The 68,088-nt window shown below is 40.8% G+C and overlaps 3 protein-coding genes across 3 annotated transcripts; all 3 read right to left on the bottom strand.

Annotated features, from left to right (window-relative positions):
* Window positions 1–14,105: 14,105 nt before the first annotated feature.
* LOC129404966 (Fc receptor-like protein 2) lies at window positions 14,106–16,806 on the bottom strand. Its single transcript, XM_055139906.1, has 3 exons — window positions 16,705–16,806; window positions 15,291–15,431; window positions 14,106–14,339 (listed from the first exon to the last, which is right to left on the bottom strand). The coding sequence occupies exons 1-3, from the start codon at window positions 16,804–16,806 to the stop codon at window positions 14,106–14,108; spliced, it is 477 nt and encodes a 158-aa protein (XP_054995881.1).
* Window positions 16,807–33,930: 17,124 nt separating this feature from the next.
* LOC101558112 (Fc receptor-like protein 1) lies at window positions 33,931–46,002 on the bottom strand. Its single transcript, XM_012935340.2, has 9 exons — window positions 45,966–46,002; window positions 43,966–44,076; window positions 42,457–42,744; window positions 42,031–42,309; window positions 40,312–40,339; window positions 37,662–37,744; window positions 37,404–37,475; window positions 36,228–36,259; window positions 33,931–34,041 (listed from the first exon to the last, which is right to left on the bottom strand). Exons 1-9 carry the CDS (start codon window positions 46,000–46,002, stop codon window positions 33,970–33,972), a joined length of 1,002 nt encoding a protein of 333 aa, XP_012790794.2. The 3' UTR covers window positions 33,931–33,969.
* An 11,414-nt stretch (window positions 46,003–57,416) lies between these two features.
* On the bottom strand, window positions 57,417–64,193 carry CD5L (CD5 molecule like). The gene is given in 7 exon segments (XM_055139905.1): window positions 57,417–57,844; window positions 58,331–58,351; window positions 58,354–58,455; window positions 59,345–59,502; window positions 59,504–59,685; window positions 60,807–60,832; window positions 64,169–64,193. Coding segments are annotated over 7 exon segments (942 nt in total).
* Between the last annotated feature and the right edge of the window lie 3,895 nt (window positions 64,194–68,088).

Genomic DNA, 68,088 nt, shown 5'->3' with positions numbered 1-68,088 from the left:
TTTCCAAAAGATTCCCCCCCCAAAAAAAAAAACCCCACTATGTTTTCCTGATATACAATGAGATCTGACACTCAAATAAAAAATGTCCCTGTGATTAGAAATACAGGATTCTCTAATACTAAATGAAGATGGAGTTGCAGTTGAGCCTTTTTTTCATTCTCAGTAAAAATATTAATTTTTTCAGAGTTTATTTGAAATCCGATGCAAGATGAAACAAAAGCTCAAAAAGAAACTACTATACTGGATATATAAATATGTATGTGGGATTTTTGCTTCAAATAGATCTTATGATGGTAAAAGAATGGTGTGCCAACTTGAATTCTTTCTGAACTCAGTGTGTACACAAATGTTTTCCGTGGGAATGCTTCTTAAGGGACAATCACATCTCAGGATAAATCACTGATACTTTTTTTCTAAGTGAGACATCTTGCTAAACTTTCTTTTATTGATGCCCAAATCTGAAAATTAACATCATAAACACCTCCAAGATTCTCTAGTAAAGAGTAAATGATTCACAGATGTTTCCAGAACTGCCTTCCCAGCCCTTGAAGTCATCTTAGAAGACAGTAAGTTTCAGCAGGACTTATTATCTAGAAGATTTCTCTTTCATTCATTATTCCTCTCCCTCCTCTCTCTTCTCCTAGCCCAGAGTCCTTCTGACATAATGGATTCTCGTACTTCTCACCCAGTTCCATCCAAATTACAGTGAATTGTATGATTTTATTCTTCCCTGCAGCTACATAGTATTACAGCTTCATTATCCAATCATCTGTTTCTATTGTGCTGAATGCTGCAATGAATAATGGTATGCATCTGTCATTTTTGAATGAATGTTTCTGTGTCTTAGAGGTATTACTAAGAAATTGCTCATTAGTATGGTAGCTCTATTCTTATGTTTCTGAGAAATCTTCATACTGATTTTTTATAGGGTTTGAACCAGAAACATTCCTACCAGCTGTGGTTGAGATTCCTTTTTTTACCATATCCCTGTCAACACAGAATTGATCCCAGTTGGCGTTCTTATTTTTTTTTTAAATGTGCCATTCTCAGCTGCAGCTGAAGAGAGAATTAGTGACCTTGAAGATGAGCAACAGAAATTCCAAAGGCTACAACAAACAATTGAAAATGATCTTAAAATAGCTCTAGGGTGAATCAGGGACCTAGGGGATGATGCCAAGAGAAATAACATAAGAATCATTGGAGTTCCAGAAGGACAGGGAGGCAACCCTAATGAGAAAGCTACAGTTAAAGAAATCATTGCTGGAAAGTTCCCAGAGCTGGATCAGGCAGATGTTCAGATCCTAGGAGCCAGAAGGGTGCCAGCTAGAAGGGACCCTAATAAAAAGACTCCAAGACACATCATAGTTCAGAATGATGGATGCCATGGATAGGGATACGATACTGCAAGCAGCAAGGTCAAAAAAAGAAATCACATACAAGGGAGCACCCCTTAGATTCACAGCAGACTTATCAGAGGAAACCCTCCAAGCCAGAAGACAATGGTGGTATATAGTGAAAAAACTCAATGAAATGAACGCCTCACCAAGAATACTTTATCTGGCTAAGCTCTCACTCAAACTCGAAGGAACCATACACAATTTCATGGATAAACAACAACTAAGGAACTTCATAGACTCAAAACCAACCTTAAAAGAAGGACTAAAGGGGCTTTTGTAAGACAAGGAAAAACCCTACAAGAACAACAATCCCCACAGAAAGATGACACAAAATCCCATGACAATAATCTCTCTCAATGTCAATGGCCTAAATGCACTAATTAAAAGACATAGAGTGGCAAAATGGATTCGGAAACAAAACCCAACATTCCGCTGCCTACAAGAAACACACCTGAACAGTCAGAGCAAACACAGACTCAAAGTCAAAGGATGGAAAACAATCCTGCAAGCAAACAACTCCCTCAAAAAAGCTGGGGTGGCCATACTAGTATCGGACAACATAGATTTCAGGTTGAAAAAGATCAGAAGAGACAGCGAGGGTCACTTCCTATTTATCAAGGGATATGTACAACAGGAAGAAATCACACTCTTAAACGTTTACGCACCTAATGAGCGACCGGCTAAATACTTAAAACAAGTCCTAACAGACTTTAAGGAGGACATTGCTAGCAACACAATAGTAGTGCGAAACTTCAACACCGCCTTATCACCTCTGGATAGATCGACAAGAATAAAATTCACCAAGGAAATACTAACACTGAAGGAAAAAATAGAAGAGGGAGGCCTAATAGACCTATATAGGGCTTTACACCCCAAAAAGAAAGAATACACATTCTTTTTCAGTGCACATGGAACATTTTCCAAAATAGACCGTGTACTGGGCCACAAAACATACCTCAATAGAATCGGAAAAATAGAAATTGTATCCACTACCTTCTCAGACCACGATGCACTGAAGATAGAAGCTAACCACACACAGACGCAGAGAATCAAAGCAAACACCTGGAAATTAAACAGTTCGGTGTTGAACAGTGAGTGGGTCAGGAAGAAAATCAAGGAAGAAATCAAGAGATGCCTCGAAACAACTGAAAATGAAGACGCAAACTACCAAAACCTGTGGGACACAGCTAAAGCTGTGTTAAGGGGAAAATTTATAGCTCTGCAAGCATTCCTTAGGAAGGAAGAAAGGGCCTACACAGATAGCCTGACTTCACAGCTCAAGGCCTTAGAAAAGGACCAAAAAAACGAACACAAACCAGACCAAAGGAAGGAAATAATAAAAATTAGAGCAGAAATTAATGACATGGAAACCCAGAAAACAATCCGAAAGGTCAATGAAACCAAGAGCTGGTTCTTTGAGAAAATACACAAGATTGATAAACCACTAGCAAGACTCACAAAGAAAGAGAGAGAAAAAACCCTAATAAACCGAATCAGGAATGAAAAGGGGGACATCACAACAGAAACCAATGAAATTCAAAAGATCGTCAGAGACTACTTTGAAAGCCTATATGCCACGAAACAAGAGAACCTAAAAGAAATGGATGAATTCCTTGACTCCGACAATCTCCCAAGACTGAACCAAGAAGACTTGGAATACCTGAATAGACCCATTAATATCAAGGAAATTGAAACTGTAATCAAAAGTCTCCCCAAGAACAAAAGCCCAGGTCCAGATGGATTCACTGGCGAATTCTTCCAAACATTCAAAGAAGACTTGTTGCCAATTCTCCTCAAGATTTTCCAGGAAATTTAAAAAACAGGAACTCTCCCAAATAGTTTCTATAAAGCACATATCTCCCTAATACCAAAAGCAAACAAAGACACCACTAAGAAAGAAAATTATAGACCAAAATCCCTGATGAACATCGATGCGAAGATCCTCAACAAAATATTAGCAAATAGGATCCAACAACTCATCAAAAAGATCATACACCATGACCAAGTGGGATTCATCCCGGGGATGCAAGGATCGTTTAACATTCGGAAATCAATCAACATAATCCATCATATCAACAAAAGTAAGGATAAAAACCATATGGTCATTTCAATGGATGCAGAGAAAGCATTTGACAAGATCCAACATCCGTTCATGATGAAACCCCTCACCAAAATGGGGTTTGGAGGAACTTTCCTCGGGATAGTCGAAACGACACAAGCCTACGGCAAGCATTGCCCTCAACGGGGAAAAACTCAGGGCCTTTCCTCTAAGATCAGGGACAAGACAAGGATGCCCACTCTCACCACTTCTCTTCAATATAGTACTGGAAGTACTTGAGATAGCTATTAGACAAGAAAAAGAGATTAAGGGCATCCAGATAGGAAAGGAAGAAATCAAACTCTCACTATTTGCAGATGATATGATACTATATCTAGAGAAGCCTAAAGCCTCTACTAAGAAACTCTTAGAAACAATAGACTTAAACAGTAAAGTTGCAGGCTACAAAATCAATACCCAAAAATCCATGGCCTTCCTATACACAATGAGGCAGAGGAAAGGGACATGAAAAAAGCAATCCCATTCACAATCGTGCCCCAGAAAATCAAGTACCTCGGAATCAGCTTAACCAAGGAAGTAAAAGACCTCTGCGGAGAAAACTATAAAACTCTACTACATGAAATAAAAGAGGACATGAGGAAATGGAAACATATACCCTGCTCATGGATTGGGAGAATCAATATTGTCAAAATGGCAATACTCCCCAAAGCATTATACAGATTCAACGTGATCCCTATAAGGATACCCATGACATTCTTCAAAGAAACGGATCAAGCAATCTTAAAATTCATATGGAACAACAAACCCCCACGGATAGCTAAAACAACTCTTGGGAAAAAGACGGTGGGAGGCATCACCCTCCCCAACCTTAAACTTTACTACAAAGCAGTAACAATTAAAACAGCATGGTACTGGAACAAAGACAGAGCCGCAGACCAATGGAACAGGGTGGAATATCCCTACACACAACCCCAAATGTATGATCATCTAATCTTTGATAGAGGAGCAAGAGATGTGAAGTGGAGCAAGGAAAGCCTCTTTAACAAGTGGTGCTGGCACAACTGGACAACCACATGCAAAAGAATGGGCTTAGACCTCGACCTGAAACCATGCACAAAAGTCAGATCAAAATGGATAAAGACCTCAACATCAGACCACAAACCATAGGGTACATCGAAGACAAGGTCGGCAAAACCCTCCACGATATTGAAGATAAAGGTATCTTCAAAGATGACATGCAACTGGCCAACCAAGTGGAAACAGAGATCAACAAATGGGACTACATTAAACTAAAAGGCTTCTGACTGCAGAGGATACAGTGACCAGAATACAAAGACAATCTACAGAGTGGGAAAGGATATTTACCCAATGCCCATCGGATGGGGGGTTGATGTCAATGGTGTATAAAGCACTGGTTGAACTCTACAAGAAGAAAGCATCCAACCCCATCAGAAAATGGGGCAAAGAAATGAGAGGAGGCTTTTCCAAGGAAGAGATACGAATGGCCAAAAGGCACATGAAAAAGTGCTCTACATCACTAATCATCAGGGAGATGCAGATCAAAACAACCATGAGATACCACCTCACACCACAGAGACTAGCACACATCCAAAAGAACAAAAGCAACCATTGCTGGAGAGGATGTGGGGAGAAAGTGACCCTTCTACACTGCTGGTCGGAATGCCGACTGGTTCGGCCCTTTTGGAAAACAATATTGACAATTCTCAAGAAATTAGAAGTTGAGCTCCCATTTGACCCAGCAATACCACTTCTGGGAATATATCCCAGAGAAGCAAAAAAGTATAGTCGAAATGACATCTGCACTTATATGTTCATCGCAGCACTGTTTACATTAGCCAGAATCTGGAAAAAAACCCGAGTGCCCTAGAACAGATGACTGGTTGAAGAAACTTTGGTACATCTATACAATGGAATACTATGCAGCTGTTAGGAAAAATGAGGTCATGAATGTTGCATATAAGTGGATCAGCATGGAAAGTATCATGCTAAGTGAAATGAGTCAGAAAGAGAGACAGTCATAGAAATATTGCACTCATCTGTGGAATATTGAATAACAGAGTAGGAGACTAACACCCAAGAATGGTAGAAATAAGTACCAGGAAGTTGGCTCCATGGATTGGAGGCTGGCCTCACATTCTGATGAGAGGGCAACTCAGAGAAGGGAACACCAAGTAAAATGTGGTCAGAGGCCGTGCGGGGGAAGGGTAATGAGTGCTGAATGAAACCAAACACAATGGCCACTCAACACCTTTATTGCAAACCACAACACCTAATTAGAGAGAGAGAACAGAAGGGAATGCCCTGCCACAGTGGCAGGGTGGGGTGGGGGGAGATGGGACTGGGGAGATGGGAGGGATGCTGGGTTTACTGGTGGTGGAGAATGGGCACTGGTGAAGGGATGGGTTCTCGAACTTTGTATGAGGGAAACATGAGCACAAAAATGTATAAATCTGTAACTGTACCCTCACGGTGATTCACTAATTAAAAATAAATAAATTTAAAAAATAAATGTGCCATTCTCACCAGTGTGAAGTGATATCTCGTTTTTCCTTATTGTTTATAAGAGTCCTTTAGTGGATTCTTTAGGTTTTCTATATGTATTATCATTGGAAAATTAGCTATGTTACTGCATAGTATTTTTTTATGATCCATAGGACACATCTCAACTAGGAAAACTCAAACTATAAATGTACATTCTTGGTGGAAAGAAGAAACAGAGGCACTCCAAGACCCATGGCTTTTAAGCTGGAACATATTTCTTGTAGTGACCCATACACTGCCGTGTTTCCTGAGCTCTTAGATGAGGACTGGAACATAGCTTATAGAACACAGTGAGACACCGGATACATTTAAGCTGATACACTGTTTCTGCATCTCTTTATAAAATTGAATAATTAAAAAACATACCTGATTTTGATCTTTTTAATAACATAATCAAGCCTAACCCCAAGACCACTGCTATGGAGTAGATGTTACAAAAATTTGTCCAAAGTCTAACCAGGTCATGTAATATCTAAACAGGAACATTAAGGGTTGCCTCCTTAGCGCAGTAGGCAGCACGTCAGTCTCATAAACAGGAACATTAGGAACAGATCAAAAATATATTTAATGTACCAATGATTGAAATATTTTATAATAATTAAAGCAGAATTTTGCATATGCATGAATAGGCAGTGGCCAATGGATGTGAGTTTCTGGTTTTTTTTTGGGGGGGGAGCTTTTTGAGTCACACCTGATGATGCTCAGATGTTACTCCTGGCTCTGCACTCAGGAGTCACTCCTGGCAGTGCTTGGAGGACCATATAGGATGCCAGGAAATGAATCCTGGTCGGCCACGTACAAGGCAAATGCCCTACCTGTTGTACTATCACTCACTCTGGTCTCTGCATGTGGGTTTTTTAAAGTTGAAATATTTCAAAGAAACATATAAAAGTAAATGAATTATTTATGTAAGTGTTGGAATAAGTGGGTCATTTAGGCATAATATAATGGTTTATTCTTGTGTTTAAGTCATACAAAATTTTAAGAGATAAAACATCATTTTCTAAATGAGTATTCCTTTATCTGCTTTCAGGAGAAAGTTCTGCCACTAGCCACTAATACACGCAGATAAGGACTGATCATATACAAAACTGCAACTTTATATGTTAATTTTGGTTTGGGAGCAACATCTGGTGGTGCTCAGGGTTTATTCCTGGCTCTGGGCTAAGGGATCACTACTGGCTGTACTGGTGGGACCACACAGGGTGTCAGTGATTTGAACCAAGGTCAGCCACATGAAAAACCAATACCCTATCCTCTCTCTCCAGTCAAAAAATGCAATTTTAGAGGCCTCTCTCAATCACACATTTAAATAAATGCTACTATTGTGGTTGTGGGCTGGAGCAATAGCACAGAGGGTAGGGTGTTTGCCTTTGCACATGGCCGACGGAGGTTTGATTCCTCTGCCCCTCTCAGAGAGCCCAGCAAGCTACTGAGAGTATCCCGCCCAAACGGCAGATCGTGGCAAGCTACCCATGGTGTATTTAATATGTCAAAAACAGTAACAAGTCTCACAATGGAGACCATACTGGTGCCCACTATAGCAAATCGATGAGCAACGGAATGACAGTGACATTGATTGTGGTTGTATATAGGAATCAGGACTGTCTAACTACATATTTTTCTATAATGCTCATGTTTCTGTTAATTATATTTATACTTTCAAAGTGGCACATACAACTAAATGTCACCTTTTCTAGGACCATATTAATTGATTTGCTACTCTAATGTACAAAGGTTTATTGAGTACTATAATATATGTTTCTGTTGGACATTTAGAAAGCAATCATATACTCAGTTTATTTCCTCAAAAGACACATTATCTTAAAGAACGTGTAAGATATCTACAGAATTTCTAGAAAAGAATATATATGCACCTATATCTATATACATTTAATATAGTAAACAAGACAGGCAGGTTTAAAAACAAAATATTATATCTGGACAGTAAGATTATATTATGATTTTTAAAAATGCTAATGCTAAAGAATGAAGCATTTGTCAAATCAGAGTAGCTTTCCAAATAAGAAAATTAATCTCTCGTGGGCTGGAGAGATAGTACAGCAGGTTGGGCTCTTGCCTTGCACTCAATCGATCTGAATTCAATCCCCAGTACCCCCATAAGATCCCTGAGGACCACCAGGAGTGATCCCTGAGCAAAGGAGTAGATCCTAAACACTGCAGGGTGTGACCCTAAAATAAAAGAACAAAACAAGAAAAATCATCTGTTTTACTGGTGTGACCTGTAACTGACTACCCCCACTACAGTGATAATGTGAAAGACCACATCCAGCTAGTCTGTATGGGGGCATCAAATCAGCACAACAGTGTATCAGGGCTGACTTCCTAGCTTGTTTCCTCTGCCCACTAACTGCACTGGGGACTATCATCTCGTTGACCTTTTAACAGAGAGGCTTCCAGTGCAAACCCTCAAGAACCTACCTACTAATCCACTCTAAGCCACCAAAGAACCACAGTCAGTGTATGTCAATGATAAGTTTTCCCATTAGAAGGGGCTCTGGAGCTGAGGCAGATAAGGAAGAGAGAGGGAGGGGAGAAAACATGAGGTGATCTAACCACTAAAATCTCATGAGGTTCAGTACTCCAAATAAATAAATGAGTCCCTCAGAATAATTTTGTTTTGGGGAGATAGCTACGAAGTAGGAAACTGATATGTGTATAAAGTTGTGAACTCTTGTCTTTCCCTGCAGTGGTCTCTGTAGACAAGGATGTGGTTTATTCCCAGGTCTGGAGCATCTGTAATCCTGAAGGCTCAGGTGAGAAACTACAAACTAGTTATCAGATGTATTTTCCCAGTGTGAAATTTGTAGATCATGAAGAGCAAGAAATATCTGCAGAAAATTTCAGAGGAGAAGCTGTGTGTGTATGTGTGTGTGTGTGTGTGTGTGTGTGAGAGAGAGAGAGAGAGAGAGAGAGAGAGAGAGAGAGAGGTGGGGGCAGGCCTTGGGGGGGGAAGAAGGAGTGAGAGATGGCCCCTTAAGACTCATTAGATAGAAATATACAGGGAAAATCTGACATAAAGGCAAAATAACAAGATTAGACAAAGCGAGGATATCTAATGTCACAATACCCAAAGTCAAAGAGGAATTATTAAAAAGGAATATTGTCATACCTCTTTTAGAGGAACTACAGTCCTGGAAAGGAAGAATAAATCAATATAATAGAATTTTTACCTTAGCATGTGATTTTACAAGAAGTGAGATGATAGTTGATAGATGATAGCAGAACACAACATTGTCTTTTTTTTTTAGAACTTTCCTTTAAGTTGCTCCCTCAGAATCTTTAAACCTGCAACCTTAAAACCTGCCCTTCAGTCTGTGCTGTGGAACCAGCAGCTATTGGCAGTTCAGGTGATTTCCTAGGAGAGGATTCAGTAGCCACTGACCTCAGAACCCTGAAGACATAGCTTCATAGCCAGTATTACTTAGGGTTGCCAATCTTGCTTATAATTCCTTATAGACGACTGATTATGCTGTTACTTTCCTTCTCTCTCAGTGACTAGTCAACTGAATATAAATGGTATAATCAATATGAATAATTCTTAGACTATGAAAATACTGTGGTTACCAGATGAAAAGGGGAAGCAGATGGGAAGAATGAGTGAAAGGTTTCATTTGGACTGTGGTGTCACTAGAACTTTGGTGATAGGTATAATGAAACATACACGCATAAAGGGATATGAAATTCTGCTCATATAATGGTATAATATTGCAAATGAATAGAAACTCAATAAAAATTTGGCTTAAAGTATTTTAGGGGCTGGAGAGATACAGCAGGTAGGGTGCTTGCCTTGCATGTAGTCAACTTGGATTTGATCCTGGCATCCTAGACATTTTCCCAAGCATTGCCAAGAGTGAACCCTAAGAAACAAAGCCAGGAGTAATTTCTGAGCACTGCTAGGTGTGGCCCAAAAATATTTTTAAAAAATATTTAAAGAAAAAAAAGGAAAATTGGTATTACATAACACATATTTTTCAAAGTTACAGATAATTTATATGCTGGTCATAACGTAAGGTAACATTTTTGAACTAGCAGAATCAGTCTGAGTCTATCAATGATTATGGTATAGGAAAGAGTTTGATATATAGATTGGATAAATTCTATACATTCTTTCTCTTAATAATATTACAAAGAGATATAATAATGCAAAAATGCTTTTTGAAATGCAGCTTTAAAAGATATAGGCTGTAAAAGTGGGTTGCTTTTATGCTCCAGGAATAGAGAAGAAATTAAAATGTCTTTCTTCTGAGAATAACTAAAAATTTGGGGCAAAATACTTTTAAAAGTATTATATTAAGTCTATTTAAGGCTATCAAGGAGGTAGTAAACTATTTATTCCTGAGACAAGATTAGAGCAGAGAGCATCTGCAAGAGACAAATGTGGCTAGAATCTTGTGGTTGGTGGGATATCTGCTGAGACATGACAGCCGAGAGTTTTGTGCTTTTGATAATCTTGCATAATTGGAAGGCATGGATTGTAACCTGAGGAGGTGTGTGTAAAAATATTTTAATGTTATTGCAAATTATTGCCCCTCGGTAATCTCATCAATGGCCAAGATCCAGGAAGAAAAGTTCCCGGAAGAAAAGTAGAGTCTCCTGCCTCCTTGCCTGGCTGTCTTCACCGGGGCCCCTCTGATGGGGGTGGGTTGAGTTTCCCTCCCCACCCTGATCAGAGCCCCAGCAGTGAAAGACCACCAGAACCCAGCCATAGACATGCTCAAGGCCACTCTCCACATGCTCGGACGAACCTCACGCATGAAGCAACTAACAGAGGAACCCAGGTGTGTGGGACCCAGGGCTGAGATCTCCAAGCCTGCTCGGATCGGGACTGGTCCTCTTCTGCCCAGATCCCCCATTTTCCAGTAGCTAGGCAGTCACACCCACAAACTGCCTCCGGCTCCGTGTAATCCCATCAATGGCCAAGATCCAGAAACTATAAAACAAAGCCCCTGGAAGCACGTGATCACCCTCTTATTGTCTAGTTTTCACTCTCAGAGAACCCGGCAAGCTACCGAGAGTATCTTGCCTGCATGGCAGACCCTGGCAAGTTCCCCGTGGCATATTCAATATGCCAAAACCAGTAACCATGATAGGTCTCATTCCCCAGACCCTGAAAGAGCCTCCAATGCGGCACCATTGGGAAGGACGAGTAAAGAGAGGCTGCTAAGATCTCAGGGCTAGGACGAATGGAGACGTTACTGGTGCCTGCTTGAGCAAATCTATGAACAATGGGATGACAGTGATACAGTGATACAGTGATACAGTGATTGCAAATTATTTACCAGATCCTTTTCCTAGTATCTGGGCAAGTTTATTAGACACTAGAATCCAATAAAATTTTGGTGGACGGTTGCCACCAAGATGTGATCCCAGGGGCCACACGTGTGACGGCCTCTCCACAGCTGCATGAGCATGATTCCAGAGGCCAGCTAAACTACTTTTGGTACCGGCAGCTCCTTGCAGAATGTCTCCAGACCGAGAACTAAGTCTCAACCCCATGCCTGCCCAGGAGGGGAAAGATTTTTCTCTCTCTTGCCTTTTCCTTGCAGGCGGGGGTAGGGGGGAAGGGACTGCCATATTATGAGGACCACAGATGAGAGTTACAAGCTTGCAATGATCCAATATCTGGAGAAATTTCCCTGGTCTTAGTTGCTAAAATACAGAAATCCAAAACCTCATATCTCTTCACAGCAGGTCTGACTCTACTGGGTAACTCCTAACAATAATAGTGAGGTTTTTGTAAAATATTGAATGTAACCAAAGTAAAGAGAAAGTAAAGTGAAATTTATCAGTTACGAAGTTGGGGGGGGCGGGATGGGAGGTATACTGTTGTTGTTTTTTTTTGGTGGTGGAATATGGGCACTGGTGAAGGGATGGTTGTTTCAGCATTGTATAACTGAGACTTAAGCCTGAAAGCATTGTAATTTTCCACATGGTGATTCAATAAAATAAAAAAAAAATTTTTAAGTATTTAAAAAAATGAAAAAAAATTTGGTGGACATAACATTGGCATTTTGTAATTATTTGATAAAAAATGTTTCAGTATCATTTTTACATGGGTCAGCATATAAAAGGTTTGTGTTGGCATATAAAAGGTTTGAGATCACCATGATATATAGGATTCTAAACTATCTTAGATAATACACTAATGTATCAGATTAACAGTCCTAGTTGAAGATTAACCAATAGCTAACATCAACTACTAGAGGTGTTGACAGCTCATATGGTTCATATAACTTATCCAACGTTGAAAGATAGGACATAGCTTTTGCAATATGTGGTAACTAATACCTATTTAAATAGGAAGTACAAGGATGGTTCAGCATTAGGGCACCTGCATATCAAGTATAAGGTGAGTGAATTTGAGGTGAGGTCATGAATCCCCTCCCTGGCCCAGCCTCACATGCCTGGGTGTAATCCCAAAGACTGATGATTAGGATCCTCGGTGTCACAATCAGGAACATAATCTGTGATCCACCACAAGTGTGTGCAAGCACCATAGCTAAAATTGTGGGCCTCTGGATGAGTACTGTAACTTAGTGAGGAAAGCCTGGTGAGCACAGTAAAGAAAACTCATAAAATCCCCATTATCAAAGGGCAAGCCTGGAAATGTGTGCAAGCACTGCATCCAAGTGTGCATGTACCACAAGCAAAAAATAAGTAAATAAATAATAAACGCACCAAATTGTTTTGCTTTAAATCTAGATTCTTATTATACTTTAATGAATTATTTAAAATATTAAAGAATATGGGTTGGAGCGATAGCATAGCGGTAGGGCATTCACCTTTCACGTAGCCAACCCGTGTTCAATTCCTCCGCCCCTCTCAAAGAGCCCAACAAGCTACCGAGAGTATCGCTCCCACACAGCAGAGCCTGGCAAGCTACCCGTGGTGTATTGAATATGCCAAAAACAGTAACAATAAGTCTCTCAATGAGAGACGTTACTGGTGCCTGTTTGAACAAATCGATGAGTAACGGGATGACAGTGACAGTGACATTAAAGAATATGTCTCTGTCACTGTATCACTGTCATCCTGTTGTTTGTCGATTTACTCAAGTGGGCACCAATAACGTCTCTACTCCTCCCAGCCCTGAGATTTTAGCCGCCTCTTCTTACTCGCCTTTCCCAATGACTGGAGGCTCTTTCAGGGACAGGGGAATGAAACCTATCGCTACTGTCTTTGGCATATCGAATATGCCACGGGTAGCTTACCAGGTTCTGCCTGTGCGGGCAGGATGTTCTCAGTAGCTTGCCAGGCTCTTCAGGAGGTATATATATATATATATATATATATATATATATATATATATATATATATGTGTGTGTGTGTGTGTGTGTGTGTGTGTGTGTGTGTGTGTATGTATATATATATATATATTACTCTCTATGATCTGTTTCCCACTGTCTGAACTCCATTTAAAATGGTGCAGTAACCATCGAAAATGGGTAGGAAGTGTCCTATAATGTGTTGAGTAATCTGGAAAACAGCCTGGAGTGTGGGAGCGGTTGGGCAGTGGAGGTCAGCTGCCAGGGCTGGGTCCCCTAAGGTGGGGAAGGCCCCCACCCGCCCCCATTCTGGGGCGCCCCAAGTGAAAACAGCCTGGCGCGGAAAAATTTATTTCTTTAAATTTCAATATACTAATTGAAATTTTATTTAATATCAAGCATGAAAGAATGTATTTATAAACACTGACTTGACATTTTGTAGGTCCAATCATAACCCAGCAGAGCAACAATGGGAACACCCAAGGACACCCAAGAACTCTGGATGTAACAAAATCTCTTCTGTCACCTGAGGGAACAAACCAGTGCTTCAGAGGGAAATGACTTGGTCCTGGAATTCTTCTCAGTACTGTGTAGGAAAGGTAAATATAAACTCATGTAAATTTATTCAACACATATAATGTGCACTTTTCATGTTAGTACAGAAATACCTGGTCCTGAGATTACCACTTCCAACTTTTTTTTTTTTGCTCCCAACTTCTTACACATAACAGGCATCACCTTGAAATCCACCATCTTCTGAAATCCCAAGAAAGATTCGTGGGACAGAGCTATTGGCAATCATGCTCCTGTTTGGGGAGCAACCAGCCCATCTGAAAGGAAGAGCAGTACCGCCTCACTGTGCCGCAAGGCCTTGTCAGCTTCACAAGAGTAATTTGCAAACTGTTCTATAGTCACTGAAAGGTTGAAGAACGCTCCTTTTTGAGAGGGGATCAAACTGCTTCCCAGGTTGACATCCTTGTGGTAAAACTGGTACAGAATTGGGGGAGAGCCTCTCTGGGCCACACAGTGAAGCTCACACAGGGAAGCTCCACCACATCCCCCGCCTAGCCTGGGCCTGGGAGCCCTGAGAGTGAGATCCGGTCAAGACACTACAACTATACACACAAAGGGGAGCTGTCAGAGGGGATGTACGAGGCTGCACCAGACTCTCAAACTTTCATACCAGGACCTCAGCCAAAAGGCTCACCTGGATTATTCTGTGAATACCTTCCATCTCATATCCCTACAAGAACAACTGGTGGGGCCGGAGCGATAGCACAGCGGGTAGGGCGTTTGCCTTGCACGCGGCCGACCCGGGTTCGATCCCCGGCATCCCATATGGTCCCCCAAGCACTGCCAGGAGTAATTCCTGAGTGCAAAGCCAGGAGTAACCCCTGAGCATCGCTGGGTGTGACCCAAAAAGAAAAAAAAAAAAAAGAACAACTGGTGGCTAGACCCAGAAGATAGCTCAGTGGTCAGAACCCTGAAGGTATCCCTAGTAGCCCCAGCACCCCATGCTCAGGTTCAAACTTTGAACTATAGCACTGGGTTATCCAGAAGTAGCCCCTGAACCTACACACACACACACACACACACACACACACACACACACACACACACACAGAGCTTGGGATATCCTTAAGGGGACGAATGAACAAATAAAGGTGATTTTTCTCAGAAACATCTATAGGAATTTGAGGAAATATAATTTCTGTGGTGCTTGAGGATACCATCTAAATGCATACCCATTTGATATCTCCATCCATCCTGACTTCTTTCTAATGCCAGCCTGGGTCTTCTATATTTCCTTTTATGAGTATAAATATCTTAGCAATTAGCTTGTAGGAATACCCCATTTTCAAATTGCTGTTGGTTCCTCATAGTACAAATCTCTGGGACTTCTGGAATCTCCTAGTGATTTCAAGTATTGTGGCCTTGTTTTGGAGTTTTCTGAGTGGAATGAAAGTTTAACTCTCTTCTCACAGAAATATTCAGCATGTTTTTCCCAATGGAGTCACAACCATTATTAGCTCTACAATAATATTCACCAGCATCATGAACTTTCACAGCCAAGATCTCCAGCTCTGCTGTATCTTCTTTCCCAGACTTGTTTCTATGGCCTCTCTGTGCCAGAAAAATGTGATAATTCTGGTGCCCTCTCCCACAGAGCAGAATAAGACCAAATACCCTCCTTCAGTCATCTCTCTCCCTAATATCTACGTCTATAGGATGACATTAGAGACAGGGACTCCTAGGTGGAGAGAAAGCTTCAGATAAGAACCCTAACTGCATGAGGAGGTGGGACCAAAGATAAACTTCTTTGCAGAGATTCCATATGTAACACATGAGAAGTGTACCTTAGAGAATTTAGAATGGTTATCCTATGAGAATATGGCTATAGACATTTATATGTCTTAGCTCTAATCCTGACAATTTTTTTTTTGGTTTTTGGGTCACACCCGGCGATGCACAGGGGTTACTCCTGGCTCTTCACTCAGGAATTACCCCTGGTGGTGCTCAGGGGACCATATGGGATGCTGGGATTCGAACCCGGGTCGGCCGCGTGCAAGGCAAACGCCCTACCCGCTGTGCTATCGCTCCAGCCCCTAATCCTGACTAATTTATGAGTAACTATTATTTAAGAATTAGTGCAGATCCATCCACTCTAGGTGACAGGAAATATTTGAGGGAATAAGTCTTTGTCCAGACAAAGGCTTTTGCACAGACTGAAAGGAATCAAAAGTAGCATTAATCTTACTTTCTGCAAGATTAGTCTTACCTTGAATAAGGCCTTGTTTCTAATAACAATGGAAATATGATTTCTGGTTATTCCTAATGATTCCCCATTCCAAGGGTCAACACAAATAGCAAAGGGACCAGCCACTTTACTCTGATTTCTGTTTTTCCAAGGCTTTATTTAGCATATGCTCTAGCACCACAACGTCTTCTGGTGAGTTAATTCGTGTTGCAGTCCAACATCAGGAGTAATTTGAAAAATCACTGGAAAATAGGAGCAGGTACTTTGGTACTCCTATTTAAAATTTGCTTTTTAAAGTTTCCAGTCCACAACTATAGGGTAAAGTACACAATCAGTAATCAATGAAGATTGGACTGATGAATATTATTAACTAATAAGGAAGAGAAAAATTACAAGAAGCTTAGCCTGTTTGTAACTTATATTGAAGAGAAATGTCTAGAGCAACATGTAGAGATTCTCTTGCCCAGTTTCCACTTTCCATAAAGGCAGGAGTTGCACAAAGGAAATGGGAAAAAATGGTGTGAGTTAAGCTATAGAACTCTTATTTTCCCCCATGCCATGATCAGTCCTGCAAATACTCAGCACATGAATCTGAAACTGGAGTCTCCATTTACTGATGTGATGGGTCACAGTCTATGCTTGGTAGCAGTCAGACCCTGAGTCTTCACTCCACATGGCAAGTATCTGCAGACCTGAGAAGCTGCTCCAGCCTATCCCCAGGGCCCTGCTCTTTCTGGACATCTGCCCTCTGGGGAGACACCGAGTCTGGCAGGTTAGGATCACCAGGCCTCCCTCGGTGAGCTGGGAGAGGCTGACGGTCAGCACAGGAGATAGGAACAACTGTAGGGAGAAAGATCACAACAGTTCCCCAGAGCAGTGTAATGAAGACTACTGACAAAATATGCCTGGCAAGAAACACCCCTAGCAGACAGGATATCCACTCCGAGCGGGCCACCCAACACATCTCCCTGGCCCAGTTAGATCACACACACTCCAGTTCAAACTGGTGATGTCGGTGGACTCCATGGGTGGCTTACATGAGTCGGGGAGGAGAGAAAGACGTCATTTTCTCCCAATCCACCTCTTCCACCAGGACCCGCTGGGAAGACTAGGACTGGAATGATCCCTGAGTGCAGTGCCAGGTGTAAGATCTGGCCACAACTGGGTGTGCCCACCTCCTCCAAAGGGACTCCCCCGAAGATTCCCTTAAGCATTACTGAAAACACTCCCAGAGAAAAGATAGAAGTGTTTGTAGCTCCCTCTGTTGATCACACATCACACAGAAGCCACTGTGGGCAATCTTGCATTGCCTATGCCCTCATCCAGGCTTTAGAAGCTCTGCATGGTTATAAATTCATATTCTGTTGCTTCTTATCTTGACATGAGAAACTACCAAGTAACGTGAGTAAAGGGAAAATTAGCTGATGACTAGAATAAGATTCTGAATTATTAATTCTCAATTTGTCTACTTAAATGTTTTTTTAAAAAAGTTTTTTCTTTTTCAATGTATAATGTACTACAGATGAGTTTTAACCAAAGGTTTAGCTCTTTAATGACTAAGTATAGAGAGAAAAAAGTCACAGTCAGAGACAAATGTCCTCCCCAGGGCAGTACTTGCTAAAGCAGTCACCAAGTCTCCAGTTTCTCCATCATTTCATAGACTTACGGCACCAGGATCTATTATCTAAGATGTGGTAATGACACTCTGTTTCATGACTGCATATTTAAGGTCTTGGACTTCCCTGTGAGGAACTAAGTTATATCCTAAATTAAAAAGTCTCCCTGCCACTGTTCAATTGCACCAATACCAGGATTTGTATGTGCTATTTGAGGAAACAGAAATGAGATGTGATGCCTTATCAAATGCCATGAGAAAGGTAGAATCAAAATGCTACAGGGAATTTGTAAGATTGGGGATTACAATTCTGGAGAAAATATATATATTTTATTACTGGCTATTATGGCTGTTTTAGTGAAGAAACATATTTGCCTGTCAGATGATGGGGGATAATCTTTTATTATTATTATTATTATTATTATTATTATTTATTATTAGGGCTGGAGCAATAGCACAGTGGGTAGGGCGTTTGCCTTGCACACAGCCTACCCAGGTTCGATTCCTCCATCTCTCTCGGAGAGCCCAGTAAGCTACAGAGAGTACCCCGCCCGCATGGCAGAGCCTGGCAAGCTACCTGTGGCATATTTGATGTGTCAAAAACAGTAACAGAGACCCTCCGCGCCTATTGACTGTGATCCTGAGGTCTCCTAACCCATTCTGGCACCAGAGCGGATGCTTGCAGCCATCCATTTTGACTGTGAACTGAGCTAAAATATTAGAAACCCAAAACCGCGCGGCTGCTATGACGGCCGCGCGGACTTAAAGTCTTCACTCTTAGCAATGAAGAGAAATTATTAGATGATGCCTATTCAGCGGGCCTGATTGTTGGGGAAAATTTCCAATCAATAATAGTGAGTTATGTATGGAAATATGGAATGTACTCAATATATATAGAGAATAATGGGAATATCATTAGCTACTTAGATGGGGGGGGGAAGTGGGTGTATTGGGCTTCTTGGTGGTGGAACGGGTGCACTGGTGAAGGGATGGTGGATTAATCAGTATTTGACTGTGACTTAAACCTGAAAGCTTTGTATTTTTTTTCTTTTCTTCACGGTGGTTCAATAAAATATTTCTTAAAAAAAAAAACTCCTTCGGCTACAAAAATCATCAGAGTGAATGCTAGATCTATGCTCTTTAGTCAAAGGAATTTGATGATTCCTTCTTCTTTCATTGTATTTTTCATTGTGGAACTGATTTTTTTTTATGTATTTCAATAAATAAACACATTGTACCTTCAAAAAAAAACAGTAACAAGAAGTCTTACAATGGAGACGTTACTGGTGCCCATTTGAGCAAATCAATGAAACGGGATGACAGTGACAGTGATTATTATTATTATTGTTATTATTATATTAGATAATAAATTAAATGATAATGATATTATTATATTAGAAGGGCAATGAATGTGATTGCAGAAACAATGAATTTAGTTTAAGAAGTTATGCCCACTATGAAGTGGAGCTGGTCTAGGACAATTAGAGACTACTCATCAGCTCCCTGCCCCTCACCCCCAACCCGAATGTGCATCTCACTTGCCCTCCCCATTGTCAAAAGCTGCCCAAGGGGCTGGAATAGAGCAAGTAAGGAACTAAGCCAACCCGAGTTCAATCCCAGCACCACATATGGTCCCCTGAGCCCTCCAGGAGCAATACCTGAGTTCAGAGCCAAGAGTAAGTCCTGAGCACTACCAGAGATCAAAGGCTCAACTCTTAGAGGTTTCTGAAGCCCATAAAACAAAAGAAAGCTGCCCAAGGACATATCCCTGAGATTAACTCATGATGTACATGATTAAACCCAATCAATTTGCTGCAGAAAGCTTTAAGAGTTGGAAAGCAGATGAAGGAAACTGTTTCTTCTGCAGGTGCTCAAGACAAAGCTCTGTGTAAATTCCCTTAGGTAGTAAAACCGTCACCTACCAACTTCAGTAGTCTGCCTTCATCTTAGTTTCTTCTTGCCTTCCACAGAGGTGCTTTCAGATTATAGAATAATGGTGACTCAACAGTCAGAAAATCAACTCTCTGCAAATTGGTCTTTTATTTAATCTATAATTCTTTCAGAAGTCACTCCATACACCTGAGATTTCACAATGAAGCAAACTCTAAACCTGGAGAAGTCTGGACAGGATTACTTGAGCTGACAGTGTTGAAGCCCCGACACACTGTTTAGTCTCAGAACAGGCTGGTCCAGAAGAGCAGACACTTGAACATGTCTGCATTCTTTCTACACCCATCCCTCAGACAGGAGTAACCAGGTGTCTGATATACCCCATCTAGGAACAGCAAAGACAAGGTGTGATTCACGTAACTGTTCACTGATGGGCTGTGGGGGATTAAAAATCAAATACTAGATAAAAGCAATTACCTTCTTAATTTAGAAACTCATGACTCTGCTAAAGTTTCCAAAAGTATTTTCTGGGAGCTGGAGTGATAGCACCATGGGTAGGGCATTTGCCTTGCACACAGCCGATTTGGGTTCGATTTCCAGCATCCCATATGGTCCCCTGAGCACCTCCAGGAGTGATTCCTGAGTGCAAAGCCAGAAGTAACCCCTGAACATTGCCAGGTGTGGCCCAATAGGCAAAAAAATAGCATTTTCCATCTTTCCCTTCATTCTAGTCCATTGTCACTACATTTGCTCTTTCTCAAACAACTGACCCTCATTCATTGTATCATCACAAGGCAAATTGAAAACCCATCCTTTAACCAAAAGAATTGCCCAAAGCAAGTCTCAGAGATGCTGGATATTTGGCAATTCTCTGTTTCATTTTTCTTCTCTTCTTTCCCACTGACTTCCCTCACACCCACACTTTTCACTGCTGCACAACAATCATTGCAAGTCACGCATCAGGAAACATTCCCACGGAAAGGCAGAAAACTTGAACCCACACTGAATAGATGACTTTTCTATGGTCCTATTTTATGTAAGAGTCCTTTTATTGGGCTGGAGTGACAGTACAGCAGGTAAGGCATTTGCCTTGCACACAGCTGACCTGGGTTCAATCCCCCAAGCACCACCAAGAGTGATTCCTGAGCGCAAAACCAGGTGTAACCCCTGAGCATCACCGGTGTGACCCCAAAAGTAAAAAAAAAACACAGTCCTTTCACTTAATTCAAAAAAAGTTGAATGGGGAGCTAGAGTGATAGTATAGAGGGTAAAACACTTGCCTTGCATTCAGTTAATCTAGGTTCTATTTCCAGAACCCTAGAGTTTCCTCTGAGCCCCGACTAGGAGTGATACCTACCTCAGAATAGAAGTAAACCCTCAGCACCACAATGTGTACCCCCGCCTTGCCAAAAAATACAAAACAGAACTAAAAGAGAGGATTTGGTGGGGGCAATCTCCTATCTCCCAAGTAGTACTTATGAGGCCCTCCTAGCAATTCTCAGTCAACCTGATGGGCAGTCCAATGGCCAGGCCAGAGTATGCAGTGCTATTCTCCCTGTGGCTGCAAAGAATTACCCAGGCCAGGCCTCTACAAGAAATGTTCAGGAACCTTCAGGGTCATATCCAGAGATGTTTTGGTCATAACCAAAGATTGAATACTTTGGTACAAGGTACAAGGCACAAGCCAGGTCGTCTCCGTGTGCCTTAGATCCTATACTATCTTTATTGGTTAATCCCTGTACTGTATTTATTTACATTTGTCAGACACTAAATATATTTACTTAGTGCCTGATAAATGTAGAGAAAGAATTTTTATTTCTCAGAATCCCTGATCTCCCACATATCCCAAGATTAAGTGGAAGAGCATTAGCAAAAGGTCTCAGAGTACCTTCTGAATGCAAATCTTACAGTCAACCATCTAGATAGTTTTCATATGACCATTTAAATTATTTTTTAAAATATGAAAACATTATGAGCTTTAACATATAAAAATAGAAATTCATTATTCAAAAAAATTGAAAGTGATCAGGTAAAGTGGTCTGCTTTGAGTATTCAAGATTTAGATATAGTAGTATAGTTGATTGGGGAATTTGGGTGGAAGAGGCCCAATCCCAATTCGAGCAGGCTTAGGAGGTCTCAGCCCAGGGTCTCACACACCTGGGTTCCTCTGCCGGTTCCTTCATGCGTGAGGCTTGTCTGAATGTGTGGAGAAGGGCCTTGAGCATGGCTGTGGCTAGGCTCCAGAGGTCTTCGGCCACAGGAGCTCTGCTCGGGGCAGAGAGAGAAACTGAAATCCACCCCTTCCGAGGAGCCCTGGGCAAGACAGCCAGGTGTGGGGGCAAGAGACTCTCTTCCGCCCAGATTCCCCATTTTCCAGTAGCTAGGCGGTCACACCCAGGGACTGCCCCCAGTGCTGTGTAATCCCACCAACAGTCAACATCCAAAGACTATAAGACCAAGCTAACGGAAGTGAGCTGGCCAAGACATCTCCCTCTGGGAGAACCTGGCAAGCTACCGAGAGTTTCCTGCCCACATGGGAGAGCCTCGCAAACTCCCCATGGTGTATTCATATGCCAAAACCAGTAACAATGATGGGTCTCATTCCCCTGACTCGGAAAGAGCCTCTAATGCAGCACCATTGGAAAGGACGAGTTAACACAGAAGAGTACTAAATCTAGGATTCTGAGCCTTTCTACTTGAAGGAAAGGAAAGTCAATCCCAGACCTTACTCAGAAAACTTTTGGGTTCTTGCCATTGCCTCACAGAAAAGAATTTCAGAAAGAGATAGCAGCGAAGTTAAAACAAGATTTATTTGGAAGTTTTGAGGAAGCATGGGTGCACGCACATGTGTGTGTCTGTGTGTCTGTGTCTGTGTGTGTGCGCGCGCGCACGCGCGCACGCACCCAACATTATTTCCTTGTATCTGCAGGCCAGTAATCTAGGCCTCCGGAAAAAAGATACAAAACCAAAACCAAAACCTTCCTTGGGCGAAAAGCACTTGGATTTACATCCCAAAGACTAGGCTGGGCTGCCACAGGAAATCTACATGTCAATTACAAAACTAGGCAGCACCTGAAATCTACATCCCCAAAGACTAGGCTGGGCCAGAGCCTACAATTTACAATATCAAAGGTCAGGCCTGGGTAACACCTGACATCTGCATATCAAAGACCAGCCAGGCTTCTGTGAGAGAAGGAAAAGCTGCCTCTTTCAATATACTGAAATTATTTTCTGAAGGCAGCTTGAAGAGGGAAAAGTGTTCCTGTCTGTACTACAGTCTATGTGGGCTCACCCTGGTAGCTCAGTCCATCCCCAACAACTGATGGTGCTTAGCTTGTCTCATTTCAATGCCAGGAAGGCTTACAGCTTGCCCTGGATCCATCCAGTTCCTTCGTCAGGACCCTCTTTTTTGGGAGTGTTAGGAAGTAAGGGTAACTGAGGCTTAAGTCAGGAAAATATGATGAATGTCCAGGAGTAAATATTATTTCCAGTCAATTAATTCCCATGTTACAAAAGTATAGCCATCAACTGTCTCCCTGTGTCTATACAAAAACAACATTGCTAAACCATGCAAGTGGCATAAAGAAAAGAGAAAAGCAATATGGGATTATTAGTGTTTGATGAAATTGGCCTATGCAAGGTAAGAGCCCTCCCCACAACACTACCACTCCACCCCTTTTGAAATAAATTTCTTTCCAACACAGCAGGAGTGATCCCTAAACAAATATGTTCTCCCCCAAAAACCCAACTATCTGGGATTGGGGTTTGAATATTAAATGTAATCAACTATAGTAAATTATCTTATAAAAATTTTTTTAGAACTACCTTACTTTAAAAATAACCACTTTACACACAATATTCACACCAACATCCGGGGGTCACCCAGTCAGCTCATAAAGAGTTGAGAGATGCTTTTCAACTTGACTTGAGGGAGCAGAAATTCTTTATCAGGAAAGACACCTAATTGGGGCCCGAGAGACAGTTAAAAGAATATGGTGCTTTCCTTAGTGACACAATCAATCCTCGGCATCCCATATGAAACCATGATTGCTGATGGAAACAATTTCTCTGGGTAGAGCCTGGAGTAACCTTAGAGGAACTACAGGTGTACCCATCCCCAAAAGACAAAAACAACCAAAAATATTTAGAGAAGTATATATTTGTATACAAACCCCAACCACATGCTAGGATTCCTCCTAGTGACTTCCAATGAAAAAGACAGGCTTCAACAGGGTCTCTCACCTGTTGTGACTCCAAAAGTGAAACACACACACACACACACACACACACACACACACACACACAGAGATACACATGCATGCATGATAACTTTTTGAGTGGTATGAGACTAAAGGTTTGTTCATGCTGAGTCCCTATGGCTGCACCCATGGTGGAACCACTTTGGGGGCTGTGGTTACTGTGGGCAGCCTTGAAGTTCAGGGGTGCTTAATCAAAGGAGCTCCTGGCCTAGGAGGCAGCCCCTGGCTGGGCCCATAAGGACCTTCCTTTGGGCACAGGGAGGAGTCCCAGATCTCAGGGCTGCAATATCCTCCCATGTACACTGAGCCCATCACTTCTGTCTTGACAGACAGGCAGAATTCCAGACTGCTATACATCCCCAGGAGAGGCTGGAGCTCCCCCAATTGGGGCTGCAACGTGATGTGGGAAGGTGCCTGCCTTTAGGACATTTCCGGGTCCAAGGCAAGGACCTCCCAGGTCAGGGTTGGAAGTTTGTCCTCCCTCTGCTCACAGCTCCTCCAGGTCTTTGTTTGGAGTCTAATGCTGATCCTTGGGATTAACAGGTGAGACAAGATGATGCTGAGGCATGGTTCTGCAGGTTGTTTGCATGGAATCTTTGTGAATTTTGTTTATTGAATGAAAACATAAAGATTTCTGCTGCAGGGGCTGGAGCAATAGCACAGCAGGTAGGGCGTTTGCCTTGCACGCAGTCGACCCGGCTTCGATTCCCAGCATCCCATATGGTCCTCTGAGCACTTCCAGGGGTGATTCCTGAGTGCAGAGCCAGTAGTAACCCCTGTGCATTGCCAGGTGTGACCCAAAGAGAAAAAAAAAAGATTTCTGCTGCAGATGCCATCTGTTCAGTCCCTCACTCTCCATTTATCCTGTATCTGATAACCCGAGATGTCCTGATCACCTGATGGAAGGCAAGAAACAGAAAAAAATAATTTACATTCCTTACCAGAAAATTAGCCTACTTCTCCCTCTTGGAGAACCTTGCAAGCTACCGAGAGTTTCCTACTTGCATGGGGAAAGCCTGGCAAGCTCCCCGTGGCGTATTCATATGCCAAATACAGTGACAATGATGGGTCTAATTCCCCTGACCCTGAAGAGCCTCTAATGCGGCATCATTGGGAAGAATGAATAAAGAGAGCTGCTAAAATCTCAGGGCTAAGACGAATGGAGACGTTATTGGGCCCACTCAAGCAAATCGTTGATCAACGGGATGGCAGTGATACAGTGATGAAATTGGGTGTGCCTCAGGGGCACTGTTGTGGGAGTAACTCAATAAATTTAAGCTCCCTGCGGGAGGAGCAAGGACAACCCAATGTTCCCAGGAACTCATTGCCATACAGGGTCCATCCCTATCTATCTGCCACCCTGTTTCGTCATTAAAAATTTAATTCTTTCTTATTCCAAATCCACATTACCTTTTAAATGCCACTGACCCTAATATATCCACAGCCTGCAAAGCATGAGTCCTGCCAAAGCCCATTACCACTCTCATTGTTATTAGATATAGTCACCATAAATGTGGTATACAAACGTTTGCTCAGAATCAAGCTGTCTAGGCAGATACAAGCTGTCCTTTTGGCCATATGCAGGATAGAACTTTAAAATACAAACTCAAAGATGTTTGCAACCTGAGTACTGACTGATGAAGTAATCAGAGATCAATGCAATCTGTTCAGGTGACTACTTATTATTGCTCAGTATAGACGTAGTTTTAATTTGAGAAATCCATGCATGCATGTTCATATGTGATAACATACACCATATCATCAAAGTCTTGTTTGTAATAGTATGAAAAGAAAATACTAAAAACATACAACAAAGACAGAGTTAAATTATATGTCGTAAATTACGTGTTGAAGGGTGTACTATCAAGCAACCATTAAAATGGTTCTATAGGATATTTAATTATCATTTAATAGTGCTCAGCACATCTTAAGAGGAAAGTGATGCCAAATGCACTTTATCCACTATACATCCCATTCTCACAATCCAATAAAAAGTCTGAACAATAAATACAGCAGATATTTGTTCAAATATAATATATTCTATTTTCTCCATATAATACAAGTAAAGTTTATTTTAATTTCCCCAAGTAAAGTTTATTTTAATTTCCCCAAGTAAAGTTTATTTTAATTTCCCCAAGTAAAGTTTATTTTAATTTCCCTTATTTTGTTTAACAGTATTTTCTAGTATTTCTATAATAAGCATATACTATTCTTTCTCTACCCACCTTGATCATCAGGGGAAGTGCCCAGGGAAATCTAGGACAGATGAAATTGCTTTGAGCGAAGGCTGTCATCATCCCGTTGCTCATCAATTTGTTTGAGCGGGCACCAGTAACGTCTCTCATTGGGAGACTTATTATTACTGTTTTTGGCATATCCAATACGCACGGGTAGCTTGCCAGGCTCTGCCTCAGGCTTGATACTCTTAGTAGCTTGCCGGGCTCTCCGAGAGGGGAGAAGGAATCGAACTCGGGTCAGCCGTGTGAAAGGCGAATGTCCAACCGCTGTGCTATAGCTCTAGAACTGATAAAGTCTGTGATAACCCCCTGTGCCACCACACCTTACACCCCCTTGACCTTCTCTGCTCTGAAGTTAATCCCCACCACATGATTTCTCTGGGAGTCATTATGAACTCATGCTGGAGCAAGGAATTGCTTTTTTTTTTTTTTTTTTCAGGAAAGGAAACTCAGTTCTAGGCCTCTCCAGGTCTTTGTCCTTCTCACAGGAAGGAAGTTCAGGAGTAAACAAGCAGTGAAATAAAAACAAAGTTTATCTGCAGACTTTTAGGAAGGAGGAGAAGGGATAAAGAGAGTGAGTAACACTCTCAAGAGAGAACATGGACTTCTCCAAAGGAGGAGAGAGCCCCAGTATACATCTCAAGAGGGGAGATGCAAGTAATACATGTGCTTGGGTAACACATGTGCTTGGCCACAGGGGCACCAGCTGCACATGGACTCAGGCAACATCTGCATGCCCTTCGTTTGTTCAAGTTGTCTTTTATGGATATTTTTTCCCAAGCAATCCCCCATAAGGCTTTCTAGCTAGGTAAGAGTCTATTGCTAGGGTGTTTGCTAAAAGGGGTAGAGTTGAGATGATCTTCTTTGAAACTTCTTTTATTGACCATTGTTCCCACTGGATCTTCTCTTAGAGGGTGGGTCCAGTTTTCTCTGCTCTGGGTTAGCTCCAGGTAAAAGTCTTATTAAGGTCTTAGTTGCTTAGTTGCCTCAAAGTGGGTCCTGATGGCCTTAGAGATAGGCAATTATTGCTTCTCTCCAGGAATTTCATTGTCATAGGGACCCTTCTCTGTCTCTCCTGGGTCTACTTGTTCTGCCCAGCATGGGAAATGATCTCTCAACCCAATTTCCTGGAGAGCCATGGAACCGAGGCTGAAACAGATATCACTTTTTGCAGGAAAGGAAAGTCAGTCCTAAATTTTCTTGGGCTTTCCAGGTCCATTGCCTTCCTTACAGAAAACCTTTTCAGGAGGAGACAAATAGTAAAGTAAAACAAATTTATTACAGAAATAAAGGAGAGACAGACACACTCAAAGAGACACCAGAGGCTTCTCCTGAGTGGAAAACAAAGTACACACTCTAAGCAAGGATCATTTCCCCAGAATGGGAAAATGAGCCCTAATACACATATAAAGGGAACATGCAGGCAAATGTGCTCTAAAGTACATATCTCAAGAGGAGCTGTAGGCAAATGTGCACCTTTTCTCTGTCTAGTTTGTTTAGTTAGTTAGTTAGTTTAGTTGTTGATTTAATTCACAACTGGTGGTATTCAGGTATTACTCCTGCCTCTATGCTCAGAGATCACTTCTTGTGGGCTTGGGGGACCATATGGGGTGTGGGGAATCTATCCAGGTTAGCCACTTGCAATACTTCCTGATAAGTGGGTTTATATACAGTTTTCCAAACTACCCCCATTGCAAGAGTGGTTGACAAGTGAGCTCTTGATCTCTTTTTGATATTCTTATCATGGCCTTTGTTCTAGCCTAGGAGCTTTTGTCCCCAAGGGGGCCCAACCTTGCTCTGAACTTGGAATTCTGCATCTCAGTGGTTTTCTGAGCTGGGCTCCAGAGATGGGTCCTTTGTTGCAAAGACCTTTAAAACCTTGAGCCTGTTTAGGTTCCAGTCAATGTCTTTCCTTCCAATATGCTATCCAAGGCCTCCTAGCTCTCTGCCTGCAACAATTCTGCTTGGATATATAGCCTCATCTGTTGAAAATTAATATTCCTAAAGGCATAGCCAAATGGTAGGAGATGAAATTTCACAGTATGTGTGAAAGAAAGTGAGTGTTTCCAAGTGCAGAAGAGAAAAAAAAATGTAGTGAGATTGGTGAGATACAATGGACTGGCATGTTCTCTCTGCCTGCTATTCGGTATCTGATAGATGTGCATAGACAAAAACCTGAACAATTGCTATGTACATGGCAATGTTATTGTATGGCAGCAGTTAAAATAGTAATTTTGACAGTTACTATAATTATCTTGAACAACATCTATCTTTGCTGAATGACTGAATGGGCTTTTTGTTATAGTATGTTCAGATTCTTATTCTTAAATTGTCTAGATTGAAAGCAAAAGTCCTGAGACAAGATGGTCAAATTGAATAGAAATTTTGTTCGAGGAAAGGAAGGGAAGGACAGGAGGAGAGGATGGCAGGGAAGCACAGAGAATCTTAAGTAGAAAGCCTGGGAAAGGTGGGAAACTTCTCTCTTCTCTCCCTTTCTTTTTCTCTCTCATCTTTGTTTGTTTGGGGGCCACATCCAAACCCAGTGGTCAGGGTTTACTCCTGACTATGTGCTCAGGGATCACTCCTGGCAAGGCTCTGGGGACTATATGGAATGCCAGGAATTGAATCCAAGTCGGCCTGGTGAAAGGCAAGTGCCTTGCCTGCTACACTTCTCTCCAGTCCAAAAATATCTTCTTTTTTTCCCCATTCTTTTAAACTACTGGGAAGGTTAAACACTCTGCATTCCGTTTAAAACACACAAGATAATAAAGAGGTTGGGGAAGAGCTGGATGTTTAAAAGGATTGTCATCCATATATGCTAAGTGCATATCCTGGGACCATCCTCAGAAATTTTTTTCCTCTGGAACCAATCTCTTCTGTTCTCACTCTGTTTAATTTCCTCTTGTCTCTATGTTGCTATATAGATTTGACTTAGGATTTTTATGTTCAGGGTACTAAGTGTACTCTTGTAGAAGTGAAAATGTCTCATGTTTTGAAAACCTTCTGGAATGGAATAAACCAGTGGAAATCTAGGTGTTGTCTGTCACTAGAAGACTCCAGAAGCTCTGTAAGCAGACCCAGACTCTTCTTTCCAAAAGATTCTCTGCAAGACATTATTTTCTTCAATTTCTGTGGGGACCAGCATAGACCAAATAGCATGACAATTAATTCAGATAGCAGATGACTGGAAGTGTCCATTTCCTTCAGACATACCCCAGAAATTCAATTTCTAGAAGAATTGTCTACATTTGCTCCAGAAATCAGTAGAGGGCAGTAGTGAACTTTTGTTATTGATAAAAAGTTTTTATTTCAGAAGTAACAATGAACTTATAAGTTTCTCTTGTTCTTTTAGGGTTTGAATCTTTCTTCTTCATGGTTAGTGACAGTTTTTTCTGTATCAATAGAAATTATTATTGGCCACTTTAAATAAAACACTGCTATTCTTATGCAAAGGAATGGAGGTAAACTCAATCTTAGAGTTGGAGGGGAGAAAGAAGTTCAAAAAGACTTGGTGAGGCTCTCAGTAGATAATAGAGAAGCATCTGTAACTGGGAGTAATCCTCCCTCTGTGTGGAAAAATATCTACTGGTAAATGGCCTACACTTCCTGAGGATAGTCTAGTTAAAGAAAATTCAATCAAAGCTTTACTGCTTTCTGTTTTAATTTTGTGTGTGTAGACTTTACAGATGGTAGATGGACTGTGAGTTCCCAAGCAGGAAGTTTAAGGACCAAGGGAAACTATGAGCCATGGACTTTGAACTATACCAACCCTTAATTGAGTCACCCAGACAGCTTCCTGTAGATGTCTTTCTGGCAACTGGGCATCCATTGATATGGGAGAAGAAAAACCAAGAATCAATATCTTGATTATATTTCTGACTTTCAATTTTGATTTCCTTTCAACAATTTTTTTGTTTTTATTGATTTTTAATTTTTTAATATGTTCTACTAGCAACTCCTTTCTAGTAAATAAGATTCTAGTTAACAAGTGGTACTTGTTAATGACTTTCATTTTTTTCAGTGATAGAGGAATGGAGAGATAGCACAGCTATAAGGCCTTGCACGAGGCTGACCCGGGTTCGATTCCTCCACCCCTCTCAGGAGAGCCCAGCAATCTACTGAGAGTATCTTGCCCACACGGCAAAGCCTGGCAAGCTACCTGTGGCGTATTTGAAACGCCAAAAATAGTAACAAGTCTCACAATGGAGACATTACTGGTGCCCACTCGAGCAAATATATGAACAACAGGACCACGGTGCTGCAAACAGTGCTACATATTTGGTGTAACTGTATTTCCTTATAACTCTAAGAAATAAAGTTTCATATTTATCTAAAAAAAGTGGGTGAGGGAATTTCCTCATTTTAGATTTTAAGAGGAAGTGAAAGCAAAGTGTACATGTAATTTGACATTGCTGCTCCCTTGGGGAGAAGTAGATGTGGGAATATGACACATGGTAATTTTATGAGCTTTTCGTTTAAAAGTCTCAGAGAATTATGAGGCAAAACTCTGGGCCTACAAAAGAGAGAAACCTGGAACTAAAATACCTGCATAAAATATGGACTATCAAAATAGATGGTTCAGTAGGGGAAAATTCTGCAGCATTGAGACATAACAAATCTTGTCTTTATGTCAGTTCTTGATAGATAGAACTATTTCTAACTGAAGAGAGAAAGATCTCCTGAAATAACAAGACCCCAGAGTTCTTGTATTCTCATTGGTGTGCCCAGGAAACAACAAATAAGGAATCATTATAAAAATTGGCTGTTGGGTTGGGGGAGATAATCCAATGGTCACATGCTTTGTGTGCTGAACCTTTGTGTTCAATCCTCAGTACTACATAGTTTCCCAAAAACTAAGGGAGTGACCCCCAATCACTGAGACAAAAGTAGGCCCCCGAGGACCACCTAATGTGGCAAAACAAAATGAAAATTTGATCATGGGAACAGTGACCTTCCCGTGTCTTATAAAAAACAAATATGAGATGGTCATTTACAGTTAGAAGCCCTAGGTACTCTGTACACAAAACTTCTAAATCTAAAATAGCAAAATCCAACAAATTGTAATGAATAATAAATAAAGGGTGATAAATTCAGAATCAAATATCTAAAACCTACTAGTAAAACAGTCCAATAATTATAGTATTTAAATTTATTTAAACATGTTTGAGGTTATCTAATAAAATTAAATAATCAACCCTTAATAGTAAAGTACTAAATACAGTAAAAAAAGTTCATTAAAAGGGCCACCCGCAGTGGTGCTCAGTCTGGCAGAACTCAAGAGCAAGCAGAACTATTCCTGGAGTCATTCAGAAGTCAAATAGTACCAGAGATTGAGCAAGGGCACACTGAATAATATTTTAAAATTTTTATTTGTCATCATGATTTACAAAATTATTAAGAATAGAATTTCAAGCATACAATGTATGACTCCAAATCGACCATCAGTGTCAGTGTCCCTTCACCCATGACCCCAGGTTCGTTCTCACCCCCCTCCCTCCCTTGCCTTCTTAGCAACAGCTTTTGTAGAAAAAAAAAGTTTGCATCACATGCTTCTAATAGTGTTAATTCTTATGACTCTGATGAACATGGCTACCTTACCTCTTTACTACCAAGGTATCCAAGACTCTTAATCAAAGTTCTTACATTATCACCAGTCCACCTCAGCATTTCCATCCTCACTCTCTCCTTTATTTGGCATTCGTATTTCTAGAATCCTGGTTCAAGTGTTTGTCCACATTTTATACCTTTCAGTTTCTTGTTGTTAACTCTGTTTACCACATGTGAATGAAAACATCCAATATCTGTTCTTCTCCTTCTAACTTTCTTTGCTTAACATGACACACTCCATTTTCTTTTTCTCAAATTTTTTTTATTAATGAATCACCATGAGGTACCGTTACAGACTTACAAACTTTTGTGCTTGAGTTCAGTCATACAATGGTCGAGTTCCCATCTCTCCACTAGTGTACATTTTCCACCACCAATGGTCCCAGCATCTCTCCCACAACTCCCACCCCCCCACCCCGCCTCTGTGGCAGGGCATTCCCTTTTGCTCTCGCTCTCTCTCTCTCTCTCTCTCTCTCTCTCTCTCTCTCTCTCTCTCTCTCTCTCTCTCTCTCTCCCTCCCTCCCTCCTTTTGGGTGTTGTGGTTTGAAGTAGAGCTATTAAGTGTCCATCATGTTCAGTCTATAGTCTACTTTTAGTTTGCATCTCCCATCCTGAACGGGCCCTCCTACCACCCTTTACTTAATGGTCCCTTCTTTATCTGAGCTGCCTTTTCCCCCAGCATGTGACGCCAGCTTCTAAGCTGTGGAGTAATCCTCCTGGTACTTATCTCTACTGTTCTTGGGTGTTAGTCTCCCATTCTGTTACTTAATATTCCACAAATGAATACAATCTTTCTATGTCTGTCCCTCTCTTTCTGACTCATTTCACTTAAGATGATACTTTCCATATTGATCCACTTAAATGCAAATTTCATGACTTCACCTTTTCTAATAGCTGCATAGTACTCCATTGTGTAGATATATGAAAGTTTCTTTAATCAGTCATCTGTTCTCATGACACCCTCTATTTTCATCCAAATTTCAGCAAAATGTATGATTTCATCTTTTCTGTCACAAGTGATTTGAAGACCAAGGACTATTCAAGTCTTACTCTTGGCTGTATGCTCAGGGATCACTCCTAGTTGTGCTCAGGGGACCATATGCAGTGCCAGGGATCAAACCAGGGTTGGTTGAATTCAAGGCAACTGCCTTAATTGCTGTACTATCTCTCCAGTCCCATCACAAATAATATTGAAACCACACAAAGGCCCATAGCCTATTGAACCAGAAAAAAGCAGATATTAAATGAAACTTGGTTGCAAAAAAGGGGGGTGGGTGGGTAATCATTATATAATAATATATAGTGATATATATACAGAGTAAATTCTTTAAAAAAATAACATTAAAAATTTTTATAATGGAAATATACAATATCAGAATATTTAATAAATAAAACAAATACCATCAGAACTAATGGGGAAAAATATACATCAATAGGTAGCTGGGGACATAAATATCCCAACCTCAACTGTGGATAGATCTTCTGGAGAAAATTCTTAACTGAACCCCAAATCTCTAAGAAGCAATACTGCAAACCACTAATCTCTGGATTGCGGATTGTGTAACCTTAACTTTAGTGCTCCTCTGAAATCTCAAACTCTTTTGTTCTCCCATAATGCCCCAAAGTAGAGAGTATGTGGGAAATTGTCTGCCATGGAGGCAGGAGGAGGTAGGGAGGGGGATGTATACTGAGGAGATTGGTGGTGGGGAATGTGCACTGGTGGAGGGATGGGTGTTTGATCATTGCATGATTGTAACTCAAACATGAAAGCTTGTAATTGTGTCTCACAGTGATTCAACTAAAAAAAAAATATATTTTGTTTTGTTCTGTTTCCTCTTGTAAGAAGAAATTGGAGACTTGAGCTACAGTATAGCAGATAAGGTGCTTGTATGGCATATGATAGCTCAAATTCAATCCCTGGCACTGGATTCAATTGCAGACATCACCAGGAGTGATCCCTTAGCACAGAACCAGGAGTAAACTGTAAGCACCCCTAACTGCACCCCCCAACCAAAAAAATTTGAAGCACAATTTGACCAGTAATTAAAAGAACCAGCAGGAATCAGATTCTGCTTAACAAAGTCCTTCCCGATCCTGCATCCATATCAGTTCTCCAAGGTGGTCTCTTTTTTGGCTTATGCTCTACTCAATTTACAGTAGATCCATGAATAGTCTCATACAGGAAAGCACCTGGAAAAGGTATACTGGAAAGTTGAAACCACAGGATCTCCAAAGAGTATATTAGTTCTAAAGTATACTTCAGGGTGTATTTTAAAAGTCAGAATCTTCAATAACTTTACATAGCATCTTCATAATCCATATCTATGTCATTCCTCTTCTTCAGTCTAGAGTAGATGTCTAAGGAATCCTGAAAGAAAGTTCTATGAGTTAGACCATAGAAGGAGATTCATAGAACACACTCCCCACCATTTGTCCTCCCTAGTCAACCTAGGGACATAGCCTGGCATGACAGAACACATGGCATATGAAGTCTCATGTATCTACCATATGATCCAGGAATTCCACTTCTGGCTATTTATGCAAGGAATATGAAAACATTTTAAAATATGTGTGCACTGCTATGTTCATTATATAAATACTCAAAATAGCCACAGTGAAAGGAATCTGATTGCCCACTGACAGGTGAGTGAATAAGGAAGGTGTGACATGTAAACCAGATAGAACACTATTATGCTATTTAAAAAAAAGAGTTGAAATCTTGCCTTACCCGATGGCATGAATGGAACTTGAGTTACTCAAAATGAAATGGTCATAGAGCAGAGCTATAGTCTAGCAGTTGGGGCCTTTGTCTTGCACACAGTCAACCCAGGTTTGATCACTGGAACCAGATATGGTAACCCAACTTCTTCTAGAAGTGATCTCTTAGCAGAGCCAGGAGTAAGCCCTTACCAGTGCTGGGTGTGGGTCCTCACCCCCCCAAAAAAAAGTGAAGTAGTCAGAAGTAGGAGCAATGCTCATGTGGAACAGAAAAAAATTGTGAAAGAAAAAAGAACAAACTAAGCAAAAGAAAAACAAGTCTTGACTCTGATAATAAAATGGTGGTTATCAAAATAAGGGGAGAGGAGGTAGGAGGAAGTCAGTTTGACACAAAATTAATGGTGGTGAATGCAGTGTGTTATATACATTTATCAAGGTGGAAAGCATAAAACATAAAGTTGGGTAAATCAATTTTTAAAAGTTGGAGACTAAGAAAACTGGTCCTGGGACAGCATTTTCAAAGGTCCTGCAGCAGGCTGGAGGGATCTAGACTGAGTTTCGACTAAACTGACACAGGTATTCAATTTCTCCTCTAATTCTTATGAGCAGTTAAGAAGTTTCATGGGCTGTCATTTTTTTTTTTTTTTGCTTTTTGGGTCACACCCGGCAATGCACAGGGGTCATTCCTGGCTCATGCACTCAGGAATTATCCCTGGCGGTGCTCAGGGGACCATATGGGATGCTGGGATTTGAACCCGGGTCGGCCGCGTGCAAGGCAAATGCCCTACCCGCTGTGCTATCACTCCGGGCTGTCATTTTTCTAAGGGTGGACACAAAATTATCAATCTGGACATAGAAAGGTATGCTACTGTTCCCAGTTATAAGATCCTTAATGGCATTGTTCTGGTATTGCCCACATCTTCAACAGTGCCATTCACACAATAGATGCTTAGTAAATATTGAGAAAGAAATATTGATTGATTCAGTCAATAGTATAAATTAAATTTAGTGTGTCACCAAAGACATGGATTCTGTCCTAAGAATCTGGCTGACACAGCAGAGTTGTAAAGATTACAAAGCATATCCCATCCTCATACACAGGCAGAGTTTAAATTGTTGTGGCTTCCTAAAACTATTTTCGTACCATCAGTGATATGTTTAACTATTGATAATGTTTTAAAAGTTACTGATTTGGAGTAGAGGGGGAGGAAGAGGTTGGACCACATATGATGCTACTCATGACTTGCTTACTCCTGGCTCTATGCTCAGAAATAAATCCTGGCAGTCGCAGGGACCATATGTGGTGTCAGGTATTGAGCCCAGGTTGGCTAAGTACAAGGCAAGCAACTTACTCCCTATATTTCTCTCTAGCCCCTCAAGTTACCTATTTTCAATGATGCAAATAACTATTCACATTAAATTAGGAAACTATTTGTTTTCTCTAGGTTGGTTAACCTTACAATACAAAGTGAGGTAAGTATAGTTCAATGGTACTTCAAGCTAAAGATTTTCAAATAAATAGATATTTTTGGCTAGATATTCATTGTCATTTAATTAAAAATACTATCTATGTCCATTGCTATACCTTCTGAGTTTTCCTTGTAAAGGACACTCTATTATAATGAAATGTAGTTATACCCATTATGTAAAAAAGAGGGAAGAGATAGATCATAGAATCTTTTTATTTTTTCCTAAATGGTTGTCATTTTTAAAGTTTGAAAGACTTCCCCAGTACCTGGGCCAGGGTCTAACCAGTAGGACAGGGGGCCACAGGAGGGAAACTAGGTGAGAAGGGGTCACAGACAGAAGATGGTTGAGATGTACTTCCTAACTTACCTTACGTTCCATATGTGTCCTTAAGGAGTCTACTGTGGAGAAAAAGATACAGCGTCATAAGATTCCATTGATACACAAAGTCTGGCACTATTTTAGTCTAAATAAGGGTGTATTGGGGTCAGGGGATTTAGCTTAGCAGCAGAGTACTTGTTTTGTATGTGGAAGTCTTGACTCAGAACTGAAAAAAAATGAAGAAAAGAGACTAGAATAAAAGAGAGAAGAAGATGTTTTCCTCTCCTAGCTGTTTCCCATTGATTGAATTTCATTGAGCCTATGACAAATAAAATCACTTGCTATATACAAGAAAATTGACATCCTCAGACAGGGAAGGTTGGTAGAAGCCTGTTAGAATTGTTTGTTTGTTTGTTTGTTTGTTTTGCAGGGGGTGAGCATGGTTATATGATAATTAGTGGTGCTCAAGATCTATTCCTGACTCTGTGCTCTCAAGTGAGTCTGTGCAATCATACAAGCACTAGAGACGGAACCACTCATGGTCACATGCAAGGCAAGAACCTTAACCCCTGGCTGGAGCGATAGCACAGCAGGTAGGGTGTTTGCCTTGCACGAGGCCAACCCAGGTTCGATTCCTCTGTCCCTCTCAGAGAGCCTGGCAAGCTACCGAGAGTATCCCATCAGCAAGGTAGAGCCTAGCAAGCTCCCATTATGTATTCAATATGCCAAAAACAGTAACAACAATTCTCACAATGGAGACGTTACTGGTGCCCGCTCAAGCAAATTGATGAGGAACGGGATGACAGTGATACAGTGATACAGTGATACCTCATACCCCCGCCTGCTGGGATTTCTACCTCTGAATATTTCTGGGAATACCATATATGCCATATAAGGCATGGGACAGTGGCAATAACTAGGCATCTGTGATAGGTGCTACAGAGAATATGTAAGGGGGCTCAAATAGGGCAGTCAACAGTATCAACTTCGATATTATCATGTGATTACACATTTGAGATAAACTGTCACATCAGTGTCAGAACTAGGTTCTGCTCAAGGCAAATTCCAAACCAAAGGTCAGTCTTAGACAGCTACGACAGCTCCCAGAGTAGAGGCAGCAGTGCTAAAGAACACTGCCATACAGCTATACATGGCACTGATTGTCCTCTTGTTCAAGATTTTAAAGACAGGTGTCAGAGACAACTGCACTTCCTCATTTCTCACCTGTTTCTAATGGCCGTTCCTGCTGCACTTGGTACACCAAGGAATAAACTTCATTACCATTTGCAACATTCGCTGAAAGAGAAAAAAGAGGCATCATAAAAGAAATTTTCTTCCAGCCACACCGATGACCATCACTATCCTGGACAGATGAGGAGGAAGAGGCTTGGGAGATCCAGGTTTGGCATCAGACCAAAGATCACATTGTTCTTCCTCAGATCATTCCGCCTTCCCTGGCCCAGGGTACTGGGGAAGTCTTACCATTCTCATAGTCAGGTTCTGGTTGTTCTGGTTCAGATGAGTTGATGTAAATGGGATCTTGACGGTTAGGATGAGATGGGTTCCTACAATATAAGATCCTTAGTTGATTTTACTCTATGATATTGCCCACACCTTCAATTGTTCCTTCACATAATAGATGCTTAGTAAATATTGAATAAAGAAATACTGATTTAATCATCTGATTCAGTCCTTACGAAAAGCAATATAGAGATCTCACCAAAATATAGGAATAGGATTCCCATATAACCCCAAAAAACTACTCCTTGGCATCTATCTCCCGAACACAAAATAATCATTTGAAAGGACATATTGCACACTTATGTTCATTGCAGGGCTTATTACAATAGCCAAGATATGGAAACAACCAAAATGCCCAACTACAAGTGAATGGATAAAGAAATTGTTTCATCAACCTGAGTGACCAAGAACAGATGAATGGATAAAGAAACTATGGCACATCTGCACAATGGAGTACTATGCAGCTGTCAGGAAAAATGAAGTCATGAAATTTGCCTATAAATGTATGGACATGGAGAGTATCATGTTGAGTGAAATGAGTCAGAAGGAGAGGGACAGATATAGAATGACATTAATTTATGGTATATAGCAGAATAATAATATCCATGGTCTGGGAAAACAGGCATTAGGAGGACTTGTCAGTGGTTGGAACTAACCACAAGTGTGTGGGGGGCTGAAGGTAGGTAAGATAGAGAAGAGACCAGTGTGACAATAATACAATAATAGCTGAGAATGATCACACTGGACAAGATATGAGGGTTAAAAGTAGGTTAGAGACATTCTTGATAACCTTTCAATAACAATATTGCAAACCACAATGCCCAAAAGGAGAGAAAGAGAGAGAGAGAGAGAGAGAGAGAGAGAGAGAGAGAAGAAAAGTGCCTGCCATAGAGGCAGGCAGTGGTGGGGAATGGGGGGAATGGGGGAATGGGAGGGAACCTGGAGACAGTGGTGCTAAGAAATGTGCACTGGTAGAGGGATGGGTGCTGGAATATTGTATGACTGAAATCCAATTAAGAACAACCTTGTAATGGTCTAAAATAAATAAATTTTAAAAAATAAATTGTTTCATATGCACAATGGGATACTATACAGCAAAAAGAGTGAACAAAATTAGGCAATTTTCTGCAACATGGATAACATTAGAGGATGTCAGGCTGAGTGGAGTCAGTCGGGAAGAAAGGGATGGATACAGCATAGCCTCTTTCATATATGGGACTGAAAGATGCACATCAAGATAGCAACAGAGGGCCAACAACAACATAGTGGAAGAAGTGATACACACAACTGAGTTTGTGGGATGGGATTGAAAGGGAGGGGTGTTAGCGTCCTTGGTGGGAGGGATGGGTACATTGGTGATGAGGGTGATGTTGGAATTATGTACATTAACAGTCTTGTAAACCACAGAACCTCAATCAATAAAAATGTATTTTACAAAAAGAAATATTGATTCACCCTGGATGAAAATCAGGTAACTGTAGAGAAACATCCCTTGAAAGACAGGATAAATAAGTACATTCACCAATGGAAATAACGTAATTGTGATCTGGGGATGATATATACATATACATGCATATAAGATTTTATACACACATATGTATGTGTATATATATATATATATATATATATGTATTGTGCTTTTTTGCTTTTGAGCTATACCCAAGTTCTTGGTGGTTACTCTCAGCTCTGTGCTTGGTTACTCCCAGCTCTGTGCTTTTCTCCAACAGTGCTGGGTCAAATCCTGGCCTCCAGCATGCAGAGCATGTGTTCAGCATTAAGTTATCTCTCTGAGCCTGGGAAAAATATTTTATTGTTGCTGTTGACGAACAATAACATCTGAAAAATATATCAACTAAACGTTGGTTGCTCCAGTTGAAAGTAGCACTGTCATCCCATTGTTCATCGATTTGCTCGAGCAGGCACCAGTAACATCTCCATTGTGATGCTTGTCACTGTTTTTGGCATATTGAATACCATGGGTACCTTGCCAGGCTCTGCCATTTGGGCAGGATACTCTCGGTAGCTTTCTGGGCTCTTGGAGAGGGATGGAGGAATTGAACCTGGGTTGTCCGTGTGCAAGGCAAACACCCTACCCGCTGTGCTATCGCTCCAGTCCAGATGAAAGTACTTTTAAAATTTTTTTCCTGTAAGTTTGTAAATAATTTCTTTAACAAATTTTCAGTCTGCTTATTATTCCCAGGCTTATATTACAGAAATGAGTATATATCCTTATTATGCAAAGGAACTTTAAGACTCTCAAGATGTTTCCCTATATTCATGCCTTTCAACACTCGGCAGAATGACTGAAGCCCCTCAGATATTGGTTATTTTGTTGAATGGATAAGTTGAATGAGCAAAATAAATGTTATTTCTGTATTCTACAGATTTTGTGGAGGAGATAAGGACAATGACAAGAGGGTTGAAATTACTTAATGAGTAAAAGAAGAGGAAGAGAAAATGATATTAATGGAAGAAATTTGGATTAGCTGTTGCAATGTGATGAAATATAGAAGAAAAGGAGAAAAGGCAATCCAATTCAAAATGGGCTGTTTTGTTTTGTTTTGTTTTGTTTTGCATTATCACATGCACAAGGAGAAGGCAGAAGTCTCACCTGGCCAGATCCCTGCTTGGACGTCTTCCTGCAAGTCAAACAAAAAAACAGACATATCAGAGGACAGTAATAATCCTTTCTTTTTTCCGGTGCCTTCAGATAACTCCTGTGCATGGATTGTGCCTCCACACATGAAGCCCACTGCAGCCAGCGTCCAAGAGACCTTCTCATATGATGAACACTTAGGCCAAACCTTTTCTATTGGAGATAGAGGGACTCAGTTGCAGAATAGCTAAGTGAGCTTTCTAATGACAGCTTTCTAATGACATATCAGGGCTAGTATTTGAGTGAAGCCTCTGAGTCCTCCCATCTATAACATTTCTTGGTTTTGGTTTGAAAATCACTTCACCTTATTTTCTCATAACAGGTGGTAGCACTGCCACAGTTGCATTGCGGACAGATTCAAGAAAAGTCCTGAAATTTAATAAGAATTTACGTTGTATTTTCTTGCCCCTTCTCCAGCTTGTCAGCAGACAACAAACACCAAGAAGAAACATACAAAATATATGTGGTCATCATTAAGAGCAAGGAGCTTGCTAGCTTATTCTCTGAAAAAAGACTAACAAAAGAAATTGAAGGCTGAGTGGCCACATGAAGCCTCTTGGAGAAGAAGCAGAAACAGGAAAAAATATCCAGTAGTAGACACAATATACAGATGATTGAATGGCACTCCAGTAAGAAGGAAAAGCACAGGACAATACAAATATTAGGCAAATAAAAATTGATGCATTAATTCTAACTGGGAGGTGATAAATATAACCCAAACTGATAGTGGTATTTCTCTTTATATGGCTGACTCTTTTGTATTGAATTGTGTATATGTATAAACACAATTCAATACAAAAGAAACCAAAGCACAAGATATCAGCTAAACCTCAACTGTGACTACATAGGGAATAGAGAACTTTACCAAATATGTTGCACTATCTCATTTATTTTGGACCACACCCAGCAGTTCTCAGAGATTGCTCTTGACTCTATGCTCAGTCACTCCTGGTGGCACTCAGAGTGCCAGGAACCAAACCCAGGTCAGTCACATTCAGGGCAAACATCTTACCCACAGTACTATCTCTCTAACCCCTAAGGTTGTTGCACTATTTTAATAGGTATCATTCCCATGTTGTGAGGTGAGAGAATCTGAAGATAGAATATCAAATGGATATATACTGCCTTTAAAATATACATGCCATATATCTAGCCTATTTTGGTGAAAACAAAATAACAAAATACAAATATTGATGAATACTAACCTATTTTTCTCTTGAACCAACAGCAAAACAATATGGCTACTGTAGTGAGAACAGTGATGCCCAACATCCACTCAATGACTTCTGAAGGAAGCGGGTCTCCTTTGTCCTTCATGGGCACTGAGGGGAGAGAGTTATGTATGAGCTACCAAGTAGAAGGAGTCATTTTTGGAGATTTCTTGAGTATTAGTGAGGTCAAAATCTGCTCTCCTTAAGAAAAGTGGAGTCCAGGCTGCGGGGGTGGTAGGGGGAGTATAGACTCATTTATGTAAGGACTTGAAGCTTATTATATTGATGAACAGAGAAGTGAGGCACCTCAAACGTCATGCCCCCAGTTTCCCTCAGATACATCTCCCAGGACATCTCCCTCCCAACTGAACCCCCATATTTATTAGCATAGACCAGAAAAATAGAGCAGAAAGAGAGCAAGCGAAAGGTCATTGACTGAGACCATCCCTCAGTCTGAGTATACCTGTGACATTGAGTTTCACCACCTCACTATACTGAACCCCTAAGCCATTGTCAGCTTCACAGGAATAGTTTCCAGAATGTTCTGCAGTCAGAGAAACATTCAAGGATACTCCTCCTCCAGAGGGGGCTGAACTGTTTCCCAGGTTGACATCTTCATGGTAAAACCGGTACAGGATGGGGGGCGAGCCTCTCTGGGCCTCACAGCGAAGTTCCACCATGTCTCCCACCATGGCTTGGTCCCTGAAATCCCCAAATGTGAGGACAGGACGAGACACTGGAACTGACAGAGATGGAAGGCTATCAGAGAGAGTCTTTGTTATATGCTAGATTCAAGTTCCTTTTCTTCAAAACTCAACTCCATTCAATTTTCCCACGTGCTCTAGGGCCCCTTTTGTGACAGGCTCACTGAGCTAATAGATAAACTTACCTCTGACAATGATGTTCACCAATTCACTGAGAATGTTCTCATAGCCATTGTTAGCAGTACAGTAATACGGGCCAGCATTGCTCTCCTTCATCATCGGAATCTCAAACTCTGCTTTCAGTGAATGCTGAGTCTTTGTTTTCAGCTTAATACCCATTTCCCCTTTGTACCAGGAGAAAGTGATGCTTCCCGTGCCCACAGTAGCGGAGCAAATAAGAACCAGCTTCTCTCCCTTCACCACTTGTCCGCTTTGAGGGTGAGTCTTCAAGTTCACGTCACTGACGGGGATTCCTACACAAACACCAGAAGAAACAGGAGGACCTCGTTAGGGAGGAACTAATCAAGTGGAACAGTTCTAAAAGCTAAAGATCCATACCAAGTCAATTTGATCTTGATATTGGCTTTCATTGACTTAGTGTTGATAGGGTAGAAGGACACCATACTATCATTGTGAAGAATATGTAATCATCTTTTTGGAAATTCTTAATTATAGAGCCTGACCAAATTCATTTTTCAAGACAACATGGTGGTTACAAATCCACATCGCAAATTAAATGCTTTGGAATAAAGGTTAGTTCTAACCCTTACTGTGTATGCTTAATTATGACTGAGACTCAGCTTTCAATTTATAAAATGAATATGGGAATGATGATTGTCTCTTACTGCGTGAGGGTTCAGTTAGACATTATGCCATGTTGTAGAATAGGCTGTGCTGTCTAGGGCCTGTCTAAGCAGCCTTTTTGTTTGTAGACCAGCCTTGCTTGTGATAAGGCCTTAGCAAAGTTGGGAAAACTTTGTGTTATGGAGATATTAGATATTTGTTTTATGGCATATAACTTTGTCTGAGAATGAAAGGGAATGCTAGAATATGTTACACTGGTGTAGATAACATAATTCAGAATCACAAGATACCCATTTTTTATTATTTCAGGTTTTTTTCATAATCATGCCGACAACTTCTTTTAAGTCCTTAATCAAAATCATCTTCCACAAAATCTTCCCTTATCATCTAAGTTGAATTTTTCCCTCTTTTTTCAGTGTTATGAATGGTCAGCCCTTAAATGACACGTGGCATATTTATTTCACCTTTGTTGTTCAGGATCTCAGTTGAGCACCAAATTTTTATGAGCAGGGACCAGTGATTTCCCCAGACTCTGTAGCACAATGAAGATACACAGTAAGAGTTTCATAAATACCCCCTTGTTTCCTTGAATGGGAGGAGCGAAGATAAAGGAGGACCCTTCATGGTCTGATCTAGTAAAAACAAGGATAATCCCTCACACTGCTCCTATTCACATAAGAACAGAAGTCAGAGACCAGTTAGGCCTCTGCCTTTCCCACCCAACCAGGCAGGGGCCCTGTGGCTCTCACTCTGTACACTTATTGACATTATCTTGCTCATCATATTGATTTTCTTTGTCCTTGCTCTACACCACTAGAATCCTCCATCTTCTTTCCTCATGACATTAATCTGGAATTCTGAGTTGTTGTTGCAGTCTGATAGGGTCCAACCATTTTTGAAGACGCAGTACTCAACATTTGATTCCTTTGGAGCTAGTTTGATCTTACAGGTCAGAGTCATTGAGCCTCCCTCTTTGGGCTGAGAAGGTCTGGCAATTAGCTCTAGAGAAGAGGATTAAACATATATTCCAGAAAATGGGTCTCAAAGTTCTTCATAAAAAGCATTTCGTGCAGTATTCCTACATTTAAAAAAATTCCTCCCCCCCCCAAAAAAAAGCACTTTGTGTCAAAATGAATTAAAGATCTAAATATCAGACCTGAATCCACAAAATGCATGGAAGAAAACATAGGCAAGGCCCTCCACAAGAGGGAAGCTAAAGGCATCTTCAAAGATGAAACATTACTGACCAAGCAAGAGGAAGCAAAGATAAATAAATGGGACTAAACTAAAAGAAATGGTGACCAAGATACAAAGACAGCTCACAATGGGAAAAAATTATTTACCTAATATTCATCAGATAAAGGGTTAATATCCAAGTTATAAAAGGCACTGGTAGAACTTTCCAAGAAAAATACATCCAACCCTATCAAGAAATGGAGAGAGGAAGTGAACAGAAACTTCCTCAAAGAAGAAATTCAAATCACAAAAGACACATGAAAAATACTCTGCATCACTAATAATCATCAGGGAGATGCAACTCAAAACAATAAAATATTATCTTACACCACAGAGACTGGCACATATCCAAAAGAACAAGAGCAACCACTGCTGACGTGGATGCGGGGAGAAAGGAACTCTCCTTCACTGTTTGTGGGAATGCTGACTGGTCCAGCCTTTTTGAAAACAATATGGACATTCCTCAAAAAGCTAGAAATTGAGCTCCTGTTTGGCCCAGCAATACCACTTTGGGGGATATACCCTGGGTGCACAAAAACACACAGCAGAAACGTCATCTGCACTTGCATGTTCATTGCAGGCACTATTCACAATTGCCAGAATCTGGAAACAACCAGAGTGCCTGAGAACAAAGAACCTGATATAGAAATTATGGTACATCTACACAAGGAAATACTACGCAGCTGTAAAGAAGTCATGAAATTTGCTTATAAATGGATGGACATGGGGGTGAAATGAGTCAGAAGGAGAGGGACATGAATGGAATAACTACATTCAGGCTGGAGCAATAGCACAGCGGCTAGGGCGTTTGCCTTGCACGCAGCCAACCCAGGTTCGATTCCCAGCATCCCATTGGTCCCCTGAGCACTGCCAGGGACAATTCCTGAGTACAGAGCCAAGAGTAACCACTATGAATTGCTGAGTGTAACCCCCCCAAAAAAGAATAACTACATTCATTTGTGCAATGTAAATATGTGTGTGAGTGGGTGGGTGTGGGTATGGGTGTATAATATGAGACAAATGTCCAAGGCCAGGGTAAACAGGGGCCAGGAGAACTGGTCAATGGTTGGAAGTTTGACACAAGAGTGTGTGTGGGGTGAAGGGCAGTTAGGATAGAGAAGGGATCAACATGACAATCATAATTGGAAATGATCATTTAGGACAGGAACTGAGTGTTGAACATAGGTAAAGGGATATAGCTGACAACATTTCATTATCTGTATTGCAAACCATAAGACCCAAGAGAAGAGAAAAGTGAGAGAGAGAGAGAGAGAGAGAGAGAGAGAGAGAGAGAGAAAGTGAGTCCGAAGAAGAAAAGTGTCAGCAACAGAGGCTGGCAGGGAGCAGGTGACAGCAAGAGGGAAACTGGGACCATTGGTGGTAGGAAATATACACTGGTGAAGGGACTGGTGTTGGAACATTATATGACTGAAACCCAATCATGAACAACTTCGCAACTGTGTATGTCACTGTGATTCACAAAAAAAATTTTTTTTAAAGCACTTTGAAATAAGATTCAAACCCTAGCTATTTGGATATACAGACTGCTCTCTTTCTATTTCCTCACAGGACCTATGGACCTCACTTGCTAACTGCTTCACTGAAGCACACATTCTGCCCTACACAGTATAGCCATCCAGAATGCAACCCTTACCCTTAACTTGGTCGTCTTCTTTGAATTTTCTATCCATAAACTAAAAGTGACTGGGGAGAAGAGAGGAGACAGAGCAGAGATTATGAGTGACTATCACTGGAGCTGGAAATGGTGAGCGATAGCACAGTGGGTAGGGAACTGGCCTTGTAAGCACCCAACCTGGGTGGTTTGATTCCTAGTAACCCATATGGTCCCCAGTACCACCAGGAGTGATCCCTGAGCACAAAGTAAGGAGTAAGCCCTGAGCAACACTGGTTGTGGCCCCCAAATAAAACAAAGCAAAAACATGAAGTTTTAGAACAATAAATGTTTTTCATCTTCTTGTGTCATGGTGACTTTTTCCTTCATTGTGGAAATGGTGACTGGTCCAGCCTTTTTGAGAACAATATTTTTTTTCCTCAAATATTTTTTGAGGCATTCCTCAAAAGACTAGAAATTGAACTCCCATATAACCCAGAAATACCACTTCTGGGAATATATCCCGGAGATTAAAAAAAACCCACAGTAGAAATGACATCTGTATTTGCATATTTATTGCAGCACTGTTCACAATAGCCAGAATCTGGAAAAAACCCAAGTGCCCAAGAACAGATGACTAATTAAAGAAACGTTGGTCCATTTACACAATGGAATACTATGTAGCTGTTAGAAAAGATGAAATCATGAAATTTGCATATAAGTGAATAAACATGGACAGTATCATGCTAAGTTAAATTAGTCAGAGAGGGACAGACATAGAATGACTGCACTCATTGTGGAATATAAAGTAACATAATACGAGACTAACACCTAAGGACAGTAGAGATAAGAGCCAGGAGGATTGCTCCACGGTTTGGAAGCTGGCCTCACATGCTGGGGGAAAAGGCATTTGGGATGGAGAAGGGACCACTAAGTAAATGATGGCTGGAGGGATCACTCAGGATGGGAGATGAGTGCTGAAAGTAGACTAAGGACCAAAAATGATGGCCTCTTGGCATCTGTATTGCAAACTATAATGCCCAAAAGTAAAGAGCAAGCAAGAAGGAATGTACCTGCCACAGAAGCAGAGGGTGGGATGGGGTAGAGGTGGTGGGAGGGAATCTGGGAATATTGGTGGCAGAAAATATGCACTGGTGGAGGAAGGGATGCTCGATCATTGTATGACTGAAACTTAATCATGAAAGTTTATAACTATCTCATGGGATTCAATAAATAAATAAAGAGCAAGCTAACTTTATTCCCTACCTCTGAAGAATGGATGAACCCCCACCCCTACTTTTATTTGGTGATAGGGACTCTCACTTTTTTGAGCACTTTAAAAGGGGTAAAGTTACCTTCTGCTTTCATCTGATCTCCTTATCTTCTGTAGCAGCCAAGGGAGGGAAGAAGAGAATAGGATGGGGACACTAGGAAATGGAGGACAGAGGACATTCTGGTGGAGGGAATATCCAGTTGTAGATAAATACGGGATTTGGGGCTCCTGAGACTGAAAAGGAAGAAATTACTCTAGCATCTGTCATATCTTTTGACTTCCTCATGCAAACAGCATCTCCCTCCTCAATTGGAATTTACCAGAAAAGAATGTGGTCTTAGGAAAGTTAGAGCAAGATTTGCTCCCCTAGCTGAGCAGTTACATTACCAGGTGCAGAAGCTGGTGTAAATATAGCCACCTAAGCCCAAGAGACTGCTGACATTTGTGTACTTTCATAGCTGTCAAGAGACCTTCCTCCCTGGGGCCCAGGTGACAAGATACTCATAGACCATGAAGAAGAAAGGGAAGTGCAACTCACCAGATGGTGCAAAGAGTAGAGGCAGGAGAGAATTTAGCAGAGATCTATACAAAGAAGAAAATTCCAAACATACCCAAAGAGAGAGATTTCCCAAAGCATTCTCTCCTTTTCTCTTGGCCTCTGGTGAGTGGTCTCTCACTTTCTCTTTTCCTCTTTCTCTTTCTTGCCCGCTGTTTTCTTCTCTCCCTCCCTTGTTTTTCTCCTCTTTTTATTTAAGATTACTTCCTTTTTCTTCTCTGTTCCTTTTCAACATTGTCCACAAAACACCTACTCACAAAACAATTCCTTTTTTGTCTTGTTTTGATTTTGGGGTCATAACCAGTGATGATCAAGGGGTTATTCCTAGCTCTGCACTCAGGAATCACTCCTGATAGTGCTTGGGGAAGCATATGGAATACTAGGGATCAAATCCAGATGAGCCACATGCAAGCAAACACCCTACCCACTGTGCTATTTCTCTGGCCCCAAAATTCATTTTTATGATCATAAAATAATTTCTTGTTCCACATCTACTTGGCAGCTCTTTTACTCTCAGTCTCATCACCTCCCAGTCCTAATGACCCAGCTCTCCTCTGATTCCTGGTAACAACAGTCAGGCAAGAAGAGGGGGAAGGCATGATGCTTCTTTACTGACCAACATCAAAGCATAGGACATTTAGATCTAGACAAGTATTCAAATTTCTCCAAAGATTTTCTCATGCTCTGAGCATTTCACTATAGAATTATGGTATAATTATCAGAACTGAAAATTCTAAGGAAAATGCAGACTCTGTATTCAAATTACATACATTTGAATTCTGGCTCTTAAAAGCTGTGTGAGCCTGGGGGCAAAACAGTTCATTCTCTGTTTTTTCATTTTCTTTTCCTTAATGGAGATAATAGAAGGGTTACACTGCAGAGTTCTTATGGAATCAATTTAGAGGAATGTCAAGTATAAGTCTGAATGAAATTAGGCAACAATTCTTCTAAATATTTTTAAGTGATATTTCTGGCAGAAGACCAAAAATGCAAAGAACTTTTAAAGAAATTAGTTTATCCAAGAAGGAATGAGAACACAAGTATACCTGGAATTGAGTAGGTTACAGAGACAGTGGTTGAAACTAGCATGTGAGAAATAGGCAGAAGTCAGCGGTTTTCTGGACTTGGTAACACTTTCGTATTTTATTTAAGGTCTTATGAGAAGCTACAGTCAGTTACGAATTAATTTACATTTATGAAATAGTCCTTAAACTGTGAGAACATAGGTATAGATATAGACATGCAAAAGAACATGCCCTGGGAGAATAGTCCTGTGCACTTAGTCTCAAAGAATGAGGATTATGGTTAGAGTTAAGCATTATTTGTATTGTGAATTTCAGATTTAATGAAAATTATCACAAATTGAATATAAAATGTGAAAAAGATGAAGCATGACCCTGAAGTTTGGGATTATAGCAACTGGAATGATGGTAGTGATATTTATAGGGGAATTATGGGTAGAAGTAGATTTGGCTTTTTGGTGGTTGTACATGCTGAAGGTTAAAAGATCTGTTTGGACATGTTGAAAGAAGGAAGAAAGGAAGGAAGAAGGGAGGAAGGGAGGAAATAAGGAAAGAAGGAAGGAAGAAAGGAAGGAAGGAAGGAAGGAAGGAAGGAAGGAAGGAAGGAAGGAAGGAAGGAAGGAAGGAAGGAAGGAAGGAAGGAAGGAAGGAAGGAAGGGAGGGAGGAAGGGAGGGAGGAAGGGAGGAAGGGAAGGAAGGAAAGAAGGAAAAGAAGGAAGGATAAGAGAAAGGAAAGAAAGAAAGAAAGAAAGAAAGAAAGAAAGAAAGAAAGAAAGAAAGAAAGAAAGAAAGAAAGAAAGAAAGAAAGAAAGAAAGAAAGAAAGAAAGAAAGAAAGAAAGAAAGAAAGAAAGAAAGAAAGAGAGAGAAAGCTTCAAACAATCTACTGATTGGAAGAAAACTATTGGTGGCAGCAGCAGGATGGTGAGGGTAGAGTTTACGTCTGTGCTCAGGAATCACTCCTGCCGATGCTCAAAAGACTCTATGCAGTGCCAAGGATCAAACCCAGGTTGCCCACATGCAAGACAAATATATCACTCATTGTACTATTTCTCTGGTCCCCTCTCCATGTTTTGATGGGGTTGTTTGCTTTTTTGTTGATGTTGTTCAGCTTTGAGAGTACTTTACCTATCTTTGATTTGAATAAAAACTGGTTTGGGAGATGAGGGTGTGGTGAAAAAGGAACTCTCATTCACTCTTGGTGGGACTATTGCCTGATTCATCCTTTTTGTAAAACTGTTTTAAGACTTCTCAAAAATTTATGAATCTTTCAACCTAGAAAATCCACTCTTTGGCATCTATCTCAATAACAGAACAAACATTAATCTGAAAGGACATATGCACTCCTATGTTCATCACAGCATTATTTGCAATAGCCAAGGTCAGGAAACAACTCAAGTGGTCAGCAACATATTTGTGGGTAAGAAAATATTGTATATAATACAATGGAACACTGTTCAGCTCTGAGAAAAGATGGAATCCTAAAGTTTGACACAATTTGAATGGATTTGGAGGGTGTCATGCTAAGCAAAATGAGTCAGAAAATAAAAGGCAAATACCATATGACCTCACTCATATATGAAGTATAAACAAGACAAAGGATTAGACAATCCCCAGTGGAAACAAATCTGAGACAGGATCAAAATAACTAGGAACTTAGGGGGCTTGCAATTGGAGTGGGAAGGTAGAGCCATGGGCCAAAGGTTCAGGGATCTTAACACCCTGGTGAAAAGATTGATATAGCAGCACTGCAATGAACATTTAATTATAACAAAGTACAAGCTTCAGTGAGTACCTTGGCCAAACGTGGTGTGGAAGACGGAAATCTGATGTGCTACCCACAGCAAGCACCTCAGCCAGGTGTGTTTGCAGTCCTTAGTTCCTGCAATAAAAGCAACATCAGTGATGGGAATGGGGGAGGGTAGGAATATATAAATTAATTAATTCGGCAGCTGGAGAGATAGTACAGCAAGTTGCATGCTGCCAACCTGAATTCAATTCCCAGCACCCTGTATGGTCTCCTGAGTCCTATCAAGAATGATCCCTGGTTCACGAATTTTTTATTTAAGTGGATCGGCATGAAAAGTTTCATGCTAAGTGAAATGAGTCAGAAAGAGAGAGACAGACATAGAAAGATTGCACTCAGCTATGGCATATAAAATAACAGAGTGGGAGACTAACACCCAAGAATTGTAGAAACAACTACCAGGAGGTTGACTCCATGGCTAGGGCAACTCAGAGAAGGGATCACCAACTATAATGTAGTCGAAGGCCATGTGGGAGAAGGGAGTTGCGGGCTGAATGAGGGCTAGAGACTGAGCACAGTGGCCACTCAACACCTTTATTGCAAACCACAACAGCTAATTAGAGGGAGAGAACAGAAGGGAATGCCTGCCACAGTGACAGGGTGGGGTGGGGGGAGATGGGATTGGGGAGGATAGGAGGGATGCTGGGTTTACTGGTGGTGGAGTATGGGCACTGGTGAAGGGATGGGTTCCCGAACTTTGTATGGGGGAAGCATAAGCACAAATGTGTATAAATCCGTAACTGTACCCTCATGGTGATTCATTAATTAAAAATAAATAAATTTATTGTTAAATAAAAAAAAAGAAAAGAAAAAAAAAAGAATGATCCCTGGGGTTGGAGCGATAGCACAGCGGGTAGGGCATTTGCCTTGCATGCAGCTGACCCGGGTTCAATTCCCAGCAACCCATATGGTCCCCTAAGCATCGCCATGGGTAATTCATGAGTACAGAGCCAGGAGTGACCCCTGTGCATCACCAGGTGTGACCCAAAAAGCAAAAAAAAAAAAAGATCACTGAACCAGAAGTAAACCTTGAGCAGGGCCGATTATGTCCCCCTCTTCCACCAATTAATTAGGTGAAAAATTGTCGAGAAGAAAAATCATGATGTATCAATAATGTGATTCTATCTATAATGTAAGTTTCACGATCAATTATCACGAAATCCCGTTAATCATCGAGTTGCTCAAGCGGTCTCAGTAACCTCTCCATTCGTCCTATCCCTGAGATTTTAGAAGCCTCTCTCTTCTCGGTCTTCCCAACTATGCCGAATTGGAGGCTCTTTCAGGGTCAGGGAAATGAGATTCAGCTGGTTACTGGCTTTCTCATATGGATACACCATGGGAAGCTTGCGAGGCTGTCCCATGTGGGCAGGAAGCTCTCAGCAGCTTGCTATTTTCTCCCAGAGGGAAAAGTAGGTTATAAGATATCACCGGCTGCGAAGCATTTTAAATGTAAGTTTAAAATAAATTTTAAAACAATTTGTGGGGGCAGATAAAATAAAGATTAAAAGTTCATAGAAACTTCATAAAGGGAGAGAGAGAAAGATGCAGCAAATTGAGGACACTGCCAACTCCCATTTCTACTAAGTTAAACAATATTCTATTTTTATTAAAGTAATGCTAAATGGAGAAATACTTTGACAGTGTAGCAAAATTTTTGAAGAAAGCCAAAGAAAGCAAGTAATGGGGTCCCATGCACTGATGAAAGGAGAAAAGGCAAAAATGTAAATATAGAGGTAGATGAATAGACAGATCTGACCATAAAAAGAAGAAAAATATTTCCTGGTAGCTTTTCTTTTCTAGGTTAAATATGAAAACATGTTATATATTAACAGCGAAAATGTAAAAGTTGGAAGGAAAAGATGAAGATATGAAATAGTAGTCACCAAAAGTAAGAACACATTGACCAGATAAGCCAACTCCGTGGCACAACACAAGACCACCCAAGATGTGTGATCCTATGGTTAAAAGAAGGTAATTCATCAAGGTTGTGCCTTTTGTTCAAAGTCACATTCAGCTGCACAGATGCAGGTGTGAAGTAGGCAGCAAAGTGTGTTAATCAGGAGAGTGCTATGCAAAAAGATACACAAAGGTGAAGCCAAGGCAAGAGTGTGATGGTCTCCAGAATTTATGTTGAGATATGTGATAAGTGAGTGGCAATGGAAATGTACTCCCAGGAGTGGAAGATGTTCTGGAGATAAAGTGTTAGAAAAATAGAATTGGAAATACAATGTACAGGTCAGGGTAAGAGGGGAATGTTGAAAACAAAGATTTTGAAAGTGAGAAACCTGTTGACCGATTATAGGTTCTGGTGTTTGATAATAAGAAGGAGGAGGTTAATGAGGGATAAAGGGAATTAATGTTGATTAGTAATTAGAAAGACAGACCATAAAATTTCCTATGGAACAAAACTAAAATGATAGTCTCCTGAAAAAAACAAAAAGGTTTTCTAGGATAAGGATAAGGAAAGGTTCCATTTCCTATGGAACAAAACTAAAATGATAGTCTCCTGGAAAAAAAAAAAAAGGTTTTCTAGGATAACACTTGGCATATGTCACTTTTTGTCTGACTCTAAGCCCTTTGATGGAACTAGAAACCTGCATTAGGAAGCAAAATTTTAATTCTCAGAAGTCACACAGCTTTGTAGGAGGTGGGGCCCAAAGGATAAACTCCCATCCCCTGCTCTCAATGTACTACTCACCACAGGCGAACAGAAAGAAACTCAGCTGCATGAGGGCTGTAACTAGAGATGCCTTCTCATCGAAAACCAAACACCATCCAACTCAGAGTCTCCAGGCAGCAGCTTGTCAGACAGAGATTTGCGGAAGGGAAGTCATGAATGGAAATCACCCATCAGCCCATTTGCCTAAATAGAAAGAAGTGACAAGAAGACCCTAGCAGGTCAAGGTGGCCAATTTTCCTTTCCTGTGGGTGCTGAGAAAAATCAAAGGTTTTTTCTTTTTTTTTGTAACTGGCTTAAATTTCCTCACATTGAAAATAATGTTCATTAATACATCAGAGTCTTTTTCCATAATTCAGATATCCAAGGAAAGTTTCTTAAAAGGCAGCTTCTGTCTGACTTTAATGAGTATCATCCAGTTATGGTCCCACTGAAATTCAAACGACTCCATTTTATCTTTGATAATTATGTCTCCTCCATTAAGTCTAGTTAGAAAATCCTTTTGTTTCTTAACAGTTTCTATTATAGTCTCATTATTGGATCCATGTCATTAAGCCAGACACAGAGGCTTGTCACCAGGTTAAGTAGAGTGTCTGACAGTTGTTGGTTAGAATGATTTGCATGGGGTCAAACTATTTGTAAAATACAAATTTCACATGTAAATTTTTATTTTATCAATAAATGAGTGTGAAATAATTCCAGAACAAAAACAAAATCACAGGAAATCACAATCTGCAGAATGTTTGAAAATGAAAACAACTGGGCCAGTACAGCAGACAAGGCACTTGCCTTGTATGTGACCAGTGACCAACTGGGTTCAATCCAAGGGATCCCATATGGTATCCCAAGCACTGCCAGGAGTGAACCCTGACCACAGAGCCAGGAGGAAGCCTACAGTACGACCAGGTGTGGCCCAAAACCCATCCCCCCCAACAATGAAAAACAAAACAGGTGGGGCTGGATCGATAGCACAGTGGGTAGGGTGTTTCCTTGCACATGGCCGACACAAGTTCGATTCCCAGCATCCTATATGGTGCCCCAAGCACTGCCAGGGATAATTCCTGAGTGAATGAGCCAGGAACCCCTGTGCATCGCTGGGTGTGACCAAAAAAGAAAAAAAAAACAGGAAATAAGCATAAACAAATTACTTCTGGGCATTTCAAGACAGAGTCTCCTTATTACTAGCCATGGCATTTATGGTATTCTCCATTCACGCAAATCAGATCTGCAATTGCTCCCATTGCTTCCTTTCATACGTTGGGCTATTGATTCTTTTATTTTTACTTACTCCCTTTCCCTCTGTCTCTCTTTCTCCCTCTCCCTCTCCCTCTCTCTCTCCCTCCCTCCCACCCTCCTTCTTTCTCTCTCTCTATCTCTCTGTTCTCTTTATCATTTTTATTATTGATGCTGCTGAAGTGACCAAGAGTCTCACACACATACACACACACACACACACACACACACACCTGGTGATGATGCTAACACACTTTAAGATATGGTGATATAGTGTGTGCTGGAAGTTGGGCACCAGATTAGGGTGTCACATAGTCTGCACCCCCTTCCAGCTGTGATACATGTTCATCAGGGATTGTACTTTCTGACAGTTGTGTATATACATCTTTTTGGCTCTGATGCTTGCCAAAGATCAGACCCTTTTTGTGTTTACACACAGCTGACTGCAGTGTGGCCAGAAATTAGTTGTATTACTGGGCATTGCAGATAGCAGTTTCTAGGATAACACTTGGCATATGTGGAACACTGAGGATTTTAATTCATGACAATATGCTTGAAATGCAGGCCTTTTAAACCATTGTTCTAGTCTTCTAGGCCTGACTATTAGTTCTTGGCACATAAAGTTTGTAGTAATTCAAATTATTGATTAGACTGAGCAAAACCTATGGTGATACCAGAGAGAATAAGGCAAAAGATGGAAGAAATGGGCAAAAGGATCATTTTGGTGGTGAAATGACCCTAGAACTTTGGTGGTAGATACAGTGAATGCCATATACTTACAGAGGTGCTAAACTATTCTTTGAAATTCTAGAATATTGTAAACTAGTGACAAATCAGCAAAGTGTTGGTGGGGAATACAACTGTGCCGTACATTGTTTATTGACTTGGGCAGTCTTTGTGGGGATGATTTTGCTTTATTTAAAATTTCAAGGGGCTAGGAAAGTAAGACAGCAGGCTTGCCTGGCAAACCTGGTATGTAACCCAGGTTACATTCCTGGCACCCCATATGGTCTCCACTAGTAGTCATCCCTGAATGCAGAGGCAGGGGTAAGCCCTGTAAGTCATGTCTTCAATTCTTGACACCCTATATTATCTCCTGAGCCCCACCAGGAGTGACCCCTGAACACAGACAGGAGTCAGCCCTGAGCACTGCTGGGTGTGCCTCCCCAACAAAATAACATAACAATGGGGGTGTGGTGCTGTGCTGCCAGTAGATCAAGCTGTATTCATGGGGGGAGGGGGGAATGCATCAGCAGCTTGATGGTGCCTTCAGGCTTCCTGATACTCCAAAATCGCCACTGTGCTTCTGGCTGGACCCCAAAAACTGGGGACCAAGTTTTCTGAGAAATTAAATGGTAAAAAGTTAGGTAGGTGGAAACCACGCCCACAAAACACCTCTGGCTCAGCTCTACAAGCTCATTTATTAGCCTTGCTTCAGAGACCCATAACTGCCATGCCCCCAACTCCATCGGCTCAGGACGGACCTCACCAAGATATTAACCTGTTGAAAAATTTAGATATGTGGGTTTTGTGACTGAAATCTCCAGGCTTTCTTAGAGTTAGGATGGGCTACCTCCTCCCACTTCCCTATACTCCTGGAAGCACTGGCAGTCAAGCCCATGACACAACTCCGGCGCCACCATGTAAGCTCTTCTACTGGCCTTGCTTCAGAGACCCACAAATAAATCTCAAAAGAGATCAAAAGCTGAAGTTAATCTGGGACCACACAAGGCTGAACATACTAGGGTAAATCAGAGAGAGCAGGTCAGCCTGGTGTCCACCTAAGCAGAGCCTTGGGCAGCCACTTGCTTCCACAATCCAAAATTACTGCAATGTCTCTGGCTGGATTCCACAGTCTCTGGATAGACCTTACCAAGATATATCTGCTAAAAATTTGAATATCTGGGTTTTGTGAATGAAATCTCAATGCTTTCTCAAGGTCAGGATGGGCTATCTCCCTCCCTGTACTTCCTGAAGCCTTAGTAGTAACATATACACCTTAAAGCTGGCACCCAGTTTAATATGCTACTCCAGCCTTACCTTCCTAATAAAAATACTGAACACCCTGAACAAACACGATGACCTCTTAGTACCTGTATTGTTAATCTTAATGCATAAAAGGAGAGAGGGAGAGAAAGAAAAAAGATGCCTACCATAGAGGCAGGCTGGGGGTGGGGGGTGGGGGATGCTTGATAGTGGGAGGGAAACGGGACATCAGTGATGGGAAATGTACACGGTGGAGAGATGGGTGTTGGATCATTGCATGACTGAAACTCAATCATGAACAACTTTGGAATGGTCTATCTTTCATATATTCAAAAAAATTTTTTTAAGTAATGTGGAGTTCATACCCACTTCAATCGGTTTAATTGGTGGCTGAATAAACATCAGTACTCCTACTTTTATTTTTCCCCGGAAAACTTCTAAATGGCTAAAGAGTGACATCACCTAAGAGAATCCAACCTGAATTAAAAATATAGACTGGTTATTGTAGTTCTGCACTGGGATTTGAAAATAATTTGCATGATTTTGTAAATCTGCATATTTTCTCTTATTCATTTTATGTTTAGTATGAAGATAATAACCAAATAACTTTCAAAACCTCCCTTGTGGGGCTGGAACGATAGCACAGTGGGTAGGGCATTTGCCTTGCACGCAGCCAACCCAGGTTCGATTCCCAGCATCCCATGTGGTGCCCTGAGCACTGCCAGGAATAATTCCTGAGTGCAAAGCCAGGAGTAACCCCTGTGCATCACCAGGTGTGACCCAAAAAGCAAAACAACAACAATAACAAAAAACCCTTGTTCTCACATTCACTAAGTGTATGGTATGGTTTTCTTAATATTGTTTTATCCTACTCACTAATAAAATGTCTCATTTTTCATATTCCTGTAAGAATGCATAAAGTTGGCTCTGACTGAGGAAAGTTATATGGTACTGAAAAATTCCCAGGGCCCACCCTTTAGCCCTTTTCCATTAGCTCCCTCTACACCAGTCTCCCACACTACAGCATTAGACTCTGTCCACAAGTTACCTGAGGAGATCACAGCCACATCTTTCTTATGGTTGCAGTTGTGAGTTCCCCAAAATCTGTGCTGGCACTGCTCTAAGGACTGCTCCTTCTCTGAGCAACGAACACCATCAAGTCAAATCTGGCCCATTCCAGGGCCAATGAGTCTCTGGATTTTGGTGGATGGAAAGAGAGACTGCCCACAGCCTAGTTGCTTGCATACCACCTTATCCTGCTTTTCTCTCCAGCCATCATCACAGACAGAATCCCACACACCCTTGTGGAGCACCTCTAGTTGCCCAGAACAGTGTCCATCTCCTTCTACCAGCCTCAAGTCAAGGGGATCTGCAAGATATAGGAAGTCAAGGAATGAGAAGAGGCATGAAAAAGGCTGGAAATGTTATCACCTACATCCTCATTCAAATCCCATTAGCACACTTGAAATTTATACCTTGTTCCCATGACTAAGGACTCTTCTCTAGATTGCACCCCATGGGACTCAGGTTGATTTCTAAATTTAAGTCTATTAATCTCCCCTACTATTTTTAAGAAACATAGTATTTAAAAATGACTTGTTAATTGTTTTCCAACACTGAAAAAGTCAAGTACATGGAATGATGTGCCCTATCTTTAGTACAGAGAATTAAATCTAACAATTCATAATAACATAGCGTTAGATGTTGTTTTGTCTTTTCATATACAAAGGCAGATATTATCTCCATTTAAAGACAGGATAAGTAGCAAGCAGCACATTAAGATTTTTTTCATCACCAGTTGATTTATGACTTGAATTAATAAAATTCAAAATGACCTCAGCCTCTGGATTCCAACCTTCACATTCTACCCACATGCCTCAGCATGGGTACAGCTTTTTTCTCCCCAAAGTTCAGAAGGACAATCCTGAAGGCTTTCTTCTTGTCCTGAGCAGGATATCTGACTTAACCATATGATACTTTCTATGAGTATCTTCTATTTTATCAGATGGTGAACTGCTTGAGAACTGATAAAGCATATATTTGTGAGCTTATTGCTTCCTTCTAGGGCGCTCCAGAGGTGGGCAGGTAAGAGCCCTTCCCGCACCAAGGGACCCAGACCTGGCAGCTGACCTCCACTACACAATAGCTGCCATGCTCCAAGCCACTTTCCACACGCTCGGGCTGAGCCTCACACCTGAGTGAACATATTCCTGGGCCGCGCAGCTGCTTTGCAGCTGAGCGACACATCATCATAGAGGGAAATAAATAAATATATATGCCTCTCGAAGAGCCCAGCAAGCACTGAGAGTATCCCGCCCGCACGGCAGAGCCTAGCAAGCTCCCTGTGGCGTATTCTATATGCCAAAAACAGTAAGAATAACAGGTCTCATTCCCCTGACCCTGAAAGAAGCCTTCAATCATTGGGAAAGACAAGTAAGGAGATGCTGCTAAAATCTCAGGTCTGGGACAAATGGAGACGTTACTGGCATCTGCTCGAGTAAATAAATGAACAACGGGATGACAGTAATACAGTGATACAGTGATTGCTTCCTTATATTTCCAGATACAAAACACACACACACACACACACACACACACACACGCACATGTGCTATTTAGCAGAAATTTTGTTTTTGATATGTTACATTTATATGTGGGAAGAGAAACATTTTCACATAAATTGAAACAAAAAGACAAATCATTAGCTTGAAGGAAGAATAATTCTGGTTAAAAATGTTTTTCTCTATGTTCCATAACTGAGAAACCGAGATGTGAAGAGCAAGGAGCCAACCAGACGTTATATGGAAGCCCAGGGAGAGAAATAAAGAATGGGAAGAGAGGTCAGTGGGAAATGGTTCTCACATCTTACCATACTCACTCTCACAACGGGCTCCTGCATCCTCCTCTTTGTGAAAGCAATCAAAAGCATCTTCACTTTCACATTGGGATAGTGATTCTTCTATCCCTGAGCAATTAACATCTTGGATAAGAACTTTTTGCTCATTGTCTATTGATGGTGCATATAGAAAACCCCTTGGGAGATCCACAGCCCAACTCTCAACACAGCACAGCCACATCCTTCATGTCCCAGTGGTCACATAGAGTGACCCAGTGACCTTCCTGCTCCACCTCCACCCATCCTTCATAGTGGTGGGGACTACCCTTAAGTCGTACATTGGATGAAGACTCTGAAAAGAAATGGGATATTAACTGGAGACATAGGAGGATCCCAGATAGCACTCAAAAATGTACACAGTCATCTTGGGACTCTTACAGCATTTACAGAGAAGCGGAGAATTGAAACTGGAAGGGCCAAAAGGGAAGAGGCTAGAAGATAGGAGCTGTGTTCTAACTCTCTGTACCCAACTAAAAAAACTTCACCTTAAGACACCACAATACAAACGCTGGCTTTTGAGTTTGTAAATTTAAAAGAACAAAGTTTATTGAAGATCCAGAAGAATTTTATAATATATGGTGGTCAGAACCAGAAGGATCTGCAGAGATCAAATCTGCCCCACTATTTCATAGATGAGGAAATGATCCTTATGAAAGTGAAAGTCATATGGCTACACTGTTAAATAGTGGAAACCCCAGATAAAAACATGAGAATAGAGATGGTATCTGCTGTGTCCTTTCTTCCTCATGACTGTTTGCCCCATGGCAGCAAAATTGAAGACAGGGTTAGTATAAAAAGCTGGATTTATCTCTTCCGTTATAAGCCACTTCATTCTTTCTTGCTGTTTCTGATAACCATTTTCTCATGCCCAAGAACCCAGCATTGGTAAGGAAAGAGTCAAAGACTCAATCTCAGAATTTAGACTACATAGTCTTCCTCTCCCACACTCTCTGCAGCCTCATTATCTTATTGGTTGAACTGTGTACACATTGTCTAGACTCTTCTCAATGTAGTCTGCTCACTTTTGGTCAGTCCACGTGCTTCATAAAAGTCGGCAAATTTTTAGCTTAGAGGTGACATTAAAGCTTATAGAAAGATCCAGAGGGGAAGGATCCAGAGGGGAAAAAGAAGTTGAATTCTAAGATATTCTGACCACCCTCCATCCCCTTCCCGGAAGGGGGAAGTTGTCTTCTGAGCTTTAAACAAAGTCATCTGCTACTGAGAGTCCTGGGAAGCTCCTTGAAGACAGAACATTAGTTACTTTCCTTTGAAAGTAAAAGTTAACCCATATGAGAAAGAATCAATGGGGTGAGAAAACATGGAAATCTATTGGGCCTCTTTGTCCTGGAGTTTCTCTTCATGGCCAAAATACTTTAAATTTTCCACTGTCCAGAGCTTAGGAAACCTACATCTCAGGATAACAAAAGATCTTAACTAAGAGGTCAGGTCCAGTGCAAATAGCTGATGAGGGAAGAAAGAAAATCGGTGAGATCATTATATCAGAGTTAAGGTTTTGTTCAAAAGTCACAGCTATCTAGAAAGCTTTTAAAAATTTTTGTAGGACAGTTAGAGTAGCAGATACTGAACCACTGAAGTCAATACTGTTGGAATCTTCTTCTGGAAAGGTCAGTATGGGAAATTGCTCCATAAATGCTGGCCTTAGATCTGGGAAGTATCCCAGGTAAAGCAAGTTTAGAGCCCGACTCCCAAGAGCTGCAAATGTTCAGCCAAACTGAAACGTCCTGATAAGGAAAGTTTTGTTTTAGTTAGATACAAGAAGAGTTGAGGCCTAAGCAGAAAATGTCCTGCTAGGGAATTCGGCTTTAGATAGACTTATGGGGTTGCAACCCAGGTAGTGTGACAGGGAGAGTTCTATCAGAGAGAGCAGAGGCATTTTCATAATCTCAAGACTATTGCTTATCTACCTTAGGCATCCATGCCTACAACTCTACTAACAGTCTATTTTTATTTTATGTGCTAACTTATTACAGCGCATCATATTATTGGAAAGAGAAGAGTACCACTCCAATACTAATAAGAGGCCCTTTGCTTGGGACTATTAACACTAGTTTGCCACCTGGACAAGCCACTGTATCTGTTTCATTCTCTGTAAACAGCTGATTATGCAAGGCAAAGTGGAAAGTTGTGGTTCCACTGGTTTTGCGGCTGTGATCCCCCACAGAACAACTTCTGTACTGGATCAGAACGGTAAAGACCAGTTCTGCCACAGTTCACCAACTTTGTCTGGTCTCTTAATAATTTGACAGGGGCTCTTCCCGAAGTAAGGATATATTTGATGTTTCTACTCTAGTCTACAGAAGGTCCAGGGATTCAGCTCAGATAGAAAGCACTTGCCATGCATGTGTGAGACTCTGTGTTCAATCTCTGGTACACACACACATTTTAAAAAATAAATAAGAGTCAGAGAAATAGTGCAGTGGGTGTGCTGTTTGCCTGGGATGTAGCTAACCCAGGTTTGATCCCCAGCACCATATATGATCCTCTGAATACCACCAGAAGTTATTTCTTAGCACAGAGCCAGGAGTTAGCCCTGAACACAGTCATGTGTAGCTCAACCCCCGACCCCATAACAAAATTGAAATAAATAAACGGATTCATGATTATAGTCTGAAGCAGAAAGGTGAATTCAGAGAGATGAGTTCAGAAAAAACTCTCTAAACTCTACGGAAAAGTGGGTAAGAAATAATGCTGTAGAGCAAAGATGCCCAGATTTGAGGCAGGGTAACTATGGAGCAGAGGGGAAGAAAGAGAGCAGGGAGTCCAGCACAAATAACACAACACACTGTATTATACCATGCAGTAATACCCTTACAGCATGAGCAAAGCTATATCAATGAGCAAGCATGGTTGTGTTTCACTAAGCCTTTATTTTTACAGACTGAAATGTAGACTTCAGATTATTGTCATTTGTCACAAAAATACTCATTCTATTTTTTCTCCATCATTTAAAAATGTAAATATTATTCTTTTTAAAAAATTTTTATTAGTTAATCACCATGGGGTACAGTTACAAAGTTATGAACTTTCATGTTTGTATTTAGTTTACATCACTCCGTAAATATTATTCTTAGCTTATGGGTGGCAGATTCCCTAATCAATGGATCAAAATAAAAATCTACAGTTTGTTCCAAACCTCCAGGCTTAGACACCAGAACTTCATCCTACACAGACTCTTCATTCATTTGGCTCACTCCTGCTAGTCAGCAGAAAAAGATGCAGTCACTTAACACTTGGTACACCTGTATTATTCAGTGACTGTGATAAATATTGACATGTAAAATTCTTATTACAAACAAGTTTTTATTTCTGCCTAGCTGTCTATGAAATTTTTTTGGTCTATAGTTGTTTTCAAAAAGGTTTTTAAAAACCTTTGCTGAGAGAGTCCTGTTCACTGTGAATGTCAGATGTCCCCGAGGATATGCAGTTTGATCCCACACCACCCCATACTATAGGACATTTCTGAAGGAGCTATTATCTACCCCAGAGTTTTTCAAATGGATCTGAGTATAACTATGGCTTATCTGGAATTGCTTCCTCTTTTAGTTTCTCTGTAGCCCCATTCCCTTAATTCTCAGAATATAGCCACTTCCAGATTAGGTGGGGCCATGTGTGCAAAGATTACATTATATACAACATTATATGCATCTAGTTAAACACACAGGTACAAAAGATGTGGACATGAATGTAAACTGAATATGTGCAGGAATTACTTGAAAGCTCTGTAATAAGGCAGATAACTATAGGTAAGGAAGATCAGAATGATTTTGTGAAGGAGGTGGAACTGAAATAATTTAGCTTTGGAGATTTAATAGTATGTTCATAAGAGTTAAGTGTAGTATTTGGGGGGGCCAGAAAGATAGTACAGAGGGTAAGGTGCTTTCCTTGTGCTCAGAAGGCCTGGGTTTGATCCTCTGCATCCTATGTGGTCTCCCAAGCTCAGCCAGGAGTGAACCATGAGCACAGAGACAGAGTAAATTCTGAGTACTGCTGAGTAAGACCCCCCTACCCCCCAAAACAAACAAAAATAATAGCTGTCAGGTAATATAGGAGATATTAAGACTAGTGTAAACTCTAGATATTATACCAAAACTGTCCAACTTAGAGACCAGTGTGAACTTTGGTGAAATACTGGGTCACCAGACAATCAAACTAAGTTACCATGTGAAACAACCCCTAGCAAACCTCTGAGATAAACAAATATCTCATTTCATAGATGAGAGTAGTATTTCAGAGAAATATGGGATCTAGAAATCTAGAAAATAAAAAAATGGAGATAGAAAATCAGGTATTCTCGCCTTTATTTACTCTAAATTAACCAAGGCAACAAGAAACAAGGAAAAGTTTGTGGTCATTATATAAAACACCCCAGGAGTAGTTGGACAACAATATCGATCAAAGTTGTTTATCTTAAAGTTACCTCTTTTTCTTCTCTTGCCTCCTGCTATCCATGGTCTGCCTATTTGTCCTTTTATAGAATATATTTTAGGAAGTTGATGTGAAAATGGAAATGTAGAAAACTGTTATAAATTTGCTACTACAAATATAAGGAAATAGAAACAGCTGGAAGTCAAAATGTATTATAAATTATACATACATTATAGATTAAGAGGCTTTCAGAGCACAAGAGAAGTGACTCAATGAAAAATAAGGAAACAATGCTGTTTCCTTCCTTAAAAACCACCCGAATCTGTTATCAGGTAAGAAGAGAAGGAATCTTCTTCATCCAAGTTCCAAGAGCACTAATAAGCCTAAAGGTACAAGAGAAGAGATACTTACCAAGGATCAAGAAGAGCAGAACCATGACCCAGACAGCTAAAATGATGAGCTATAAGACTGAAAGGGGAGTTCAAAGCACCAATATGCTGCTTTGTAAGTTTTCTGACAGGGAGGATGCAGGTCCTGCCTGCCAAAGAAGCTTTATCAGATGACCAGATCCCCAGGGGCTCAGAGGGCAGGACTGATAGACCCAGATTTGCTGAAATCAGCATGTCCCTAGAGGAAGGTAGGTGGCTGGAACCGGCAGAAAGATGCTGAAAACTAAGGAAAAACTATCAAAGCTGTTGTGACTTGGTTCTGCTCTGATCCTAGTCCCATCTATCCCTACTTTACTCCATTTTCTAATATTTCACAAGGAAAGCGGGTGCCCAAAATGAGACCATGTCACTCTAGAAGATCAGGCAGTGCCTAAATGGTTTATGGAGGTAATAGGTCAATTATGATTCCTTCATTGCTAAGGGAAGTGCTAGAGAATATATAAACCAGAAACCAAAGAGTGAATCCAGAGTTGGATTTGAAGGCACTGTAATTCATAGTCAAGGTGTTGATCTCTAAGATTGGTTTTATTGCCTTCAAACCAATGCTTCCTGTGCTAAATTGAGAATATATTTAAATCTAAATGAATCTGTACTTCATTGCTTTTCCTGGTATTTGTCCATTTTGGGAATCTGAGTGGAGACAAGCCTCTGTGGTAATGAACTCAGATCATTTTCAGGTATGATAAAGAAGTCCCACTGCCTTGCTCAGTCATTAAGTATGGCTATACTTCAAGAGCTATTTGATTTTAGATGACTCAAGTCATCAATTCCATAGACGATTAGCTTTCATAAAAAGGGGGAAATTTTCTTCTACAATGAGACATCTTAGTTTCTTAGTAATTTTCAGGTAACTCAGTAGAATGTCTGGTTCATTATAGACACTTTTTTTTAAAATGTAGTTTTTTTAAATATATTTACTATCAAAGTAAAAATAATAGCAGCTTGTGGCAATTTACCACGTAGAATTGGCACTTTTGACTTTAGTTCAGTAGGAGATATCCACAGAGAATGAGACAAACAAGCAACAAGGACTGTCTAAACTTTAGGGCCACCTGAACAGCCATAAGTGAATGCACAGGCTAACCATTATTCAATAAATACAATATCACTCCCCCACTCCAGCTCCCGAAATGTGTGCCATCAGTTAAGTGAACAGAGACATTAAGAACTGTTTGTAGAATATTAAAATTCAATGAGTACATTAGGAGCATAGGCTAGTATATTTCATAAAGCTAATAAGCAGGCACCCTTAAAGTATAGAGTAAAATTGTGACAAGTTCTTATTCTATTTTTTGCCTATGTTACCCTCTACACTTAAAAGATTCAAAATTGTTTTAATCTATTCTTTCCTGAGCACAAATTTTCTTGCCCGTGAGCTCATGCTGGCTTGACCTCATCTATTTGATTATTTCCTGGGCATATGTCATCTATTGTATTCTATTCTGGGGCTAAAAGACGTGAACTGTTTTGTTTGGGGTACTATCCTGACCTTGGGGTTGAGGTTTTTGTTAGGGGGATGATTTCCCACAGGAGCCATTTGTTCCAGATAAATAAAGTATTTATGAATAAGGTACAATTTAGGCCAATAGAATATGATCTAGTCACTGCAAAAGAAAGCAAAGCATTATAAGAGAAGAAACTACAGGAAATGTAATGTAGGAAATGGTCACCTCTTCTTGAACCTAACCAGAAACTTTAAATAGATGACATTGAGCTCAAGTTAAAAGATGAGTAAAATAGAAAATAATGGTGAAAAGGGTTTTTTCTATTCATATGCAGTCAAATTAAACAACATTATACATTTAAGCAACTGATAGTTTGCCATGACTGAATATTGCTGTGGTGTTCAGGGATTAGGGAATAGAGGTATTGAAAGCTATAAGCAAAAAGAAGATATCAATAAAATTCAAGCGATGGAGAATCTATTGTCAATTAATTTGTAAATGACAATTATTCATACCCTTTTCCCTTTGTTTCTGAAATAGTCTAGTTAACAAACACAACATTCAGGAAAGACCCAAAACATTAGCTTTATTGTCAAAGAATCTAGATTATAATGCAAATAGAATCCAAGAGTCTAAGCATTTACCCCCAATTTTGAAGAATCTTAACTGCCTTGCTGGGTTTACCCAAATAAACATTTTCTGTGCTGGTGGTGTCCAGAAAGTACAAGACTCATATTTAACATGTTTTTATTACTCTTATATGGAAAAAAATTAGTACACAAAAAGTAGAAGAAAAATAAAAGTGAAATTTTCCTCCCAAATCTCTTGCCCCGTGCCTGGCTGTCTTCACCGGGGCCCCTCAGAGGGGGCAGGTTGAGTTTCCCTCCCTTCCCCAAGCAGAGCCTGAAGACCTCCGGAACCCAGCCACAGCCGTGCTCAAGGCCACTCTTCACACGCTTGGACGAGCCTCACGCATGAAGGAAGCGGCGGAAGAACCCAGGTGTGCGGGACCCAGGGCTAAGATCTCCAAGCCTGCTTGGATCAGGACTGAGCCTCTTCTACCCAGATTCCCCATTTTCCAGTAGCTAGGCAGTCACACCCACAAACTGCCCCTGGCGCTGTGTAATCCCATCAACAGCCAACGTCCAGAAACTATAAAACAAAGCTCACAGAAGCGACATCTTATAGTCTAGTTCTCCCTCTCAGAGAACCTGGAAAGCTACTGAGAGTTTTCTGCCCACACGGGAGGGCCTAAAAAGCTCCCTGTGGTGTATTCATATGCCAAAACCAGTAACAATGATGGGTCTCATTCCCCTGACCCTGAAAGAGCCTCTAATGAGGCACCACCGTTGAGAAGGATGAGTAAAGAGAGGCTGCTAAGATCTCAGGGCTAGACTGAATGGAGGAATGGAGACGTTACTGGGCCCTCTCAAGCAAATCAACGATCAACAGGATGACAGTGATACAGTGATGCTGTTTTATCCATGCTGTCAATAACTTGCAATAGGGAAGTTCTCACCAGATGAAAATCCACTCTGCCACCAAAGGTCTGGAGGAGTATTACAATAGAAGATGGTTGATACCAGGCATCTCCTTCTACTCTGGGCAAAGTGGCTACTTACCTCGGTTGACTGCTAACTGCTAACCTGTCCACTTAAATAAAACATGTTTTGCACTTTGAGTAGAATAACTTTAATTATTCCACCATCAGGTTGACTATGAGGAAGAAGTCCGGAGTGAAACTTCATTGTTTGAGCACAGATTTCAGATTTGACAAAAAAATTTTTTTTGTTGTTGTTGTTGTTTTTTTTTTTTTTTTTGCTTTTTGGGTCACACCCGGCAATGCACAGGGCTCACTCCTGGCTCTGCACTCAGGAATTACCCCTGGCGGTGCTCAGGGGACCATATGGGATGCTGGGAATCGAACCCGGGTCGGCCGCGTGCAAGGCAAACACCCTACCCGCTGTGCTATCGCTCCAGCCCTTGACAAAAAAGTTTTTAAGAAACAGGTTACCTCCAATAGAGGAGAAATTTACATTTGGTATAAATTAAGAAGAGACAAATTAGCTATCCTTTGGCGGTGGATTTCTAGTGATCTCAACATCCTAGTTATCAAAGACTGCATTTATATCTGTGAAATCTCAGGCAGAACGTGCCCTAGATATATGCAAAATAAAATTTCTGAGATAAAAACTTTTATATTCATTAAAATATGTTAAGGAAAGCCAGACTTCATGCATTCCTGGTTCTTAAAAGAAAGCCTATTGAATAAAGCCTATTGAAACTGGAACTGTAAATTCAATATGATCAATTTGGAAGATTTGGAAGTGTTAGAACCTCCATGCTGGAAAAAACAAGATTTTTTTTTCCAATGAAAAAATAACCCTTTGGGGGAAAAATTACCTTGTCCCCCAAAGCATATTTTTTCTTTACAAAT

Source organism: Sorex araneus, chromosome 5 (assembly GCF_027595985.1).
Source record: "Sorex araneus isolate mSorAra2 chromosome 5, mSorAra2.pri, whole genome shotgun sequence".
In the NCBI taxonomy this organism is placed as follows: domain Eukaryota; kingdom Metazoa; phylum Chordata; class Mammalia; order Eulipotyphla; family Soricidae; genus Sorex; species Sorex araneus.
The sequence above is the reverse complement of the archived record's forward strand: the minus strand, read 5'-3'. Positions and strand labels throughout refer to the sequence as shown.

Bases quoted from the DNA above. Each gene is read 5' to 3' on its own strand.
- LOC129404966 (XM_055139906.1), bottom strand. From the start codon at position 16,806: ATGTCCAGAAAGAGCAGGGCCCTGGGGATAGGCTGGAGCAGCTTCTCA. The intron at 15,432-16,704 runs GCATAGACTGTG...TTTCTGGCACAG, and splicing joins CAGGGTCTGACTGCTACCAA to AGAGGCCATAGAAACAAGTC. The intron at 14,340-15,290 runs GTGAGAAGAGAG...TCCCTGTGTGAG, and splicing joins AAAACATGCTGAATATTTCT to CTTCACTGTGTGGCCCAGAG.
- LOC101558112 (XM_012935340.2), bottom strand. From the start codon at position 46,002: ATGGATAGAAAATTCAAAGAAGACGACCAAGTTAAGG. The intron at 42,310-42,456 runs GTAAGTTTATCT...CATCTCTGTCAG, and splicing joins GGTGAACATCATTGTCAGAG to TTCCAGTGTCTCGTCCTGTC. The intron at 36,260-37,403 runs GTGAGAAATGAG...TTTTCTCCACAG, and splicing joins GGAACGGCCATTAGAAACAG to TAGACTCCTTAAGGACACAT.